General features: G+C 38.1%; 1 protein-coding gene across 3 annotated transcripts; it reads right to left on the bottom strand.

Annotated features, from left to right (window-relative positions):
* Positions 1 to 30,988: 30,988 nt before the first annotated feature.
* LOC133878960 (electron transfer flavoprotein-ubiquinone oxidoreductase, mitochondrial) lies at positions 30,989 to 64,610 on the bottom strand. 3 transcript variants are annotated; one of them, XM_062317525.1, is made up of 19 exons: positions 63,977 to 64,610; positions 62,908 to 62,984; positions 61,766 to 61,872; positions 61,091 to 61,172; positions 60,904 to 61,012; positions 58,012 to 58,058; positions 57,826 to 57,900; positions 52,602 to 52,718; positions 50,968 to 51,036; positions 49,768 to 49,860; positions 49,222 to 49,324; positions 40,581 to 40,705; positions 40,090 to 40,139; positions 39,922 to 39,988; positions 38,695 to 38,774; positions 37,482 to 37,610; positions 37,322 to 37,388; positions 36,198 to 36,307; positions 30,989 to 31,258 (listed from the first exon to the last, which is right to left on the bottom strand). In XM_062317525.1, the coding sequence occupies exons 1-18, from the start codon at positions 64,515 to 64,517 to the stop codon at positions 36,224 to 36,226; spliced, it is 2,022 nt and encodes a 673-aa protein (XP_062173509.1). In that variant the 5' UTR covers positions 64,518 to 64,610; the 3' UTR covers positions 30,989 to 31,258; positions 36,198 to 36,223. The 3 variants fall into 3 exon arrangements, 2 of the variants coding, with proteins under 2 accessions (XP_062173509.1, XP_062173505.1); XM_062317521.1 differs by lacking the exon at positions 30,989 to 31,258 and having other exon boundaries at positions 36,107 to 36,307; XR_009902028.1 differs by lacking the exons at positions 30,989 to 31,258; positions 36,198 to 36,307; positions 38,695 to 38,774.
* Between the last annotated feature and the right edge of the window lie 7,479 nt (positions 64,611 to 72,089).

Genomic DNA, 72,089 nt, shown 5'->3' with positions numbered 1-72,089 from the left:
AAAGGATAGTGTAGATCAAGTCTAAGTTGAGATAGCTGATGAGTGCCAAAAAGTGTATATTTGGACCCCTTAATTTACATTAGTTAAACCTTTAGCTTTGTTACTTTCTAATGTTTTGGGTAGTTTTTGTGTTTTCTGTTTCTGTAGGACAATAAGAGAGGAATGACAAACTTCGTGAAGAAATAGCGGGAAATTCGGAGACCTTGACAGATCGATCGATCGAACCTAAAAGTCGATCGATCGAATATTTTCCCGAAGTCGATCGATCGAAATAAAGTCGATCGATCGAATTTTCCCAGACAGAGCTGAGTGCGCCAGAACAGAAAGTCAAAAAGCAATCCCTAAATTCCGCTGCAGAAAACACGGAATCCATGTTTTGTGATTGTCTCCAGCTGTAGAAGAGCACTAGAGGAGGGTGGAAGAGTCATTCCTTGCCATGGCTTTCTTCTATAAAAGCCCTAACCATTCCCTTTGTAAGGGAGTAATATAGAGAGAGGAGAGTAGATTGTGATAGATTGTTATATGTAATTAGGTTTAATTTCGTGCTTATTGTAGTTTAAATCAGTAGTTTATTTTCATATATTTTCTCTTTGTAAAACTTCTTCTTTTACTTCCATGGGTGTTCATCATGTTCTTGTGGTGTTCTTAGTCATGGAGGGGTAGTAACCTCAACTAGGGTTGAGGATGAAACCTTTCCATTGATAACACTCACAATCTTGGTGCACCACTTGCTCATTTAATGATATATCTTGTTAGTTGTTCAAGTTCCATTCATTTAAAGCTTTATCTTTTGGAATGAATGTGATTATTGGTGGATAGAGGACATTTTATGTGTTTCAACCAAGCTAATACATTGTTTTATCGGTTTGAATGAAGATATCCATTGTGATTGAATGATACATTGGATGTTTGGATTTCAATTGGTACTCTTTGTGATTTGTCAAAGTGTTGGATTCATTTAATGGTTCTTTGGGATGTGGTTAAGAGACTTGAATAACACCCTAAGCTTAATGTTCTTTGGATGTTCAAGTGGAAACCAAGAGTGTGAGTTGTAGGATTTGGTTTGGTGGATTCTTTAGCCTTAGTTTCTTTGAATTTGCATATTTCACTTTTCTTTTCCTTAGTCTTTCCTTCTTGAATCAAGCATCAAACTTTTGGAACTAGGTTAAAACAAAGTTAATTAAGCAAGACACTAATATTTGACCATTTCTCTGTGGGATCGACCTCGCACTTGCAATACGCTATATTGCATAACGATTCGTGCACTTGCGAGTATAATTTAAGACACATCAAGTTTTTGGCGCCGTTGCCGGGGAAATCGGTTCAAAAATTGGTTTTTGTTTGATTGATTTTGTTTTTCTACTAGTTAGATAGATTTTTGTTTCATTTTTTATTGTTATTTCGTTTCTGTGTTGCATCCTAAATTTTTCTTTTGTTTTTCCCGGATCTGTTCTGCAGCTTCTGCAACTTTCTGGATACCCTGGAGAATCGATCGAAACTCGATCGAGCGAATTTTCATCTGCCTTAAAGTAGATCGATCGAACATATATTCGATCGATCGAAATATACTTCGATCGATCGAATTGCCTGCACAACAGCAGCTCAGAACAAGGTAAGTATCTCAATTCCAGTATTTTCTGTAGTCTATTTTGTTCATTTCTTGTTCATAATTTGTTTCTGTTTAAAGGTATTTTGCTGTTTGTTTAATTTTTCTTTTGATTCATTATAATTTAGTTCAAATTTTGTGTATTTTGTGTTTCATATTATCCTCAATTTGTTTTATTTTGATTTAAAAAAAAAATATATATTTTTGCTAGTAAGGGATCTACTTAGCTATCTAAGGGCAATGTCAAGGTGAATTCTGGCAAGGATTGGTCTTGGGATTTAAGTGTGTCCATTGTGACCCCCCTCACCTACCTGGGAATTAACCTAGATTGTACTTTGGAGAACTTTGTTCCCCATTAGCAAATTGTTTTCTTTATTTATTTTTCTTTGCTTGTCTTTGGGTTAAACATTTGTGTATGCTTGGTGTATGCTTGGTAGAAGATCATTGAACTTAGGCTTGACACCTTTAGATCCCGAAATTGAAAGAACTCTTAGGAGAAATCTTAGAAATTCTATTGAGATGGGAGATAATAGGAATGCTAATGAGCAACCAAGGGGGGAAAATTTGGAGCAGCCAAGAACGGAAAACGTGGATCATACTAGAACACTTAGGGATTTGTTTGCACCCGTTGCAACGAACTCTGCTTCATGTATAGTGTTACCCCCAACCAATGCCACTCACTTTGACCTCAAGCCTCATGTCATCCAACTCCTACCAGCATTCCATGGCTTGGACCTCGAAAATCCTTATAGCCATGTGAAGAAATTCAAGGACATCTGTGCCACCTTTAAATTTCAAAATTTTTCTGAAGAGTCTGTGCATCTCAGGCTATTTCCTTTCTCACTCCATGATAGGGCCAAAGCATGGTTGGATTCAAACATGCCTGGTTCCATCACTTCTTGGGAGAACTTGCTCAACAAGTTCTACAACAAATTCTTCCCCATGTTCAAAGTCAATGAGTGTAGGAAGGAAATAAGTTCATTTTCTCAAGAGGAAGACGAGAAATTTTCTGAGAGCTGGGAGAGATTTCAAGACATGCTGATCAAGTGCCCTCCACACGGATACGAGAAATGGAGACTGGTCCAATTTTTCTATCAAGGATTAACTCAATCCAATCGTAGCATGATCGAGTCTATGAACGGGGGAGCATTTCTAAGTTTGACGGGAGAGGAAGCGTATAGGACCTTAGATCAATTATCCGACAATTCCCAACAGTGGGATTTTTCTAGCTGTCGAGATAGAACTGCTCGCATTCAGAAGAAGGGAGGCATCTATGAGGTTAAGGAGGATATTGAATTAAAAATGAAGATAGATGCCCTTACCAAAAAGGTCGAAGCCCTGGTCGTTAGCAAATCCATCAATGTTGTAAACCCATTCCATGTTGACTGCTGTTCCATCTGTGCTAGTCCTCTGCACTTAGCACAGACTTGCCCTTCATTGCCAGGTTTTGTCGAATCACCAATGGAGCAAGTGAACGCTTTCAACGAGTATCGAAAGCAAGCCAGTGGACCTTTCTCTGAATCATACAATCCAGGGTGGCGGAACCACCCTAACTTTTCTTGGAAGCAGAACCAGCCTATGGCTCAAGGGGGAGCTCCTCACCAATCTCATACTCAATACCCCCCTGGATTTCATCAGCCGGTTCACCATCAAAGCCGTCCATCCCAGCCAGCACCATCATACCAAGCCCCGACTCAAGCCCCTGCCTCTTCTTCAAAATCTTCTTTAGAAGACTCTCTAAATGCATTCATCCAGCTTTCTAACCAAACCATCAGTGAAGTGAAGAATGCCACATTAGTGAACACCCAATCTATCAATGAAGTGAAGAATGCCACATTAGAAGTGAGAAATGCCACCATGGTGAACTCTCAAGCAATTGCTAAAATGGAAGTTCAACTTGGGCAAATGGCAAATCAGTTGGGTGAGAGAGAGAAGAGGAAGCTTCCCAGCCAGCCCAAACCAAATCCAAGGATGCAGTTCCACGAGGGAGGATCATCAAATGCAAGGCATAGGCAGGAACATGTGCAAGCCGTTGTCACACTAAGGTCAGGGAAACAAGTGGACAACCAAGTAGTTCAACCAGAAGAGAACCCTGTTGCACAAGAAGAACATGGAAGTAGGAGCGTCGAGAAAAGAGATGCCGAGCCATCTACTACGACCGTAGAAACTCCTCCTCCTAGGCCATTTATACCTAGGGCGCCTTATCCTGATAGACTTCTCGCGCCCAAGAAAGGAGGAACATTCGAGGACATTCGGGAGGTATTCAAACAAGTACAAATCAACATTCCATTCTTGGATGCCATCCAGCAAGTGCCGTCTTACGCCAAGTTCTTGAAGGACTTGATCACCATCAAGCGGAGAAACAATGTCCCGAAGAAAGTTTGTTTGACCGAGCAAGTCAGCTCCATCCTCCAATGCAAGCTGCCCATCAAGTACAAGGACCCTGGATGTCCTACCATCTCTTGCACGATAGGAGTCAGCGAAATTGAGAAGGCCCTGCTTGACCTTGGAGCCAGTGTCAATCTCCTACCCTATTCAGTTTACCTGAAATTAGGATTAGGAGAATTGAGGCCCACCTCGATGACATTACAATTGGCTGATCGGTCAGTAAAGACACCACGGGGAATAGTGGAGGATGTCTTGATTAAGGTGGATAAGTTTTACTTCCCCGTGGACTTCATAGTGCTAGACACCGAGCCGGTTCTGAACGTTGGAAATCAGATACCGGTAATCCTAGGGCGACCATTCTTAGCTACGGCTAACGCCCTGATCAACTGTAGGACAGGGGTGATGAAGATCTCTTTCGGCAACATGACGGTGGAGCTGAACATTTTCACCATCGACAAAAAGCCGAGGGAGAACGATGAGATCAACAATGTCTGCTTGATAGAGGAAATCCTGGAAGAAAGCATTGAAGAATCAAGCATTCAAGACCCCCTGGAAGCATGCCTTGCTCAATTTGGAGAGGATTTGGACTTAGATGCCCTGCTTGAGCAAGCAAAAGCTGTTTTGGAGTTTGCTCCTCTGGAGAGCAAAAAGGAAGAGGAGGCAGCAGTACCTGAGCCTCCAAAGAAGGAACTTAAGCCCTTACCAGACAATCTCAAGTATAAGTTCCTCGGTCCAGCAGAGACTTTGCCTGTAATCATAGCTTCAGATCTTCACACCGCTCAGGAGGAGAGATTGTTAGATATTTTGAGAGAGCATAAGGAAGCTATAGGATGGACCATTGAAGACATTAAGGGAATCAGCCCCTCGGTGGTGATGCACAGGATACACTTGGAAGAAGACACCAAGCCATCGAGGGAGCCACAGAGAAGGCTCAACCCGACCATGCAAGAAGTCGTCAGAGGGGAAGTTATCAAGTTGTTGGATGCTGGCATCATCTACCCTATCTCTGACAGCAAATGGGTGAGCCCCATTCATGTTGTACCCAAGCGAGCCGGAGTTACAGTCGTACAGAACAAGGAAGGCGAGTTGGTTCCAACTCGAGTACAGTCTGGATGGAGAGTCTGCATCGACTACCGCAAGCTGAACACCGCCACCAGGAAAGATCACTTTCCTCTTCCATTCATTGATCAAATGGTGGAGCGGTTGGCTGGGCACGAATATTACTGCTTTTTGGACGGTTATTCTGGATATAACCAGGTCCCTGTGGACCCTGAAGACCAAGAGAAGACAACCTTCACTTGCCCATTCGGAACGTTCGCCTACCGACGCATGCCCTTTGGCTTATGCAATGCACCCGCTACGTTTCAGCGGTGCATGATTAGCATCTTTTCTGATATGGTGGAGCGTTTTCTGGAGGTGTTTATGGATGACTTCTCGGTGTTCGGGTCTTCTTTTGAGGAGTGTTTGCACCACCTCACGTTGGTTTTGAAGAGGTGTAAAGAGAAGAACCTAGTGCTCAACTGGGAGAAGTGCCATTTTATGGTACAACAAGGAATCGTGCTCGGGCACGTCATCTCTCGTCGGGGGATTGAAGTCGATAAGGCGAAGGTAGATCTGATATCCAACCTTCCTCCCCCACGGACGGTAAAAGAGGTTCGCTCTTTTCTGGGCCATGCAGGATTCTATCGGCGATTCATTCAGGATTTCAGCAAAATCGCCCGGCCCTTGTGCAAACTGTTGGTAAAGGAGGCCCCTTTCATTTTTGATGAAGACTGTAAGAAGGCATTTGGGGCCTTGAAGGCAATTCTGACATCCACACCCATCATTCGGCCCCCAAGCTGGGGTACACCTTTCGAGGTCATGTGTGACGCATCAGATTATGCCATTGGAGCTGTGTTGGGGCAGCGCATTGACAAACTTCCCCACGTCATTTACTATGCAAGTCGGACTCTGAACGACGCCCAGCTGAATTATTCGACCACTGAGAAAGAGCTGCTGGCAGTCGTGTTTGCTCTGGACAAGTTTCGATCCTACCTACTAGGATCGAAAGTCATCATCTACTCGGATCACGCGGCATTAAAGTATCTCTTTTCCAAAAAGGATGCTAAATCTCGCCTCATCCGGTGGATTTTGCTCTTACAAGAGTTCGACATTGAAATTCGGGACAAGAAGGGTTCCGAGAATGTGGTGGCTGATCATCTCTCAAGGATTACTGTGGACTTCACAGACGAAGCTGCCCCCATTTCTGAGACTTTCCCCGATGAGCAATTAATGCATATTGCTCATACTCACTCACCATGGTTTGCTGACATAGTGAACTATCTTGTCACCGGTCAAATGCCTTCGCATTGGGGACGGCAAGATAAGTCCAAATTTATGTCCATGGTGAAGAATTTTTCCTGGGACGATCCTTACTTGTTCAAGTATTGTCCCGATCAGATCATTAGGAGATGCATTCCCGAGCCCGACCAATCCAGCGTCATCTCCTTTTGTCATGATCATGCCTGTGGAGGCCACTTCAGTTCAAAGAAGACCGCTGCAAAGATTTTGCAGTGTGGATTTTACTGGCCTACCATTTTTCAAGACGCTCACGCTTATTGTGTTGCATGCGAGCGCTGTCAGAAGCTTGGGAGTATTTCACGTCGAAATATGATGCCCCTCAACCCGATTCTTATTGTTGAAATTTTCGATGTATGGGGCATTGATTTCATGGGACCATTCCCAAACTCCTTCGGCTATCTGTACATTTTGGTTGCTGTGGACTACGTGTCCAAATGGGTAGAGGCAGTTGCTTGCAAGACCAACGACCACCGAGTTGTGGTCCAGTTTTTAAAAGACACTATATTTGCTCGCTTTGGTACTCCTCGAGCAATTATTAGTGATGGTGGAAAGCACTTCTGCAACCGGGTCTTTGAGCAGCTGATGAAGAAATATTGCATCACGCACAAGGTTGCCACTTCTTATCACCCTCAGACGAGTGGCCAAGTGGAGGTTTCAAACAGAGAAATCAAGAGGATTTTAGAAAAGACGGTGAACCCGTCAAGGAAAGATTGGTCTCTCCGGCTGAATGATGCATTATGGGCATACAGGACAGCGTTCAAGACACCGATTGGCATGTCACCTTACCGTATCATATACGGGAAAGCATGTCATCTGCCTGTGGAGTTGGAGCACAGCGCCTACTGGGCCATTAAGCAGCTGAATTTTGATCTCACAAAGGCTGGCTCACAGAGGAAACTCCAACTCAATGAATTGGAAGAGTTGAGGAACGATGCCTATGACTGTGCGAGGATGTACAAAGCACGGATGAAGAAGGCTCACGACCAGAACATATTGAGACGATCTTTTGAGCCTGGTCAGAAAGTCCTTCTTTACAATTCACGTCTGCATCTGTTCCCAGGAAAGCTCCGATCTCGATGGACAGGCCCTTTCATAGTTCGATCAGTGTTTTCGCATGGGGCCATTGAGATTGAGGATCCAAAAGATGGCAGCACGTTCAAGGTGAACGGGCAACGACTGAAGCCATTTTTGGAGTTACAAAGCTCGGAGATAGAGACGACTCTTTTAGAAGACCCAAGTTACTCGGAGTGACTGTCGTCCCAATGGAAAGTCTGGCTGAAGACTTAAAATTTAGCGCTTGTGGGAGGCAACCCTCATCATTTCTTTTGTCCCTATCATTTGATTTTCTTTCTTTAGTTGTGTTTTTCAGGACAGTGTCTACCGTTCAAGTTTGGGGGAGCGCTTCTCTTACAAGCATGCCTAACTGGCATCACCCTTCGGTATTGTATCTCTAGCCACATTGGGGACAATGTGTTATTCTAGTTTGGGGGGTGGGATAGACATTTCTGTCTATTTTCATTTACTTCTTGCTTTGTTGCCTTGTTAATATTCATATTTTCATTTACTTCTTGCTTAGTTGTTCAAAAAAAATATATATATATATATATATATATATATATATATATATATTGTTAGTTGAGCATGGTTACATTTTACTATGGTTTGCACCTCATTGGTTTGATTAACATGTTGAATTTTGCATATCATTAAAATCTAAGATCCTTTGACTCATCTTTGGATTAAAAGAGACTTGACATGTTTAATTTATTTAGCAAAAGCACATTAGCATTGTTTCTGTGGGGTATGAGGTTTGAATTGAAATTTATATGTCTTGAGATTTGCAGGATAACTTGTTGACGAAACCTTGGCAAGTTCAAAAAAAAAAAAAAAAAAAAAAAAAAAAAAATTTAATAATAATAATAAAAATAATATCACCAATTTGACTTCTCATTGAGTAACCGGGCCCCTTGCCTCATTAAGCATTGGGTGTTCGCGTAAAAAGAGGAGAATTTCAGCTTGGATGATTGTTTGGCTAGTCTGACTTCGTAGCCTTTTTGACTTGAGTAATTAAGCTCTTAGGGATGTTTTACATCTAGTGCCCTAAGACCATCTGGTTTGGGAGCCACTGGCCCAACACTCGTTACATGGGTCAACTAGAAAGCTTAAAGGAGTCAAACATTGCACAGCCGATACAAAAATAATAGTAAATAGTAATGAATGTAAAATAAAGCCTTGGTTATTTGACGGGAGTCCTGCGAATTTTTGGATATATGTGCTTTAAGGAAAATCGAAACCCCATGACTCTATGCTATTCACACTTTACACTTTTGAACATGTGTTGTCTCAATTTTTCCATCCATGAGTTGATCGATTTTTGATAATATGACAATGTGACATTCATTTTGTTAAACATGCTCATGATGTGTGAACCACGTGCTTAAATGATGATTTTCGCTCAATTGATAGTATGGCATTTCAATGTTTGTGGGTATCATTTCTGGCAAACCCTCACGAGACTTCACTCGTCCACTAGGGAGTCCTAGGGGTTTAAAAGGCTTGTTGCATATGCTAAATGCAATCGTGTCTCCCACGAAAGAGGACTTATGTTCCATGCTTTGATTTTGTTTTTCATTTTGTTTTGCTAAGGGACTAGCAAAATGTAAGTTTGGGGGTATTTGATGAGTGCCAAAAAGTGTATATTTGGACCCCTTAATTTACATTAGTTAAACCTTTAGCTTTGTTACTTTCTAATGTTTTGGGTAGTTTTTGTGTTTTCTGTTTCTGTAGGACAATAAGAGAGGAATGACAAACTTCGTGAAGAAATAGCGGGAAATTCGGAGACCCTGACAGATCGATCGATCAAACCTAAAAGTCGATCGATCGAATATTTTCCCGAAGTCGATCGATCGAATATTTTCCCGAAGTCGATCGATCGAAATAAAGTCGATCGATCGAATTTTCCCAGACAGAGCTGAGTGCGCCAAAACAGAAAGTCAAAAAGCAATCCCTAAATTCCGCTGCAGAAAACACGGAATCCATGTTTTGTGATTGTCTCCAGCTGTAGAAGAGCACTAGAGGAGGGTGGAAGAGTCATTCCTTGCCATGGCTTTCTTCTATAAAAGCCCTAACCATTCCCTTTGTAAGGGAGTAATATAGAGAGAGGAGAGTAGATTGTGATAGATTGTTATATGTAATTAGGTTTAATTTCGTGCTTATTGTAGTTTAAATCAGTAGTTTATTTTCATATATTTTCTCTTTGTAAAACTTCTTCTTTTACTTCCATGGGTGTTCATCATGTTCTTGTGGTGTTCTTAGTCATGGAGGGGTAGTAACCTCAACTAGGGTTGAGGATGAAACCTTTCCATTGATAACACTCACAATCTTGGTGCACCACTTGCTCATTTAATGATATATCTTGTTAGTTGTTCAAGTTCCATTCATTTAAAGCTTTATCTTTTGGAATGAATGTGATTATTGGTGGATAGAGGACATTTTATGTGTTTCAACCAAGCTAATACATTGTTTTATCGGTTTGAATGAAGATATCCATTGTGATTGAATGATACATTGGATGTTTGGATTTCAATTGGTACTCTTTGTGATTTGTCAAAGTGTTGGATTCATTTAATGGTTCTTTGGGATGTGGTTAAGAGACTTGAATAACACCCTAAGCTTAATGTTCTTTGGATGTTCAAGTGGAAACCAAGAGTGTGAGTTGTAGGATTTGGTTTGGTGGATTCTTTAGCCTTAGTTTCTTTGAATTTGCATATTTCACTTTTCTTTTCCTTAGTCTTTCCTTCTTGAATCAAGCATCAAACTTTTGGAACTAGGTTAAAACAAAGTTAATTAAGCAAGACACTAATATTTGACCATTTCTCTGTGGGATCGACCTCGCACTTGCAATACGCTATATTGCATAACGATTCGTGCACTTGCGAGTATAATTTAAGACACATCAATAGCTCCTATGTTTGAACTTGTAATGATGATATCATCTATATATATTAACACAAAAATAAGATTTCCATGAGCTTTATAAATGAATAGTGATGAATCAGCCTTGGAGCTTGTGAATTTCAAGTCAAGGAGTTGAGCACAGAGTCACGAAAACCATGGACGTAGGGCTTGTTTTAAGCCATATAAGGCTTTGTACAATTTGCAGACAGCCGTGGGGTATGTAGGGTGCTGAAAACCTGGAGGTTGTGCTATATAAACAATTTCTTGGAGATTGCCATGGAGGAATGCATTACTTACATCAACTTGATGGATTGCCCAACCAGCAGAAACAACAATGGCTAGCACCGTTCGAATATATAGGTTTAACTACAGGGCAATAAGTTTCAAAAAAATCGATTCCAGGTTGTTGATGGAACCTGTTAGTTTTTGTGTTAGTTGCATTCTGCTGGACAAAATCACTTCTATGTAATATTGTTGCTTTCACAGGGATGCCATTTATTTCAGAGTCTTCAGATATTTAGAGTTTATGACAAAGTTTAAGTGTCACAAGCTGCAAGAAGGCTACTTTAGTGTTCAAGGCTATTTTGAGTATCGAAGGAAGATTCTGTATAGATTCCAACTCAGAGAAATCGGATCCCATGATTCCGTCCGGCCAACCTAGTCTAAGCATCCGGACGCTTATCAGTCAGCAACGTCCTTCCGGACGACGAGAACTTTCCGTCTGGACCCCCATCAGTGTCTAGAAGCTTCGAACTGTTCAAGGTTGCATCCGTTCAGACGTAATGGCAAATCGTCCGGTTGCTCTTCAGAGTTCGAAAAGAATCCAGCGTTTAAGTGCATCCGTTTAGACGACGTGGCAATACCGTCCGGACGCCATTCAGTGTTCAACAAGTAATAGGGTTTCTGTCTCATACCTTATGGGAAGACAACTGCAATCATCTGGACGATGTGGATTCCCGTCCGGACGCGCTCATTCATAAGGCAAGTCGTGCATTCAAAATCAAGACGTCCGAACGTTAGTCCTCATGGTCCGGACGCTCAAGCTTCATATATGGAAATTGAGTGCACCAGATCAACCGTCCGGAAGACATATCCTATGGTCCGGACGCGCGAAGCCTTGATATGGAAATTGCGTACAGTTAAAGTGCGACCGTCCGGACGACAAGGCAACACTGTCCGGACGCGGCTCAATTCAGGAAAGAATTTCTGCGAAATTTGGAAAGCCGATCGCACGGTTGTCCGTCCGAACGCCTTATGTTTACCGTTTGGACGGCGCCTAGGTATTTCAAGTCAGACGCTCATTTGAATATGCAGCCTATAAATAGAGGCCCCTAGGCTTGAGAATTGTAAGAATTTGGTATTAAATTCTGTAATTCTTAGAGAGTTTTATTTTAGAGTTATTTTGCTGAATTAGTCTATCTTAAGCCGTTGCCAAGCGTTGTTGCTGTGCTAAAACTGAAGTCTATCTTAGGGGTTAGCTTTAAGGTAAAGATTTCATTGAAGACCCCTTCAAGTAGGTGACTTGGTTAGGAGGTGTTCGTGTTGGGTTACACGTCAGAGTTCAAGGTACGACCACTGCATTAGGTTATGTGAGTGCTACTGCTTTGTAACTAGCTTTATCTTCTGAATAGTGGATATCCTGGATTTGGCTGCCCCGGAGTGGTTTTTCTCTTAATTGAGTTTCCACTCGTTAACAAAATATTTGTGTCATTTAAATTCCGCATTTATAATGTTTTGTTACACGTTGCACACGCACACGGTTAAATTAAAAATCTCTTTATTTTTTAATTGGTATCAGAGCGGGTACACTCCATTTAAATAATTTAATTCCTGAGTGTGATCCTTATCTTCTGTGACTTCTATTTTTTTATTACATTTTTTATCATGAATTCTTCTCAGTTATCTAATGAGGATTCTGATATTAAGCTCTTTAAGGTTTTTGATAAATTGAAAAATGCTAAAAATTTGAAAGTTTCTCATAAAGAGCTTAAAAAGGTGAAGCAAGAAAAAGAGTTTTTGATTGTTCAACTATCTGAATCACATGCTTTGATTGACTCTTTTAAATCCGAGAATACCATGCTATTTGACATTATTGATTCACTTGAGAAGAAATTGAAAAAATTCTCTAGTGATAATTTAAAGAGCATGCTTTGTATTCATTCAGATATTTCTAGCAAGCCTGATTTAATTGTTGATGATTTGATTGCTTCTACTTCACATGCTTCTGATTCTGAATTAGATTCTATTGTTATTAAGCCTTTGATAGTAGACACTGCTTGTTTGGATAATTCTAAAAATTCTTGCTTGAATAATTGTGTGAAGCCAAAATCCAAAGATACAGGTACACAAGTTCATAGTAAGTTTGTCCCTACTTGTCATAACTGTGGGAAGATTGGTCATATTAGGCCAAATTATTATTTGTTAAAATCCCACAGGACTTGGATTAAGTAAGATGCTCTGAGGAAAAGTGAAGTTGAAGATTCTTCCTCATCAAAATATGTCCCTCCACATAGGAAACATATAAAAGGTAAGGGCAATATTGTTTGTGAAAATGCTAATCTTAAATCTGCAGAGCCTTTCAAAAAGCATTTTAGCAAATGAAGTTAGTCTACCTACTATCATTTTGGTGTCTCTGGACATATCAGGCCACACTGTTCTCAGATTCGACATCAATAGTCTCGGATCAGGAAAACAGAGCAAAAGACAGGTAAGTCTAGCTCTAAACCTTCCAAGCTTCATCATGCTTTTCGGCAACAATGGCATTATCCTCAAAGGGGTTCTCCCTCATGCCGTCACTGTGGTAAGTATAGCCACACCAAAGCCGAATGCTTCAAAGTGAAGCCTTACAAGCCTAAGAAGAATCAGACCAATGAAGGGCTTGTCAACATGATGAAGAGTGTCCTTGTTAGACTGATCAAATTGGACATGGCTCACACCCTTGCCTCACAAGTAGAAAAGGTATGGGTAAGGAAGGATGAGACCATTCACCTATTGAGGGGAAGTGGACTCACCTAGTAGGTGAGGTCTCCCATGCCTAGGATTTTGGTTCCTAAATTCTAGTGCATATGCCAGGTATGTTTGCATTGCATTGATTGTCATATCTTATATTTTTGCCTTGCATTCTGTTTGAAGAACCATATTTTCTTTCCCTAGATTTTCTCTTGTTGCTTTGAGAAATTTCTGTAGGTACATTTTGGGGATAACTGAGAAAGCATGCCACTGTTTTTCTGTCTTGGTATTTCTAAACCTCTTTCCCTGAGAGCAGGTTTGATTTTACCTTACATGTTGGGACTAGACGTTATTTCCTTTTCCGTAAGCATGTTCTTTTTGTTTTTGTCTTATTTTTCAACCAAAAAAAAAATTGGGGGAGAAGATGCGGATTGTTTTTTCTTTCTTTTGATAACATTTCAGATATTGCTTGTGTTTTTGCCTGATATCTCAGTTTATTGTGCATTAATTAAATATGCTTATATATGATTGAGAGTTTATACCTGATATCTGCTAAGTTTTCATGTTTCATCTTAATGATAGATTGTTGATTTTCTCATGCGATGAAATATTGTGCGCTATCCAAAGCTCCCCTAAGGTACATCTTTTTCCTCTCAGACCTCTTGCTTCTAGAAATTCTAAATAAGAGAGATGTTTTTGATAAGATGGTCAAATTGACCAACATGCTAGTTGAACCTAGAGCCTAAAAATTCTAGCATTCTCTCTAGGTTGCAGCACCAACAAGAACCAAGCTGTTATTCTTCTGAATTCTATGTTCTATGCTTATATTCACTGTTTCTGTGCTGAATTAGCTTTATATCTTGTCATTCATGGTGCAAGTAAAAATTTTATCTTATCCTTCATTGTACAAGTAAAAACAATTAGGTGCTGCATCTTAGGGGGAGTGTATCAGATGAGGGTGGCTAGGCCCTAGTAAATAATAAGGTTTGACTTTTGACTGATCTTTCACTGATTTTCTCTCTTGTTTAGAAAATCCGGTTGCTTTAAGTCATATCAGTGAACTTCATACCTTATTGAGAAAGCTTTTACACACACACGCATTGCATGAGTTAAGTAATCTATTTAAAATTTCTATCTGCAAGGACATTTGTTCTTATTGAATACTTAACTCTCATTTATATCTTTGCATATTTTTTGCAATGCTATTTGACTGCTTTATCAGTTGATTATATATGCGTGTTCTGAAGAACTTTCGGGAAAAATAGTTTTCTGCAAAATTTTCTCCAGTTTCAGATTTTCAGTGTGAAGCGTCCGGACGAACCTATTCTTACATCCGAATGAGAGAAGTCTTGCCTTACGCTGACCTAGCAATAGACGTCCGGACGGTTAAGTGACACGTCAGGACGGGATCTTTACAGGTTTAAGACTTGCATCTCTTTCTTTGCCGTTCGCAGACCTCTGCATTTTTATTGATTTATCATGTCATGTTGTGTGTTTTTCTCGTGGATTTTTCTCGAGATTTTTGGCATTCTTTGCACATCTCTTCTCATTCCATGATCTTCATTGTGTCTTCCGTTATTTTTTTAAGTTTTTTTGCTTTTAGAATATTGGAATATTTGTTGATTGAGATATTTTCTTGAGATATTGTGCATGAAAAACCTACTCTGTTTGTGTGCTGGGTTGATCTTGATATATTTATGCCTTATGAATTGCTGCATTGCTTCTATGTTTATTTGGCATTCATTTGACAGCCGTCATAAATACCATATTGTTTTTGGAACTAACAGGATCTGATTTTTCTTGGTAATGGTATTTTTGGAGATATTTCTGTTTAATCTTAGTTCAAGAATATCTCATCCAGCGGCTCCCACCACAGTGTTTGACAAATGGATCTTTTGGAAAACAAACTGTTGTTGAAGTCATATGTTCATATTTCCAAAGGTCTTAGGTGTTAGATGAGCTCTTCCCCCCGCTCATGTAGAGTCTTCCGTAGCATCTCCCTCATATTTGCATCAGTAAGAGGTTCAGTGGTGAATCTCCTCATTTATCTTGCAGACCAGTTGCTTAGAGGATGTCAATCTGCAGATAACCAGGTTCAGTCTTTGCAAAATCAAGGGACTGAAGGCTTTTCAGTCCATGGTTCCTGGCTTCCGGAGCTAGAAGCCGAAGTAGTACAAAACCAGCTTTTTATACAGTTTTCTCTTCGTTACTTGATTTCAGTGGATCAGCAGGATTTGGTACTTGGAGGATTTTTGTTCATCTCTTTTGGGCCACTTGCAGACTCTTCTCTATTTTATTATTGTTTAGGATTTTAGAACATTTTTTGTTTGTGGATTTTATATACTCTGTTTACCCTTGTCCTGTTGAGACATCAAGGGGGAGTATTTTATTACTGTAGTATTTCTATACTATGTTTACCCTTTGTCCCTTTGAGACAAAAATGGGGAATATATGTTAGTTTTGGACCGGGAATGTTTTTTTAACTAGGTCAAGTGATTTTTGTCCCAGAATGGCCAAATGGGGAGTTTGTTAGTTGCATTCTGCTGGACAAAATCGCTTCTATGTAATGTTGCTCCTTTCACAGGGATGCCGTTTATTTCAGAGTCTTCAGATATTCAGAGTTTATTTCTCTGATATGGAAAGAGCATTTTATGACAAAGTTTGAGTGTCACAAACTGCAAGAAGGCTACTTCAGTGTTCAAGGCTATTTTGAGTATCCAAGGAAGATTTTGTACAGATTCCAAATCAGAGAAATCGAATCCCACGATTCTGTCCGGACAACCTAGTCTAATCGTCCGGACGCTCATCAGTCAACAACATCCGTCCGGACGATGAGAACTTTCCGTCCGGACCCCCATCAGTGTCTAGAAGCTTCAAACTGTTCAAAGTGGCATCTCTTAGAGCTAAAATTATGGACAGACTCGTCATTGCCGAGCGGAATGTTATTCGTGCAAACATCATGGTGGCTCCTCTGGACAGCATCCACGATATTATCCAGACCTACCACTGTCTTAGGGGAGCCTTGGATAGTGCACATTTTCATCGCATGAGGAAAGTAACTATCTATCATTAAGATGCAACAGGAAAACGTAGCAGATATCAGACATAAACTCTCAATCATATATAAGCATATTCAATTAATGCACAATGAACTGCGATATTAGGCAAAAACACATACAATATCTGAAAAGCCATAAAAAGAAAAAATAAAATTCTGCATCTTCTCCACCAATTTTTTTTTTTTTGTTGAAAAAAATAAAACAGAAAAACAACAAGGACATGCTTGTGGAAAAGGAAATAACATCTAGTCCCAGCATATAAGGTAAAATCAAACCTGTCCTCAAGGAGAGGTTTAGAAATACCAAGACAGAAAAGCAACCACCTGACGTGCTTTTAACTGTCATCGCAAAAAAAAAAAAAAAAAAAAAAAAAAAAAAAAAAAAAAAACAATATTTGTAGAAGTTTCTCAAGATAACAAGAGAAAATATGGGAATAGAATAAATGGTTCCTCAAACAGAATGCAAGGCATGAATAAAATATGACATGATAAACAACGCAATGCAAACATACTTAACATGCACTAGGATTTAGGAACCAAAATCCTAGGCATGGGAGACCTCACCAGTCTACTCCCTCTCAAAGGATGAATGGTCTCATCCTTCCTTACCCATACCTTCTCTACTTGTGAGGCAGGGGTATGAGCCATGTCCCAATTGATCAATCTGACTAGGACATTCTTCATCATGTTGACAAGCCCTTCATTGGTCTGATCCTTCTTGGGCTTGTGAGCCTTCACTTTGAAGCATTCGGCTTTGATGTGGCCATACTTACCACAGTGATGGCATGAGGGAGAATCCCTTTGAGGATAATGCCGTTGTTGCCGAAAAGCATAATGAGGCTTGGAAGGTTTAGAGCTAGACTTTCCTGTCTTTTACTCTATTTTCCTAATCCGAGGCTGCTGATGTCAGCTCTTAGGATAGTGTGGCTTGATGTGTCCAGAGACACCACAATGATAGCAAGTAGGCTGACTTCGTTTGCTGAAATGCTTCTTGAAGGGCTCTGCAAATTTAGGATTAGGATTTTCACAAATAACAAAGTCCTTACCTCTTTGAGATATATGCCTCCTATAGGGCGGAACATATTTATTTGAAGAGGTTTTTTCAATAAAGCCCTTTCTGGAATCCTCCTACTTCTTCTAAGGTCTGTGAGATTTTAACAGATAACACTTTGGTCTAATATGACCAACATTCCCACAATGATGACAAATAGGAACAAACTTACCTTGTGTTCCCAAATCCTTGAAGTTAGGCTTTACACAGTTATCTAAGCAAGAATTTTTAAAACAAGCTGCATCTTCTATCACAGGCTTAATATCAACAGAATCTAATTCAGAATCAGAAGCATGTGAAGTAGAAGTACTTAAATCAGCAGTTAAACCAAGCTTGTTAGAAATATCTGAATGAATACACAACATGCTTTTCACATTATCACTTGAGAATTTTTTCAAGAGATTTTCAGATTCCTTTAATTTATCCTCAAGTGTATCAATAATGTCAAATATCATGGTATTCCCAGATTTCAAAGAGTCAATCAACACATGTGTTTTAGACAATTGTATAATCAAAGACTTTTTTTCTTGCTTTACTTTTTTAAGCTCTTTATGATAAACTTTAGAATGTTTAGCATTCTTTAATTTATTAAAGACCTTAAAGAGCTTAATATCAGATCCTCATTAGATAACTAAGAAGAATTCATAATAAAAGGTGTAATCAAAAAATAGAAGTCATAGACGATAAGGATCACACTCGGGAATTAAATCATTTAAACGGAGTGTACCCGCTCTGATACCAATTGAAAATTAAATAGACTTTTAATTTAACAAGTTTGTGCAATAGTGTGCAACAAAATATCAAAATGCGAAAATAAAAGAGACAGATATTTTGTTGACGAAGTGGAAACTCAGTTAAGAGAAAAACCACTCCGAGGTAGCCAAACCCAGGATATCCAATATTTATAAGATAAAGCTAGTTACAAAGCAGTAGCACTCACATACCCTTATGCAGTGGTTGTACTTTGAACTTTGACTTGTAACCCAACACGAACGCTTCCCAACCAAGTCTTCTACTTGAAGGGTCTTCAATTCAACACAACCCCTAAGATAGACTTCAATTTAGCACAACAACAGCACTTGGCAATAGCTTGAGAGAGACTAACTCAGCACAACAACTCTAAAATATAACTCTCTAATCACTATGGAATTCAATACTAAATTCTTACAATTCTCAAGCCTAGGGGCCTCTATTTATAAGCTACAGGTTCAAATGAGCGTCTGGCTTGAAATACCTAGGTGCCATCCAGACGGTAGACATAAGGCGTCCGGACGGATAACTGTGCGATCAGCTTTCCAAATTTCGCAAAAATTCTTTCCTGAATTGAGCCGTGTCTGGACAGTCGCACTTTAGCTGCACGCAATTTCCATATCAAGGCTTGGCGCGTCTGGACCATAACAGCTGTCGTCCGGACGGTTGATCTGATACATGCAATTTCCATATATGAAGCTTGAGCATCCGGACCAGGAAGACTAACGTCTGGACATCTTGATTTTGAATGCACGACTTGCCTTATGGATGAGTGCGTTAGGACGGTATTGCCACCTCGTCTGGACGTAAGTTACTGACTGATGAGCCTCCGGACTCTTAGACTAGGTCGTCCAGACGGAAACATGGGATCCGACTTCTCTGAGTTGGAATCTGCACAAAATCTTCTTTGAAAATTGAAATAGCCTTCTTGAAGCTTGTGACACTTACAGCTTGTCATAGTAAGGCTCTTTCCACATCAAAGAAATAAACTTTGAATATCTAAAGACTTTGAAATATACGACATCCCTGTGAAAGCAGCAACATTACATAGAAGTGATTTTATCCAACAAAATGCAGCCAACACAAAAATTAACACTACACAACACACACGTCCACTTCCTAAATACTCACACACATCACGACTTCATCACAAAAAACCCATAACACATACTCTTTTATCAAACACCAAACACACATATCTTCTTCACCATTTCACACACACACATATATATAATTTTATCTCTCAAACACACACACACACACATGTCCACTGTCCATTGTCCACAGCACACACATATACAATTCTATCAACTACTAACAAGTCCTTTTCACCAAAAAAGTCATGCACGTTCCATTCCCTATTTAAAAGCTTGAAGTAGTAAGACATAAACTAAAAGTTCAAGGCTTACCAAAGCTTAGGGACTATAAAGGATTATGTTTCCTACTCCTATCCAACCAAGAGTGAGGGTGATATATATATATATATATATATCGCTTGTCTAGTCCAACAAGAAATAGTGAGTCAATATACATATATAAGGAGTGCCAAAACTGAAATAAGTGAAGAGTTGTTCTTCCTTACTGAGAGGGAGTTTCAGTAACTATTTGATTTCGTTTCCTACTTCTACACCATGTCTAGCAACAAAGGAAGGGAGAATGGTTTCTTGGTTTCTCTATGAAGTTTGCTCAATGAAAGAATAAGATACAAAGTGTATTTCTTGATCTCTAGAATTTCAAACAGGAAGGAGAAGAGGAAAGTAAAACAGAGAGTTGATGCTCTGTTTTTATTTTGCTACTGGCTGAAACATATCACAAGGAAGGGTGGAAGTGTATGAATTTCTGGATTCTTTTCCATGTCTTAATAATAGAAAAGGTAAGAGATGGGTGATTTCTTTTCTGGTTTTTCTGTTCTAACCAATGGCAAGGAAGGTTGCACAAATTTCTATACGAAGGGGGGAGTTCGGTTGTTTTTTAAAAAAATGACTTAAGTTTGGCTTCACATCTATAGAGAACTTGAGTGGTCAAGATTCACTTAAGCAAAACAATCCACGATTAAGGAGTAAACAAGTGTTCGGTGAAGGCTTGATTAGGATAGAAAATCATCATTAGTTTTTTTTTTCTTCTAAATATCTCTTATCCCTTCTAACTAGAATTTGAATCCTAACTAACTTGGCTAACTAATTAGTTTATTAGTTCTATAGTAATCTTAAGCTTCTTTAACACGTTTTGGGTTCATGAATCACTCAAAAATTAGAGTTAAGCAATGATGATTTTATATTATCAAAACTATCATCGTTTCACGTTTTAATATCTGCACTGAAATTTTGGGTCGATCGATCGACCTTCGTGGTGGATCGATCGATTATGTCAATCGATCGGTTTCTTGTGGATCAATTGATTATGTCGATCAATCGATTTCCATGTGAATCAATCGATTATGTCTATGGTTCACAAATAAATTCTTTAATCAACTGATTCTTCCTTGCACATATATCTATATGTATTATGCATCGTATATGTGTGTGTATGTGTATATATATATATATATATATATATGTGTGAGTGTGTGTGTGTGTATAATTTTTAATGCTTATTCTTTTTCTTGGGCGTTACAAAGTTAAAGGAATCCATAGAAGACCCCTTCAAGTAGGAGACTTGGTTGGGAGGCGTTCACGTTGGATTACGTGTCATAGTGCTAGATATGATCACTACATCGAGTATATGAGTGTTACTGTCTATGTACTAGCTTTGTCTTTTAATAGTGGATTTCCTAGGTTTGGCTGTCTCGGAGTAGTTTTTCTCTTAATTGAGTTTCCATTTCATTAACAAAATATTTGTAGTATGTAAATCCCGCATTTACAATATTTTGTTACACATTGTACAAACACACCTGGTAAATTAGAAGTCATTAATTTTTCAATTGGTATCAGAGCTTGGTACACTTAGTTAGATTAAATTCTTGAGTGTGGTCTATATTTTTTGTTGACCTCTTTTATCATGAATTCTTCTATGTTATTTGAAGAGAACTCTGATACTGAACTCCTTGAGAATTTTTTTAAACTGAGTACAAATTCTAAAAATTTCAATAAAGAGCTCAAAAAGGTTAAGCAAGAAAAAGAGTCATTGATCATTAAACTATCTAACTCACATACTTTGATTGACTCTTTGAAATCTGAGAATACCATGTTATTTAATACTATTGATACACTTGAGAATAAATTAAAAGAATCTGAAGATCTCTTTGAAAAATTCTCTATTGAAAATTTAAAAAGCATGCTTAGAATTCATACAGATATTTCTAACAAGCCTAACTTGATTATTGATGATTTGAGTACTTCTACTCCAAATGCTTCTGATTCTAAATTAGAATCTATTGTTATTAAGCCTGCGATAGTAGATACAACTTGTTTAGATAATCATGAAAATTCTTGCTTAATTGACGGTGAGAAGCCTAAGTCCAAGGAATCGGGAACACGAGGTAAGTTTGTTCCTACTTGTCCTAATTGTGGGAAGATTGGTCATATTAAACCAAATTGTTATTTGTTGAAATCCCACAAGTCTTAGAATAAGCATGTTGCTCCTAAAAAGGGAAATATTGCGAAACCTTCTTCTGATAAATACATCCTGCCCCATAGGAGACATTTATCTCAAGAATGTAAGAACTTTGTTTTGTGTAAGAATGCTAACCTTAAAATTGTAAAGCCTATCAAGAAGCATTTCAGCAAACAAAGACAGCCTACCTGCCAAATATGTGGTGTCACAGGACACATCAGGGCACACTGTCATCAGATCCAGCATCAGAAGCCTCAGATCAAGAAGAAAGAGTCAAAGGCAGGTAAGTCTAGCTCTAAACCTTCCAAGCCTCATCATGCTTTTCAGCAAAAAGGGCAAGAATGGCCACACCAAGGCCAAATACTTTAGAGAGAAGCCTCACAAGCCCAAGGAAATTCAGATCTATGAAGGGCTTGTCTGTGACGACCCTTTTTTTTTTCTTTTTTTCTTTTTTTATATAAACATAAAACGAGTCATCACAGTGCCATGACTATTTGTCGCTCAACCAACATATGACACATGTCCCATAACATGTACCTGATAATCAGAGTTATATCTAACAGTAGAAAACATAATGATACCATCATAATTTCAGTGGAAAAGCTCATCTAAAACATAACCTGTTGATTATACAAAAGAGCCATACATATGTCTATCTGTTTAAGGCTTAACATCATTACATCACATAACAAAAGAATGGCTTATACAAAAGAATACGTGACACCCATGTCACAAGCCATATACAAAATTTACCAAAAGAGAGGACACCATACTCCATCCCATTACAACTGTTGTTATGGGCCTCAGTCGTAATATCCCAGATATAACGCTATTGGATCGTCATCTAACTCTAAAGTACCTGCAGCCAAAAGAGTAGCATCTATACGGTTATGGGGGTAGCCACATCCGTATAGGTGAAAGAATGAGTTCACTGTCTTAGTACATAATACCGAGACCCCAGTGATATTAAACTGACTAAGTTTTCACAAAGAACAGAGTTTTCTTTAAAGTCTTGTGTACGCTATAATAGCTACCAATTTTATAGACTTTTCTTTGAAAAACCCCCATAGCTGATATAGCGAACACCGACTAATAGAAAACATTTAAAGCATACTATGTAGCTGTGAACATATATAGAAGTTCCAGTCATCCCACCTTGAAAGCTTCTACATATAAACTCATCTACAATATATTACTTTTAATCAGTTGCTTAGACATATGTGCATACGATCACCCCATTATAGGATTCACACCTACACATAAGTCTTAAGCAAGAAAACATGACATCTTACTCTTCCATACTAAAATATCATCATTCTCCAAAATACAAGCAACACCACACTGATCGCGGTACAGCTTCGTGCCTTGAACGTTAGTTGATCATGCGAGCACTAGAGTGGAACTCTAATATGCAAGCACGTCTTAACTAAAGAACAGTGACAGTCAACCTACTTACTCATAGACATGCCATTACTCATATATGGGTAACATGAACATCCTTGTACATTCAAGTTCAATGCTTTTTAAACACATGCAACCAGGCAACAGAAATATACATATGCTCTTTCTCATTAAGACTCATATGCATACTAATACGTCTAGCATAAAACTACTAGCATATCATGAAAACATGACACATATAAAAACAATGCTATGCATGCTTGTTGTTATTCTTTGTTGGTGTTCCTATGGGGCTTAGGTCCCCCTGGGCCTTAAGTCCCCTAATACTAATTCATGTATATGTTCCTATGGGACTTAGGTCCCCCTGGGGCTTAGGTCCCCCAATACTAGTTTTACCTCCCTAACAAATATCATGGGGCTTAGGTCCCCCAATAATATCTGCCAGGTACCCTAGGGCTTAGGTCCCCCATTAATATTTGTCAGGTACCCTGTTCATGTTTCATGCTCAATGCTCATGCTCAAATACTATACATTTAATTTCATGATCATACCTTTAATACATGCTTTCTTCATAAAACATAAACAGTTCAATATGTCATTTTCTAAACAATTTGCATAACTTAAATTTCCAACCGCAGCAGGCATCAAATACATACATTTAATTCCCAACCACAGCAGGCAATCAAACATTTAAAACATAATTCAAATCACACTTTTCATTCATACAACAATTCTCATAAACATCATTGCGATATTTTAATATAATTAAAACTACTCAAATCATCCAAAACATATATTTCAACATATAGTCGGTTCTGATTTATAAAACACATATATTTTGCAATTCATATAATATATGAAAATAGTAGTTTCTCAGTGAGTAGAATACTCACCTTAGGTCTCGTATTCACCAACTCTAACGGCTCTAAACTCAACCCGCATAGTGCCGCTAAAAATGCAACACATTGCACTATTTAGCATTCTAGACAATAATTACTCAAGTAGCACTTTGAATCGCTCAAAGACTACATTATTAAATTACCTATAAAATTCTAAGAATTCTAGACAACTACTCATAATCTCTAATCACTTAATCGAACCACAATAATGTTAACCCATAAGTATTTCCTTAGGGTTAAACTCATAAAACAACACTTAAATAAAATACTCAAAAGTTAGGATTTGAGAGAAAACTTTCCAAAAGTTCACCAAACCAATGACCAAGGTTTGGTAGCCTCAAGCAAGTTCCAAGTAACCCAATACCTAAATAAAACACTAGATTAAACTTACATTTGCAAGATTTAACCAAAATCTCCAAACACATGAGTTTAGTGATTTATCACAAAACGAATGGTAGGAACGCAAATTCTTACGCGTAGATCACGTTCCCGGAATCGGATTTGAGTTTGGATGGTTGGATCTCCATGGATCTACCAAAAACCTTAAGAGAAAAATGAGAAACACCCCCCCCCCTTTTTCTTCTTCTTCTTCTCGGGTCTGATAAGAAAAGAGGCCCACTGCCTCTTTTCTTTCTAAGTGAGATGCGCCTCACTTGATGATGCGCCCCATTTTGGGGCCCAAGTGTGAGGCGTCATGCCCCACACCTTATATTATTTATTTTTTTATTTTTTTAAAAGAGGCAGTTCGCCTGCCTCTTTAACTGAAGGATCGTATGGCCCGTCATTCCTATTTTCTTTTTGTGAGTTGTGCGCCTCTTCTTACTTTTTTTTTTTTTTACTTTTCTTTTGACTTTTCTCTTTTTGCTTCTTATTTTCTTTTCTTTTTTCTTTTAATTTCTTTTCCATTTTATCTTCAATTTATTTTCTATTATTTTCTTTGGACCTAAAAATATCACTTATATTTTTTTTTTCATGGATACCATTTACAAGTCCATAGGATAAAATAAAACACTTTGTTTTATTTTACCACACTAAATAGACTTATTTTTATTTAATCCTAATAAACCCATTAAATATTTTCTTGGACATTACATTGTTTACATGATGAAGAATGTCCTAGTTAGTTTCGACAAATTGGACAGAGCTTACAACCCTAACTCTCAGGTAAAGAATGTATGGGTAAGGAAGGATGAGACCATTCACTCCTTAAAAGAGAGTGGACTCACCTAGTAGAAGTGCAGTCTCACCATGCCTAGGATTTTGATTCCTAAATCCTAGTGCATATTAAATACGTTTGCATTGCATTATTTATCATATCTATCCCCATATTTTCTCTTGTTGTCTTGAGAAACTTTGACAAATTTTTTCTTAGAGGATGACAAATAAAGCACGTCGGGCAGCTGCTCTTTTGTCTTCGTATTTCTAAACCTCTCCGTGAGGACGGGTTTGATTTTACCTCACATGCTAGGACTAAATATTATTTCTTTTCTCCATAAGCATGTTTGGGTTGTTCTTTTTTTTTTTTTTTTTTTTTGTCTTATTTTTTTAACATAACTTAAAAAAAAAAAAAAAAAAAAAAAAAAAAAAAAAAAAAAAAAAATTGGGTGAGAAGATGTAGAATTTTTATTTTTTCTTTTGATAGCTCTTCAGATATTGCATATCTTTTTTCCTAATATCTCAATTCATTATGCATTGATTAAATATGCTTATATATGATTGAAAGTTTATACCTGATATCTGCTAAATTTTTCATGTGCATCTTAATGCTAGATAGTAGTTTTTCTCATGCAATGAAAAATTGTGCACTATGCAAAGTTCCCCTAAGGTACATTTTTTTTATTCTCTGGTTTTTAGCTTCTGAAAATTCTGATGAAAGAGATTTTTTTGGCTAAGGTGGTCAAATTGACCAGCTCGTTAGTTGAACCTAGAACCCATAAATTCTGGCATTCCTTCTAGGTTGCTGCACCAAGTGATAAAAAGCATTTAAATTTCAGTTTTTATGGATATTTGAAAAGATCCATTGCTTATTGTGCTATAAATCTGTTCTTAAACTTGTCCTTAAAGAAATAGTCAAGGACCAGATCATTGCGAAAATAAATGGTCACTAAAGGACTAAGTAAAAGAAAAGTGCTGCATCTTAGGGAGAGTGTATCAGATGAGGGTGGCTAAGCCCTAGCAAAATAAGGTTTGACTTTTGACTGATCTATCATTAATTTTCTCTCTTGTTTAGAAAATTCAATTGCTTTAAATCATATCAGCGAACATCATACCTTATTGAGAAAGCTTTCACACACACACACACGCATAGCATGAGTTGAATAAAACTATTTAAAATTTCTATCTGCATGAAAATTTGTGCTTATTGAATACTTAACTTTCAATTATATCTTGCATATTTTGAATTGTTATTTGACTGTCTTATCAGTTATTTATACATGCGTGTTCTGAAGCTAACTTTAGGGAAAATTATTTTTCTGCAATTTTTTCTGAGTTTCAGCTTTTCAGTGTAAAGCATCCGGACGGACTTGGCTTACAGTCCGGACGAATGTGGTCCTATCGATTGCTAGTCTGGCAAGTGGATCATCTGGACACATTGGTAACACATCCAAACTCAATCCTTACAGGTTTTTATCCGTCGCTTTCTTTCTCTGCCATCCGCACAGCACTGCATTTTTTTTCTTATTCTTGTCATGTTGTGTGCGTTTTTCTCGCGGATTACTCTTAAGATTTTGGTATTCTCTACACATCTCTTCTTATTCCGTAGGTAATCTATTTGTCTTCCTCTATTCTTTTAAGGTTTTGTGCTTCTCAGAATAGTGGAATTTTTGTTGATTGAAATATTTTTCTTGAGATATTGTACATTAAAATCCTATTCTGTCTATGTGTTGGGTTGATATTTATATATCTATGCCATTTGGATTGCTATATTTGCCTTTGTAAATCTTGGGCATCCAATTGACAGTCGTCATAATACCACTTTTTTTTTAAAAAAACTAACAGGATCAAATATTTTTTTGTGGTGTTATTTTTGAATAGATTTCTGTTTAAATCTTTTCAGGAATATGTCGTCCAGCGGCTCCCAGCATAGTGTCAGACAGAGGGCTCTTTGGAAAACAAACTGTTGTTGAAGTCGTATGTTCAAATTTCAAAGGTCTCAGGATTTAGATGAGCTTTTCCCCAGCTCATGTAGAGCCTTCCGTAGCATCCTTCTTCAGATCTGCACCAGTCTTGTAGACTAGTTGACTAGAGGATTTCAATCTACGGATAATCAATTTCAAGCTTTTCAAACTCAAGCGACTGAAGGTTTTCAGTCTATGGTTTCCGGCTTCAGGAGCTAGAAGCCAATGTGGCACAAATCCAAATTAATGAATGGATTTCCCTCCGTTACTTGGTTCAGTAGATCAACGGGATTTAGTGTTTTGAGGAGTTTTTCCTCCCTCTATCTATTGTTTTACAAACTTCTGATTATTTGGGCTTTTTGTAGTTTTCTTTTTCCTGTGTTTGGACTTTGGAACTATAATTTTGGGATATTATATACTATGTTTACCATTGTCCTTTTGAGATATATAGGGGGAGTATTTTATAAGTATAGTTTTTGTATACTCTGTTTACCTTTTGTCATTTTGAGACAAAAATGGGGAGTACTTTTAGTTTTGGACCGGGAATGTATTTTTAAACAGTCAAGTGATTTTTGTCCCAGAATGGCCAAAGGGGGAGTTTGTTAGTTTTTGATTGGCTGCATTCTGTTGACAAAATCATTATCATATAATGTTGTTGTTTTCACATGGATGCCGTATATTCCAGAATCTTCAAAGTATTTAGACTTTATTTCTCTAAGATAGAAATAGCCTTATTATGACGAATTCTAGTATCACAAGCTGCAAAAAGGCTATTTCAGTGTTCAAAAAAGATTCTATGCAGATTCCAACTCAGAAAAGTCGGATCTTTTGTTTTCGTTCGGACGAGGTCCTTGATAAGGCAAGACGTGGAAAAGAATTGCATCCGTCCAAACGTTAAGGCAAAACCATCCGGATGAGGTCCTTGATAAGGCAAGGCGTGGAGAAGAATTGCAACCATTCGGACGTTAGGGCAACACCGTCCGGACGCGATCCTTATTATGGAAATTTTGTACAACAGAAGTGCAACCTTCCGGTTGCTAGGGCAACACCTTCCGGACAAGGCCCTGATATGGAATCGCATAGAGCACGTTATGGAAAGCCGGTTGAACAGTTGTCTGTTCAGATGGCTTCAGCTTACGTCCGGATGCCGCCTAGAGAAAACCGAATCAGTGTCAATTTAGGTCTTTTATAGCCTATAAATAGAGGCCTCTAGGTAGGCTTGGCAATTCGGGTTCATGGGTCGGGTTCGTGTCGACCTGACTGACCCGATTACATAAACGGGTTTGACACGACCCGACCCGATTATTAATCGGGTTCAAACCCTTGACCCGAACACGACCCGATTACGAACTGGGTAACCCGAACACGACCCGCTACACACGATTATAGAAGAGAAGCAATTCAAGGCTCAAGCAACCCGATCAGTACACACGACTACAGAAAAGAAGCAACCAGAAGAGAAGCAATTCAAGCAACCCGATCGGTAGCTCAATCGGAAAACAAGAGAACTCAAAAAAAAAATCTCATTCGGCCATTATGAGGAATAGCCTAAGGAAATTTCTAAGCAACACAATAACAAAAATCCCTTCAACCCATTCGATTCCCCAACCGAAAACAAGAAGAAAAACCCCAAAAAATCGGCCAGAACAGGGGTACAAATTCAAGCTTCAACAATTCAACCCAATGAACCCACACGGCTCAATCAAAACTTATCAATCCAAAAATACCCAAAATATCCAAAATAATATTAATAATTTAAACACAAGAAATTACAAGAATTACATTTGAGGAAAATCCACTAAGAATCCAACAAAGAATCGTTGGACAATACTTCCTCTGAATTCATTGGCGATGATTCGCCGGAAATCGCATCCTCCGGCGATCATGGAAGGTCGGGTGACTCGGATCTCTCTCTGGGTTTGATGGGTCACTCGGATCTCCTCTCGATCTCTCCCTTTGACTCTCCCTCTCTGTGTTTCTCTCACCATCTCTCTTTCTGTTTCGGATGGGAGAAAAAAGAAGACAAAAGGAAGGAAGAAGAAGAAAATCAGAAGGGAGAGGAGGATGATTCTCTCTCTTTTATATGCTGCGTGTTTGAGCAAGAAGGAAGAACCGAAGAACTAAGAAGGGAAAAGAATAAAGAAAAGGAGAGAAGAGGGTGAACCGTGAACGTGAGGTTTTTTTTTTTAGCCGGGTTGACCCGCCAAACATGATTATAATCGGGTCATAATCGGGTTGACCCGATTATGACCCGAACCCAAACCCGGTTTTTTCGTGTCGTGTTCATGCCGGGTTCGCGGGTCGTGTCAAAAATTGCCAACCCTACCTCTAGGCATGTATTATTTACAAAATTTGGTATTGAATTCTTTATAACTTAGAGAGTATATTTAGGGAGAAATTGTGAAGATCTGCTAGCTCTCAAGCCATTGTCGTGGCGCTGTTGTTGTGCTCATAATTGAAGTCTATTTTAGGGAGGAGCCCTAAGGCAAAGGAATTCACAGAAGACCCCTTCAAATAGGAGACTTGGTTGGGAGGCGTTCACATTGGATTACTTGTCAGAGTGCTAGATACGATCGCTGAATCGGGTATGTGAGTGTTACTGTCTATGTACTAGTTTTGTCTTTAGATAGTGGATTTCCTGGGTTTGGCTGCCCCGGAGTAGTTTTTCTCTTAATTGAGTTTCCACTTTGTCAACAAAATATTTGTGTTATTTAAATTTCGCATTTATAATATTTTGTTACACATTGTGCACACACACACACGGTAAATTAGAAGTAATTTATTTTTCACAAATGAACGATATGGTGAAGAAAGGTGTTGATAAGAAACAAAATCAGAAACTGGATGGTTTGTACATGACCTAGCTCCTTTGCGTTGTGCAATGGGCAGACTCGTATCATTGACAATACATATTACATAATCCATATCAAAAGTAGGAGTAATACATGAGCCCGAATATGATGTTTGGCATGTAGCATCAAGAATGGTCTTAGCTTTCTGGCGTCTGGAGTAAACTCTCAACTCTTCCACAAGCAGTGCAGATGGCTTATCAGTAAGTTCAGTTGTAGACTCATTAGTAACCTGTTGTTGCTCCGACTCTAGCAAAGGAGTAGGGACAGGTAACGGAGTCAAAAAAATCCTCTTCAATCTAACTCTCCCCCTGAAGAAGAGTTGGGGTGGACGAGAAGTAGGATTGTTGCTCAAAGAAAGTAACATCCATAGAGACAAAGTATTTTCTTGATGGAGGGTAATAACATTTGTACTCGTTTTGAGTGGGAGAGTAGCCTACAAAGACGCATTTAAGGGATCAGGGGTCTAACTTACTCCTAGTAGGACCATGAAGATGGACAAAGCAACACAACCAAAAACCTTTGGAGAAATACCTTTCGAAGTAGAGAAAGGTGGGGACAACACCTCGAGGAGTGTTTTGAAATCTAATACCCAAGAAGGCATCCTATTAATGAGATATGTAGCAATGAGTAAGGCGTCCCCCCAATAAGATTTGGGAACATACGTGTCAAGCATAAAGGAATGAGTTACCTTTAAAAGGTGCTGATTTTTCCATTCAGCCACACCATTTTGCTGTGGAGTATCAACACACGTGATTTGGTGGATAATGCCTTGTTCGCAAAAATACATCACAAGATTACTAGTCATATAATCACCTCCATTGTTGGAGCGAACAATTTTAATCGTGGTATTAAACTAAGTCTGAACCATCTTAGAAAACATTTTAAATACAGAAAACACATCACTTTTGTCCTTTAACATGTAGACCCATGTGGTCCGAGAAAAATCATCAATAAAAGAAACAAACCACCAATAACCAAATAAAAAAACCACTTGCGAAGGACCCCACACATCAGTATGAACAAGAACAAAAGGTGCATCACTTTTATTGAGACTAGGAGAAAAAGACACACGATGGTGTTTTAAAAGTTCACAAGTTTCACATTGAAACTTAGAAACATTATTATGCAAAAATAACACAGGAAACATGCGTTGCAAAACTAAAAAAGAAGGATGCCCTAAGCGTTGATGCCAAAGCCAGATTCTAGTGGTTGAGTCATCCGCCCGAATTGTATGATAAGCCTCTATGAGCCAAACAGGTGTGTCGGGCTGAGAGTCCAGATAGTACAAGCCATCCTTGAAGCTACCACTGCCAATCATCTTCCCCATGGCTAGGTCCTGAAAGAAGCAATAGTAAGAGTAAAAGATTACTCAATAATTCAACTCAATGGTAATACGTGCAATGGATAATAGATTAGCAATAAGGTTAGGGACATGAAGAACAGAGGCCAAGGTCATAGAAGGGGTCACAGAAACAAATCCTTTACCCGATACTGGCAACAGAGAACCGTCAGCTATTCTAATTTTGACTCTGCTTGAACAAGGATTATATGACAAAAATAAAGGAGATGTACCAGTCATATGATCAGAGGCACCGGAGTCAATGACCCGCGGATCATCAGGTGGAGTAGCAGATGCATTTAGAGCAGTGGCCAAATTACCTATAAGAGCGAAGGATGATGTTGCAGTAGCAGGTGTGTCTAATCGAGACATAAGTCGACGGAGTGCTTCTACCTTGTCTTTACTCAGCCCCCCTATATCTGTAGTAGAGGGAAAAGTATCAAGTGTGGGAATAGTCATCTCAACTGTGGAAGCATGATGGGCTCAAGGCCTAAATCCACCACCTATGCTACCCCCACAACCTTGGGTAGGATAGCTCTGAAGCTTCCAACAAGTTTCCCGAGTATGTCGTGACCTATTATAATGGTCACAGAATAATTTATCTCTCTGTCATCTGAGGTCGCATATGCTATTCTGTCCCTATCTCGAAATCTGGAATTGTTGCTCAAACTGCGTTGAGATGCACCCACAAGAACGGATTGGGTCTGTGAACTGGAATGAAGCATAGTGCTACGACGACTCTCCTTATTTTGAATGTAAGAAAAAACCTCTTGTAGTGATGGAAGAGGCTCATTCCCAAAAATCTGAACCCACATAGGATCATACTTTGAATTCAATCCACCCAAGAACTCAAAAATGCATTCTTCTTCAATCATTTTCTTAATTTGAATGGCATCAACAGCACACATAGGCTGCAAATTCTGACAATGATCTAACTCCTGCCAAAAACTACGAAGTTTATGAAAATAAGTGGCAACTAGTATATCACCTTGGGTGAGGCCATGCATCCAACGCTTCAAGTCATACTTCAGTGCAGCATTCCCCACTTTGGAATATGTAAGAGCACCAGCATCCCAAACTTCTTTGGCTGTATAAAAAAATAAGTACCCCCAACTAATATCTGGTTGCATTGAATGCAATAATCATGACATAACTGTAGAATTTTCTACTTCCCACTTATCATAAGCAGGATCATTGGGCTGTGGTTCTTATTTTGCCATTCAAGTATCCCATTTTCCCTCTGCTCTTAATAGATAAAAGAGCTGATTGTGACCAAGCAAGATAATTGAGCCCATCCAATTTGACAGTTGTGATTTGAAGAGTTGGATTTTCACCAAGGGAGGTCACCTGACTCTCTACCCCTTTTTTCTAATTTGTCTCCAACATTTTTGGATCAGACATCCTACCAACTAAAGTGCTCCAACACAACCCGTGGACTCAAAAAATAATTACAAGTAAAAGAGAACTAGAAATTGAACCTATAAAAACAGGTTATTCTGCAATCAACTTTTTTTTTTTTTTTTTTGCTAAACTACAGGTCGTTTAGCACTTGGGTGAATGACAAACCTGGAACCTCTTCTGAACGACATGTCGTTTTTCTATAAACAATGTGTCGTTTAGTCAAGTCGAGGCAGAACCGTCTCGCTATCCCTGGAGCTCCATGCGCCGCCGCTCACGTACGCCGATAGGCCTCAAAAGCTCTAGGGTGAACTAGAACACGCCGAACAGAACAGGGAAGGCCACCTTATTTACAATTGATCCATCAAACACAGTGAGTAGTGTTCGAGATGGATTGAGTGTTCACCAAAAATGCCATCGTTCGTCGGAGGAACGACCCAATGAACACCGGTAAACCTTCTATGGGTTGTGCGACCTAGATTATGGTGAGCCACATCTAGTTGCACAATCACAAAGGGTAGGCGCGGCAGAGATGTAGCCAAGTAGAGAAGAAAAAAAAATGAACGAAGAACCCAAGCACCCAAAAAAACGAACGAAACCCTAAGTTGGCTTTGATACCATGTTGAGAAGTAGAGAAGGAGAAGAATAATTTTATTGCTTGCTTATGCTCATGCAATTACATCGCTTAAATAGAGAAAACCTACGAACTAATATGGAAAATAATAAAACATTACAATCAGAATAAAACCGCAATTTGGAAAGGTCCATTCTATCTCCAACACATATGGTGCCAGGTTCAGGGTTCATCCACAATAATGAGAACAACCATCTTGGAAGGATTTGGCTTTTTGTTGGAATAAGGTTGTGCTGGATGTTAAACTCATTCATAAACACGTTCAATCCATTAGCTATGAGATTAACACGTTGAACGGTAAGAATCACTGGGTGCAAACAGTAGTGTTGGAGAGGAAAGATTTGTGGCAGCAATTGAGATCGGTTAAGCAATCTATTGGTAGTCATGCTCAGTTAATTTTAGGAGACTTCAATGTAGTAAGGGATTTGTCTGAGAAGTGGGACGGTTTACGACTCAACTCTTATGAGGAGTTTGGAGAGTGTTTGAGCAATATTGAAGTTATAGACTTACCTTTTAGTTGGTCTTTATACTTGGAATAATAAGAAAAGGGAGATTGACTTTGTTGCAAAAAAGCTTGATAGGGTTATGGTTAATGAGAAGTTGTTGGAGCTTATAGGCAAAACTGAAATAGAGTTTCTCAATGGGGGAGTTTCTTATCACTTTCCAACTCTTATCTCTATAGGAAAATTGCTTAGTTTTGGCCATAAACCATTTAAATTCTTTGGTTTTTGGGCTGAACGTGCAGATTTTCTTAGTTGGGTGGAGGAGGGTTGGCAAACTGGGGTTGATGGGTTGGCAAACTCAATTATGTACTCAGTCAAAAATGTTCTTAAGGCTAAGAACATTGAAGTGTTTGGTGATACTAAACAGATGGTTCTTCTTGCTAAGGAAAATCTGGAGTTTGCTCAAAGAGGTGTCCTTAATTCTTTGGGGATAGTAACCAGTGTCTTGAAGGAAAGGGAGTGTCTCCATGAGTTTGTTTCCATTTCTAAAGCCGAAGAAGCCTTCCTAAAGTAGAAGCCCATGAACAATTGGCTCAATCTTGGGGATCAGAATTCTACATAGGCTTGGGATTGTGAGGTTTTATGGGACAAAATCTCAGGTAAAATTGATTCTTGGCTTTCCAAACACCTTTCTTTTGCTGGTAGACTCCAATTATTGGCTTCGGTCGGTGCTTTATAGTTTCCAAGTCTATTGGTCCCAAATTTTTATTTTAGCAAAGAAAGTGATAAGGGCAGTAGAGAGAAAATTTAATAGGTTTCTTTGGAATGGGAGCACGGCTAAATCCAAGGTCTCTTGGGATTTGATTTGTATACCTAAAAAGGAAGGATGGTTGGGTTTTAAAAAGCTAGAAGTGTGGAACAGAGCTGTTATTCTCAAACATATCCGGAAATTATTTGCTAAATCAGGGTCTTTGTGGGTTGCATGGGTTGAAAAGAATCTAATTAAAAGAAAATGCTTTTGGTTACTTAAAATGCCTCAAAAAGCTACTTGGAGCTGGAGGAAAATACTTACAATTAGGGAAGTTGTAAATTTTCTTTTTTGAAGTTTATGGTTGGTGATGGTAGCAAAAATTTTTCTTTTGTCAGATTCATGGCATCCAGACGGTATTCCATATGACCTTTATGGTTATCGAGTAGTATATGATGCTAGGAGTAAACTTGATGCTAGACTTTCGAGTGTTATTGATGTGATGCTTTAGAGAAGATTCAAAGCAGCCTTTATCAGGTTCAGTTGGGGGTCCGAGGCATTCCTTTTTAACTTGTAATTCTAATAGTTATTCAAGTAGATGGACTTTGAAGGCTCTTAGAGATAAGCATCCAATTGTAGAATGGTGGTGCTTGGTTTGGTTTTCATTAGCTATTCCAAAACATTCATTTATACTTTGGCTGGCTATTAAAAGCAGCCTCACTACTGGGGATAGATTACTGAAATGGGGAGCAAAAAGGGAAGTTAAATGTCTGCCTTGTAGAGGTTGAATAGAATGCACGGAACCATTTATTTTTTGTTGTTGTGGTTTTAGCAAGAGAATTTGGAAAGCTATTATGGAGAAATGCAACTTGGATAACATTCCTTTCGAGTGGAAAGACATCATTGAAAAGGGAGTGAAAGATTGGAGGGGAAAGAGCCTGAATGTAGTGATTTGTAGACTTGCTTAGTGCTTGGTGGTCTATCATTTGTGGAGGCCAAGAAACTATGTAAAATTTGGGAATGTGTTAATCTCTGAGGAGAAAACGGTTCAAACGATTTGTTGGGAGGTTAGAACCCGAATCACGTGGAAGGGCAAATTTAAGAGAAGTGTAGAGAATCTGGTTTTATGTGCTAAATGGGATATCCCCATTCATGTACTGATTTGATCTATTTGGGCCACTTTGTTATAGACTTGAGTTCTACGCAGGTTTCTGGAGTTTCTATTTGAGTTTCTGGCTGTTGCTGATTGGGCTGCTAGAAATAGAGTTGAGTTTCTGGTTGGCTGTTGGTTGTTTTTGCTAGTTGCTGGGGTTGCTGCTCACTAGTCTCTTTGGTACTGAGATCCTTTTCTTTCTGTTTGCTTGGCTTGTTTCTGGTTTGAGCTGCTGGAAAAAGGGGCCTGCTTGTTGTAAAGGGTGGATGCTGTTGATTTCTTCTGGTAACAGGGGGCCAATGCTGCTGGTTCTCAATTGTTTTGATTATTGAGCTGAGATAGTTTTTATTTGGTGCAATTGTTTTGATTGTTGCAAGGGCCTTTTGCTAAAGGGGATCTAGTAGGGTTCCTGCTAGAGTGTTTTGTACATTTGTTTGAGTTAAATGATTTAGATATTATCACATCAACATTTATCATCTCCAAATCAAGAAAGAATGCTTGATTTTTCTTCAATTCACTGTATATATATACTAAGGAGAAAATCTGAATTATTTAATTACTTATTTCTGAAAGGTAAGCAGTTGATCTACATGACTGAGTAGCCTGGGCCACCGCCTCCTTCTGGCACAGTCCACTCAATATTTTGCTTTGGGTCTTTGATGTCACATGCCTGAAAAAATAATACAACTTCAACTCGAAAGATAGCGAACACCGGGCATTACAAGTAACAAATGAATGAACAAGATCCAACTTTTTTCTAGGGTGTGCAAGGAAAAGATATTAGCATCCTTAAATTTCCAAAAAGTTTTCATTTCTACTGTGACAGTTCCATTCAAAATCTAAATACTCATATATTCCTGAATGAACTTTTAGTTGACAAATAATTTACCACTTCCAAATTAACCGGGTTCAAACAAAGAGAGCTAGAGAACCTAGAATTGGATGTGTGGACAGCAGATACAGCTATCCTTGAACGACAAAGTGTTGTCTCTTCTCCTGAATCATGTGATAGATATGGTAGTTGTAGGTTGGAATGACAAAAACATCCCAAAGTAGATGCATTGGATGTGAAACAAAGCAAAGAAACAGAAACAACAAAGGTCCATGCCATATGTCTGACTGAAGAAATGGAAAGAAAGGTAGTTCTTCTAAAGAACACCAGTTATACATGAATTGCATATCTTCTGAAGTGGTCTGCACATGCTTTTCTTCTGTATGTGTGCATGTATATGCATAGCTGGGATATGATCCATGTTAAATTATCACTTATCCCAAAAATTTAATCTAATAGGATATGGTAAATTTAATATTTCAGTTGATATTCTAACACTTCCTATTACGCGTGGACTCAAATTCTCCCACAATAAGTGTGATCAAACATGTAAAATATTTAATTGAAACGGAATGAACTGAAGAATAGGGGTTCGAACTCAGGACCTTTGTTTTAATACAATGTTAAATTACTAGTTATCCCAAAAACTTAAACTGACAGGAAACGGTAAATTTAATCATTTTAATTAATATTCTAGCAATGCATACCGTGAGAGGAGGAAAAAATAAACAGGTAAATTAAGCGTCTCAGGCAAATACAATATAATTTTCTCTTTTGAAGTGTACGCAATTTATATGCATATTATAACAAACACAAAGTTCCAACTATCTTTCAAATGGTCCAGCATATCACCTTGCAGTGCAGGCAATTTTGAGCATTGATCTGCAATTTCAGTTGATTCTTTTCATCTGGGATATACCTAAATTTTCAAACAGGGATGATAAAGATAAGGAAAGATAATCCGTTTATAGAAGATTACGTGAAGCACAAGCCAAAAAAATTTGCAAATTACTCGTATACACGCGCAGGACAATATCGTGATTCAGGTGCAGCATAGTCTGGAAAATTAACAAGTTCAGGAATCTTGGGGTCCCTCAAGCAAAGGTGAGCAGGCTGGTCATGCTCATGATTTGTATTGCTCCTAAAGAAGCAAATAAATATGAAAGTATCAATGCCAAGACAAGCAGAGAAACGAAGAACAGTAACATAGGCAATTTTCCCTAATAAAATGAATTTCCTTGGGTTTCCATCTGACTTTTGCACGAAGTAAAAAATGCCACACAAATTTTCACCTCCATGAATGACATAGGGCACTCTTGAGATAAATGAAATCATGGTCATTATTTTTGTTCATTACCCAACCTCATATTTCCTATGCTCCCACAGTATGAATTGGGTTATGAGGTGTCTGGTTTGGAGGTTGCCCTTCCGAACAATATTTGGTAAATAATGCTCCTCATATGCAGCAGGACAGGGTAGGACAAGCAAACGACATGGTTGCAAGATCCCTGTGAGGTAATACTATTAATAGTACTTATTTGCATGCGTATATAGAATCATAGATAGGATAGCTTCTATGCTGCACATCTAATGTGTCATGGGAGCACAAGATGCAAAAATGGGACATCCAAACGTCAGGATGAGCTCTTTCTAGAAAGTGCATGGCCTCATTGAGAACAGAGAACTTCAGGTGGGCTCTTCAACTTCATCCTGTCATCATAATATCAGGGAGCCCATAGAAATTGCCGTGACAGGACTTGTTCTGTATGGGTCCTTATTCACCATTTATAAAGAAAGAGTACTTGTGATTTCCTTTTGAGTATCGAAATCAAAAGATTCCTTTTACCAGAACCACTCTTTGCATGGATCTTCATTACTACAAAGAAGGCTGTTTTGTGAGTCCTCACTGTATGGAATTAGTTGCATAAGATCCTCTCTTTCTGTAAACATTTTAAACATGCACTCCTCATAAATTCAATTAGGAAGGACATCGCATATAAGTGATGGGGCAAGGAGGACAAGGGCAACAAAAACTCTACCCCATCACAATCCAAACTCGTTAGATCGGAAAACTGCATCAGTATATCCAAGCCCGGTCAAGGTTGTAACATCGGCAACCCAACAGGGTGGATGAAGTATGTTACCCTCATAACCGGTTCCTTTGCCAATTGTTGATTGATAAATACATGAATAACAAAATTGAGAACATATTCACTGTTTAAAACCTGTGTAGAGAGGTTGGTACATCAAAAGACAAAACCCCATCTGGCTTTGGATATTGAATTGGAGAACATAACTTTGCAACCTGCACACATATTTGAGTGCTCTTATCAGTTATGCTAGAGTCATAAAGTTCAATTCTAGCTCAATGTTTCAGACAGGCATAACTCAAATCGCACTTATAATCAAATGCTGCCAATACATCCATCCTGAAACATTCAATCTGTGTGGTACTTCAGTCAAGTATATTGCAGACGAAACAAGCTTACTATTTAATCACTTAGGCTCCCTTTTCCCAAATTTTCGATGTTTTAGTAGAACCGAAAATTGTAGTCAAACATAAAACATTTTAGGTTGACCAGGAAACCTCTTTAAGCTGCTTAAAATGGTTTCTCTTTTTTATTTCCGTAAACTATTTTCCGAGTTTGAGCTCCTTCTCAAGCCACAATACCCGACTTCCTTCTCGCAGGCACTCTCTCTCGCAATTTATTTTCCACCTCCACCGGAGGTTGGCGTCGCCACCGGAGGTCGCTGGTCTCTGCTGTTGCCATTGCTGATCTTTCGTACGAGCCAAATGCCGAAAAATGTTTTCAACTGAAAACATTTTCCTGAAAAATAATTTTGCTGAAAACATATTACGTCGAAACAAACGGAGCCTTAGTTAAACTCCGAAGCAGATTATGGTGAAAATGACCACAAGAAATCTTTTCCAGAGTCAGTGATGAGGATCCTGTGTTCATGTTGTCATTGCAGAATGAGTGATTTATGTTTCAGTACGGTGTGCATCGGGCATCATATGGAAAAGAAAACAAAAATAATCCTGCCCATGACCGATTGAGCACTATGGTCTAACAAAATCATGCATGTCCTGATTGGGAAAACATAAACTGCTTCTAATCAGCGCGTACAACATGGCTTTAGTATCATAATCTAACAATATGAGAGTGACACAACTTAGTATCAAAGTCACTCACAGATTGCTGATATATTGTATCATAGCCTAGGGGTGAGAGCTCAATTTTATTTGTTTTCTTCCCCCTAATGAACTGCTTCTTCCCCACCCAAAATTGTACCTGATTATTTTATTTTTAAAATAATTTACAACTTTGTGTTAACTATTTCATCTCAAATTAACACCTTAGTACTCAATTATTAATTGCCAAGTATCAGCTCCGTAACAACATGTGCAAGTGTAACTCGAATACATGGTTTTCTTGATAAAGTCTCCTCACCTTAGTTGCTTCATGATCAGGTTTCCCGTGCTTCAGTGTGAAGGGGAGTCTTCCTTTCAGTATGTAGCTGCAGAAAATATGAGCAAGTGATTTTGGAACCAAAAGCAAAAAAGAACTTTGTATAGTCAAAATGATAAGTAGCATAATCAGCAGAACATGAGATATTACTGTTCTAATGCACTCATGGCCAAGCCAGGAATAAGCCCATATTCAAACGCCTATAATGAAGTGAAAAATATTAGTAAGATGAAAGGTTACATAGTAATTATAATTTAAGCAAAAGATTACATATCATTTTCCAAATAATTGAAACTCCATTTAGTCAGAAAAATCCAGCCACCTCCCAAATCAATCAGAAAAGGAGTGTGATCCTAGGATTCTTTTGACCATCTGTAGTCAGACAACTAATGATTTATGCCAAATTGCTCCATGCATTTCCAGAAGAAACCAATGAATTTGCTATCCATAATGACATAATCCATTTAAGGGCTGGCTAAGTGAGATATGGTTTTTGGAGATGGTTCAACCATTGGAAAACATGTAGGACGACCAAGAAATTAAAAATATGAGCAACACAAATGACTAGCTGTAGATGGATAGCCAGACAGCTAGACAAATAATAGTTTGAACATTAGAGGAGACGCTTAATTGTTACTTACTGGTCGGTAGTTCCTAGCTCTGTATAGCTCTTCCCATATCCATGACTTCTGTAAGGCATCCCAATATGTTTCCATTTTTGAGCCTTCATGAAGTACACCAAATGTAGCTTCTGCTGCTAGCATTCCTGTAAAATATAGGAGAAAGTTAGAAAACATAATTGAATTTAAAGCAATCACCTTAAGAATTGCTAATAGGGACACATGAAAAATGTTGTGGATGCATCTGGAACTCATGATAACCTATTTACAGGAGAGTACCGTTACATTTAGTGAATCATTCTAAGTGGGAAACAATGGTAGCCAATTGACCAAAAAAAAAACACACACACACACACACACAGAGGGAGTGATTCCATGGATATAGAAAAACGAGATGAGAATTATCTCCTACTTCCCATGAGATATTTCCACAGAAAGTACAGAATCCCAAGGAAAACTTTGTATAATTTCTTGGTGTCCAGAAAAAAGAGGAAATTTCACATCGAATGATGATAGATTTTTTTATAAGTAATCGAAATATCATTAAAAGTGTAAGGCGCTCCCAGATACACAAAAAGTATACAAGAGAAGCCACTTATCTAATAGGGGCAAAAAGAATAAAAAAATCATGATAACTAATCGCCAAAGGAGAAACAAAAGCAGCTGTCTAAAGATACACTGTGTTGAAAAATAAAGACTTAATCTCCTCCAAAGTTCTCTCACGGTCCTCAAAACTTCTATCATTCATTTCCCTTCATAGACACCACATAAAGCACAGAGGCACCATCTTCCACACTAGCACTCCAAGTGTTGCCAGCAGTCTACCAACAAGCATACAAATCAACTACTCGTCTAGACATAAGTCATCTTGACTCAAATCAACTGAAGAAAACATTCCAAATGGCACAAGCAACCTCACAATGAAGTAGAAGATGGTTCACGGACTCCCCATTCCTTTTGCACAAGTAACACCAATCAACCACAATCACATGCCGCTTTCAGAGATTGTCTATGGTAAGGATCTTTCCTAGAGTTGCCGACCAACCAAAAAGAGCCACCCTCAACGGAATCTTAGTTCGACAAACACTTTTTCAAGGGAAACAGAAACTATCTTGACAGCCCATGACACTTTAGATGGATTTTTTTTTTTTTTTTTAATAGGTTTTTATAGATAAGCAGAGAAATTTATAAAAAGCGTAATGGCGCCCCTAAGCATATAGGAAGTATACAAAAAGGACACCAAAATAGGAAAAAATAAAGAAAGAAAAATACCCGCAAAACCCAAAAACAGGGGAAACCAAAACACCCCAACAGGAACCAGCCCACAAAACCCAGAGAACATTTCATAACAGCAAGGGTCCTCTAGCATCAAAATTAATCGAGCACTCTAAGTTCTTCAACTCTCTACTCCCTTTAATCTTATGAGTGGAGACTGAAACCTCTTGACGCTGCTCCTCATCAACTTGAGCCAGTTAGTCCAAAAAGCCCTTCACATTCGTCCCCGAGAAAACCACCAACCTCTTCAAAATCACCCCCCCTCGAAGATTCACCCACCAAAGAAGACAACAACAGAGGAGGGTACCCAAACACTGGAGAGACCACAAGCCTCAGCAAGGCACCAAAGCCCAACATATTCTCACCCAAAGACTAGGCCGAAGAGAGAGGAGACCCACCCACTCCAGTCGAAGGAAGGGCCACACCGCTCGGGAGAAGGAAGCCACGCCGAAGAAGAGGCTTACTGACTTCGTCTCAAAAAAGGTGCAAACACGGCCCCAGCCAAAGAACGTAGACCCAGAGACGAAGGAGTGACGTTGATCTCCGCCACAGCCTCGACAATCAAGTTCTTGTTCAACTTCGCACCTTTCAACTTTCAAGAATACCTCTGCCGCGTCTTGGATTCCGACGGGTGTATAGGTGCCCCGTACTCCAACATCACAGGGAGAGAGAAGCAAAGTCTATCACCCAGGTCATCCTCCCCAAAAGAACCACCAGTAAACGTCGGGCCACTACCAACCTTCCAAGGCCGGGGAGCTTCCACCTGACTCAAAATAGTCTCTGGAGAAGCATCCTGAGTCTCGGTCTACATCTCATGCGATCTGCCATCACTAGGCTGGGGCTCCGGACCCATCAAATCCAGCTCAAAAATGGGCTTAAAACCAAGTTCCAAACCCGGCTTGTTAGGTTTAAAGAGAAACCTAGTCTTGGGCTTAAGCCAAAAATAACACCCTGAAGGCTTGCCAAAAATGGGCTTACGCTTACGAGGGAGCCCACCACGCGAAAAGCCCATCTCCAAAAGCCCCGCGAGAAACCGCTGTACAGCTCACTCCACTTCAGCCTTCACCCTTCTCGCCCAAAAAGGAGAAAACTTCTTCTCCTTTCCCACATTACAACCAACTCCTTTAGTTTCAGTATCAAAACATAAACGCTACAAACCTAGATCAAAGAGCTTCTCATCAAACCCTGAAACACCAATAGCACACTCCACCATCCCTCAAGAATTGGACCCCAGCTGAGATTCGAAAAAACACCCCATAGATCTCCATCGAATGCCTGCTCAATACCCAGCAGACCAAGAGACACTAGAGATGAAGCTTACGCCTCTGGAAATTTCCCCTCCGCTGCAGCGTCACCACGTAAAACAGAAACTTCGAGCCATTCTTCTTCCCTAACTTAGGAAAGACAGGAGATGAAGGGGAGGGAGCAGCCATGGCTTCAAGGAAAGCCACCACCTTACTCAACTCCCCAGCAAACCTACACCAACCTCTCTCCCTTCACGTCCCTCCAGCAGTAAGATAAGGCGTTGTCGTCACCCCTCAGCATACACCACCAGCTCCAAGAAACAGCCGGCCCTATTTTCACCTCGTCGTACGATCAAAACTTGCTGACTCTTCCAGAAGGATTTGACGAAATCCTTCATCCCAGTGTTGTGCAACACCACCTCCACCGTCGCAACCAACCAGACTGTACAAGGGAGACCCATAGACACCACATCAGCAAAACCCTTCCTTCTCTCGCTAAATACAACACCCTGAAGAACGAGGCAAAGGCTTCCACCTCCCAATCAAGAGCTGCTCTAGTAAAGCTCATGTTCCACTTACTGGCACCTCCAAAAAATTCTACGTGAGTCGCAACAAAAGCATCCTCTACGCAAGCAATGCCAAATAAAACTGGAAAGGCTTCCTCAAGGGTCATATCCCCACACCAAAGATCATGCCAAAATCTAACATTGGAACCATCTCCCACCTCAAATCTAGTATGACTACTAAACTTCTCCAACCTCTCCTAATATTCTTCCATAAACCCACCCTATACGCCCCAATAGGCTCACTAGAACACCAACCTCCCCAAGCACTTCCATATTTAGAGTTCACCACCACCCTCCACCAAGCCTCTCTCTCAAGCCCGTAGCACCAAAGCCATTTCCCTAAGAAAGAATAATTAAACCTTAGAAAGGTCCTAATCCCCAACCCTCCCTCAAAGATCGGTGTACAAACCTTGGACCATCTCACCAGGTGATATTTAAACTCTTCACCAACCCCCCCCCCCCCCCCCCCCCCCCCCCCAAAAAAAAAAAAAGAAAAAGAAATCACATCAGAGCTTCTCAATACGATTTGCAACACTTGCAGGGAGAGGAAATAGGGACATGAAGTACATAAGTTCAATAGGGTGCTCTTGATAAGGGTAATCCTACCACCCTTAGACAAATACAACATTTTCCAATTAGCCAACCAACGTTCTATCTTCTCAATAACATCGTCTCATATATACTTGGCCTTATAGGATGCCCCCAATGGAAGACAAAGATACTTCAAAGGAAGAGACAACCCCACAACCCAGAATTCCAGCTAACCCAACCAACATTATTAACATATCCCACAGGAACCAATTCCGACTTCACTAAGTTTGTCTTCAAAACCAACACTACTTCAAATAATCAGAATACACCCTGTAAATTGCATAGATGATTTGGGTTGGCCCCACAGAAAAGTAAGGTATCATCAGTAAACAAAAGATGGGAGATATCAGTCACTGTCCCCATAGAAAATCTGGACAACAAACCTCCACTCATTGCAGCTGAAATCATCCTACCCAACGCCTCCATCACTATGATAAACAGTAAAGGAGACAAAAGGTCCCCTTGCCTCAAGCCACGAGAGCTGCTAAAGAAGCTTGTGGGAGAGAAAGTCACCAAAACAGAGAACCACACCAAGGAGATACAATGAGTGAACACCATTTCCCCCCAAACCCGCAATTTCTCAGCATGTACAGCAAGAAATCCTAATTAACATGACCATAAGCTTCTAAGTCCATTTTACAAATAACCCTCGGTTCTCCAAATCTCAATCTGCTATCAAGGCATTCATTGGCATTAAGAATAGGATCTAGAATCTACCTATCTCAGATTAATGTATTTTGTGACTTAGAAATAATTTTCTCTAACACCATCTTAAGCTTGTTCGCTAGAGTCTTATCAATAATCTTGTAAATGCTACCCACTAGACTGATTGGGTGAAAATCCTTGGGGTCGACAGCCCCTAGAATTTTTAGAATAAGGGTGAGAAACATAGCATTAATGCTTCTCTTGAACTTTCCACTAGCATGGAACTCACGAAAGACCTTCATGTGTCCTCTTTCAAAACAACCCAACAAGCTTGGATGAACGTCATAGAGTAACCACCACGGTCTGGCGTCTTATTACCATTCATTGCTTTCACAACCTCCCACACCTCCTTTTCCTCAAAATCTCTCTCCAACCAACTAGCCGCAACATCATCAATAGAATCAAAGGAAAGATCGTTCACCACAGGCCTGCAACTAAACCACTCAAGAAACAACTTTTTATAAAACTGGATAATGTGCTCGTTGATCTTCGATCGGTTGGTAGAAATAGTACTATCAATCAACAAAGAATCATCGGAGTTCCTTCTTCTATTGGAGTTAGCCATTGTGTGAAAAAACTTTTTGCCCCTGTCTCCTTTCCTGAACCACAAGATCCTAGATTTTTGCCTCCAACTCACCTCCTCCATGAGTGGATCTTTCTAATTCACCACCACTGTTTCACCCTATCCATGAAACGCTCAGACTTTAGCCATATATTTTCAAATTTAAAGGACCTACTACCCCCATGCAAATCACCACAGTCGAGGAGGATCGGAAAATGATCCAAACAAAGTCTAGGAAGACTTCTTTGTGATACGCCCAAAAATTGGGCTTCCCACTCCGAAGAGACTAGAAATCTATTAATTCTGGACCAAGATTGATTATTTGACCATGTAAAAGCTCCGCCCACAAGAGGTAGGTCCATCAGGCCTTGATCAAAACTGAAATCATAAAACTCCATGATAGCTGGGCATAAACAGGCTTCGCACAATCTCTCACTAGGGAATCTAGTAACATTGTAATCACCTACAATGTACCAAGGCAAATTCCACGAGCTAAGTAAACCAACCAACTCATCCCAAGCCCTCTATCCCTATCGGAATTAGGGCCATAGATGCCCGCAAAAGCCTAAGTGAAATGATCCTCAACATTTCTAAATGTGATAGCCAAGGAGAATTTCCCCACACATTCATGGATCTTCTCCACCACCCCCCTATCCCACATAATCAAAACGCCACCTGAGGCCCCTCTGGAATCCAAACTACACCAATCCACATGATGGCAACCCTACAAACCACGCACAACACTACGAGACATGAGTTTAAGCTTGGTTTCTTGGAAACAAACAATGTCAACCTTCCTCTTTCTAAGTAAGTTCCTCGCCCTCATACATTTTTCTCATTCAGCCGTCTCACATTCCAAGATAACAGTATAAGCTTCATAAAAAAACCGATAACCCCCTTTCCTTCCTTTACGACAATTTGAACACTCGCCTTTTGAATCATAATTAATGGACCACTCCAACCTTCTTAACTCTCTACTTCTTTTGTTCCCATGTTTGGAACTGGAGGCAGAACCTTGCTGCCAGCGACATTCTTCAGCTTCAATAGCTATCAGAATAGCCAAAATTGCCCCTCAAAACCCTCACACGAGACCCCCACAAGCTAATGGATTTCCATTGTTAATTGCACCACTCAATCTGAGCACCCAAAACTTGAACTCCCCAAATTCCCCAACACAACAAGGGGATAAGAGTTAAGAGGGGTGCACAAAGAGGCTTCCTCCACATTGAAAAGTTCCATAACTCCATTACCCCCCATCACACCTCACATCCATCCCATCCAATGCAGTCAATGCAAAACCATAACCCCCAGGAACATCACCAATACTTGAAGAATAGCAAGGGTTAGAGGGCCAAACCTGTGGGGAAGTGAATCCAAGCTTACAGCCCCCAGTCGGCCCTAGCACAAAGGTGCCAACTACTGGGAAAGGTGGAAAGACTGGGTTGACAATCTCTAAAGCAATACACGGTGCCGATGACCCAGCTTCTCTTACCAGGAGCATGTCACCCAAAGAAGATCCACTACTACCCTCACTGGCAATTATTGAGATTGGTGGAAGGAGGTTTTCGGCAGGCTCTGAAACGAGCTAAGTCTCACAAATCGTTCCCGCTTCTGCCCCATGACTAGAACCACCGGCGTTCGTCCTTCCCACCACCTTTGAACTAGGTTGAAGCTCGACGATTAGAATAGAGCCACAGGGAGTGGCAGCCGGATTGTCAAATCGGGGTTCCGAGACGGCGATCAAGCCACCAAAAGAGGTCAGCACTTCTGGGTCACCGGGCTGACCCGCACCCTTAACCTTCTTCAGGCCCAAACCCTTATCCTTCTTCAGGTTAGAACCTTGCCTCTTAAACCAAAACTTGGATTTGAAAACAAAATTTGGCCAAGGTCCCTCAAAGCCATCAGGTCCTTCCCTTTTAGATTACGAATCTTAAGCCTCGCACCAGCCTTCCAGTCGGCTGAACTAGGCTTTTGCACAAGTGGGCCTCCATCAAAACTTGGCTTAGGCATAGGACCCAGTAGGGCTTAGGCCCAAGTCCAACCATTTTAAACACCTCGCTACATCCTTTTTTATTCTAAGTAGCACATCGAGCTTTTCACCAAAAAGAGTTGTCCCTTCTCGAGGTTTCTACACCAGCATCTTTTCCATCCTCAAACGTAAAGTTAGAGCCACCGAGTCCAGTCAACGTCAACTACTTTTTTGGTACATGCATTTTAGGGAACACCACACTGCCCTTTGTTGCCAACGAAGACTTCTCCTTCGTCGGGATCTTCAATTCCATCACCGAAGACGACTATGGGTTGCCAAAGCCCCCCGTCCTTCGAGGAGCCTTAGCCGAAGACAATAACACCTCTGCAAAACTTTTTCCTCCCAACTCCACCGTGGAAGTTTTTTTCCGACATCGTAAAGTTGTTATTGCCACGATGAATCGACTAAGAGAAATTCACGACCACTCAGCTCTGAAGCAAAAGACCTCCAACCTTTGACATTTCTCCCTTCCAGGACTATGATAACCCCTCCTACCTCCTCCATAATCCTCCACAGCCAAAAAAGCGACCATGCTTGTTGGAACACCCCTGAGCAATGAAACCGGGGAAACCATCCCGTGACCATTTCCAAAACACCGAAGATCCCTTCATCGTCATTAGCTCCTCAACAGTTTCTACCAACCAGCAACTATCAGTTCTACGCAGAAAAATGGACCAAATGAATCTCCTGCATTTCTCATGAATCCTCAAACCAGTAGAACCTCCCTCCACCACCAACTCAAAAACTTTGGATTCCACAAAACACCACCTTAACAACCCCATGCAACCCAGTCAAAGCCGGAATCCAGAATGGACAAGTGAAGAGAGAGAGAGAGAGAGAGAGAGAGAGAGAGAGAGAGAGAGCTATCCTGAATTCCACCTATCTGGCCTATTCAATAGATACAAGAAGTAAAACTTTTTTTTTGATATTATTACAAAAATTACAAAATGTATGTGTCTGTGACCACAAAATGAAAGGATGAAAAAAGAGAGAAATTCACATCTAATAATGATAAATGCAAGTTACAAGAAATAGTACATCTAGTGGATGTGATTGGTCACCAAGAACTCATCATTTCCTCAACCAAAAAATCAGTTTTGGCCACATAGAAGATTGATTTGACCAATCCATTATGCGAAAAAATAAAATAAAAAAATAAAGGAAAAGAAAAAAAGTAACACTAGGGATGTGCTCCCTTCCATATTATTTGGACATGCTACTATGCCGCCGACTACTTCAACAGTTTAACGGCAGCCGCTCCCTTTTCTGATAGGTAAACACAACTCAAACACCCATATGCGGTTTAACCTGTGATGTCATCCTCCACCCTTGTTTGTGGGGGGAGGAGACACTAGTTTATGTAAAGACCATTGCGTCTGTTACTTTTTGTTTTTTTTTTCGCCCTCCCTCTCTAAAACATTCAGGAAGAGATGCAAGAAAACACTCAATTACAAAGACAGCTACAAATAACATGCTCTTTCATTATATGAAAATGCAAAAGAAAAACACTAATAACACTGATATAATTTACAAATGACCATGTATTTTGATATAAATTTTCTGAAGTATTGTACTATAAGATTTTCACTATGAAGCTTCTATATAATTTACAATGTCTTTGAGTAGACATATATTCAAGCACCGCCATGATTAAAGAAAAGTCATTTTACAGGAATATTGTGAGTGGTACCCGATTTCATTGCAGTGTGTGTCCCTTTTATCTTTGGTACATTTAAGAAGCCAGCTGAACATCCAATTATTGCTCCTCCAGGGAAAACTGGGTATGGAATAGACTGAAATTTAACTAGCATCGTATTCATATTTGAATAAAATATAATAACCAACAAAGAATGGTATATTAACAGTTAGATCATCAATAGAGAACCAAAAAAAATAAAAAATAAAAATCTCCCTCCAGCTGCCATCTTCTTATTCAGCTGTATGTTCCATGGAATTCAACTTGATTGATAAATATAGGTACTCACTATATGGACACTCTGTGGTTGGATCTTTCCACATTAACCACTGAGTAAAAGTTTTGACATATTGATAATGGCAAGCAATCACATAAGAACTTGTTTTGTGAGAAATCAAGTATCCCACATAAAACCTTATTAAAAAGATCACAATGGAGGCTACATGCAGGAAACTTGGCAACACGACTTTCTATCGCTCTGCTAACTTAATGTTTGTTTCCTGTATGAAGAAATTGGAAATACAGGGATTACTAGCATACCTGATAACCACCTTCATTTAAAGTGCGAGCACCATACTCGAGAACACTCCCACCTTCCAAGAGTGGAATGATGGCAGGATGATGTTTAAGTTTCTATCAGCAGAAAAATCAATATTAGAACCTGAGTAAGTTTCCAAATACTTGCATCCACAGCTAAATGGCTTAGAGCTGAGATAGGGATCACAACAAATACAACAAACGAAATGAACTATCATATAAATATGCCACAAGATATTAGGTTATCTGTCCAACCTAAACTCTGTTTCAGAAAGGGTGATTCTACATTTTGCTTTCCTTTTCTTTAGTGAAATTGCATATTAGGAAACCCACCCCCTACCTTGCCCCTGGATTCACACCAACTGCCCATGGGTTAATAGGTCAACCAGAATAGCACCAGAATAAAGGTGCCTATGTGAAATGAATTAATATAATTTGTCAAGTTTAAAATCACATACTGTATTATGTATCAGAAAGGGGAGGGACATTTCAAAATTTATCTCTCAATGTAATAGTGTATTTGGCTATTTCCATTTGAGATCTCAAGAAATGAATTTGTCCTAAATATTTTTATCATTTCTCATGATAGCTCCATTTTCCTAGTAATTTAGGTTACAAGAAATTATAGACATCTGCCTTTCAAGGCTATGCTTAAAAAAAATTAAATTTCCTTGAAATGCCTGAATGCATCCACTCATGTAGCTTTCCAGAAGGTATTATATGCTACAATATTCCCGTACACTCCTAAGCCGCAAGAACAACCAGTCTATCCAAAAAACACAAACCAGTGCTCTCAGAATTATAAAATTTTTCATTGGCATTTAAGAAAATATGATGTGAGACTTTAGAATCAATGAGCATATGCATAACAGAGTTAAAGTAAATATATTAAATAAATGAACAAGAAGCAGCACAGCTCTAGCACACAGGAGGTACACAAGAGATACACCTAGAAAGAAAATCTAGCATCTAAAATTTAAAATATATTTACTTAACACCAACAAATTTGAAAAAGAAAAGCAACTGAGACAGCCATCCAATTATATTGGGAACACAATCACAGAAGCTTCAAGTCCAACACCAAATCCTCACATCCTTTAAGATTACAAGCATCCTTCTCCCTACAAATACACCACATAATGCACAAAAGAATAGCATTCCAAATACCATTACTGCTATTTACAAAAGAACAAAGATCTTTACCTGGAATTCCTCGTAGGGGTTCAAAAAAGGGTTACGATAATTCAAAGTAACCACAATGCCAATAGCAATCTGCATAAGCAAGCAAGGAAACACAACAATAAATGGGCTACCCAGATCAGGAATCTTGTAATGATAAATACATGTCAATGATACACATTAAAACTTTTAAAACAACTTAATTGATATAACCCCAAGAATGATACAAAATATGAATCTATCAAAGAAAAAAATGTGAATCAACTATCAGCAACACTCATTTTGGCATCAGAAATCAAGATGAGTGCTGCCAAAAAGTTTTAGGTTGATACAAAATTCTGATTCAATAATGTTTTTTCTCTTGATTAATATTTCTGATCAATTGTGTTGAGCATATAGTAATGTCAACAGTAAAGAGGATTACAACAGCAACAGTGGCTGCTCTGTCATGCCTATTTAAGAATACGTTTATGGTGTTCAAATGTAAACTGGGAAAGAAAAGTGGTAACAGAATAATGGTCTGAATAAGGGGTGAAAGTTTCCATCTCATTAGTCAGATACCTGGCTAGCCATGGCTAAGAGATGAACACCATCACGTGAGTGGAACTAAACAGTCTTTCTACACTAATTCTGTCTAACTAGGAAAATCAGGCATTCACATAGCGTTTATTCTAAAAAACAGTGACTTAGAAATGCAATCAGGCTTATTGCCCTTCAAAAAGATTAAGGTAATGATGGTAAAAAGATAACGACATGATCTTTGACATAGGATTAGTATCGATAACGTTTCTGTTTTGAAACAAGTGTACAAGTTCTAAGGTTCAACAAAGAATTGATTTAGTACAAAGTCTGTTAGTGTGAAAGATGAAATCCACTCCAAGATTGAAGAGATACTTTTTAGTGCCCCTAAGTATATATTGAATAAGTGGACAGGTGACGGAAGAATTGATGCTATTCAGGGTTAAATTTTTGAATTTTTTACTGAGTATATTCCTAAATGAAATCAAATTCAACTTCACATGAAAAAAAAAAAAAAAAAAAAAAAAGGGAAGAAGAAGAAGAAGAGAGAGAGAGAGGAGGTCCTTGTTCCTCTGCCAAGATTTTTTTTTTTTTTTTTAATATATGTCTGCCAAGATATGACCCGTATGAGTATCACTGAGAGGATACTACATATAATCCACGAACATGATTTGACAACGATTTATATTTTGACTACCTAAAAGAATGAGATAATGAGACAGTAAATTCTATCAATTGAATCAAATTTCCAAGATGCTAAATATGATAAAGATCTCACTTGACCCATCACCCCCTCTCCCCCTACCCTATATCAACCACCCCCTCTACCCCTCCCCCCCATCTCCCATTCCCTCTTTCTAACCAAAATTATAAAAATCCTTGAGAAACTGAAAAGTAAATGAAAGTTCATGCTCTCACAGTACGATGTTTTAAACATGGAGACAACAGTCCTGGAAATCTAGCATGTAAATCACAACCTCCAAGGATCATTCACACAAACACTAGCAGGGAAGGAAGAAGAGAGAGAGAGAGAGAGAGGATAGAGTAAAAACAAAATAATGACTATCCCCTCTTCAAGCATATCCATTAACTTCCATGCAAGCAAAAAAAAATAAAAATAAAAATAAGTAAATTGTTACCTGTCTATCCTTAAGGTGGTACAAAAACGATCCACCGTATGTCTTTTGATCCAAGGGCCAACCTAATGTGTGAAGCACAGCACCGGGTTTGTGTTTTCCTTCCTCGATTTCCCAGACCTGAGTATAACACAGCTTTAAAGCTTACAAGCTACATAAACCTTCTTGTATGCATTAAGTGTGATACCCCAGATGGTGAAAGTGTATTAAGTCCCATACTTAATGAATAGATTGTGAAGGCTTTGTATGGGTATGTTTTAAGCACCACATTAGTTAAACCAAGTAAAACTGAGTAATATAAGTCATTACAGGGAGTTCTAATAATAACTAGTCTTTTTAAGCTATAGCGCAGATGTGGTAACATTCCATTATGTTTTGACATTAAGCTGGTGAAAACCAAGCAAATTCTTTCTCTTCCAAGACCCCAGAAGAATTACTTGGGCAGGTGAGGTTTGATCAAAATGCCAAGTTATAATTATAGTGTTACATCTTGAAGGCTCAATTGCTTTAAAAAGAAAAAATACTACTTCTTCAACCATGTTTACAACTCTATGTCATTGAGGAATTGGAGAAAGCTACTTTAATGGAGGAGATAAGTTGGAGGCAAAAGTCTAGGGTTTTATGGTTAAAAGAGAGTGACAGATGCATGCACAAAGTTTTTCCATAGGATGGAAAATTCAAATAGGAGGAACAGCTCCATAGAGTTGTTGTCAGTCAATGGCTCAGTATCTTCTAATCAACCGGCAATCAGAGATCATATTGTGCAATTCTATAATAGTGATGTAGGACAGAATTTACTAATATTTTCAGTGAAAATGAAAAATAAAAAAATGTCAAAAATAATATTGGAGAAGCGCCATTTGAATAGAAATTTACATGTTTCAGACAATGAAAGTACAAAAGAAAAGACTTGATCGTCAAGCCAAGATTTTATTTTATTTTTTTTTCTTATTTACAATTAAGACTTTATTTCCTTTACTTACTAGGACTAGCTTTGCTTTATTTATTTCTTTTCCTTACTAGAATTAGATTTACTATTACTACTAAGACTAGGTTTACTATTGCTACTAAGAATAAGTTTACTATTACTACTAGGATTAGTTTTACTTTCTCTACGAGTATTTCTCTTCTATAAATAGGTTTGTATTATGTAAAACTAAATCCATTGAATTATTATAAAATCAGATAACTCTCTTTCAAATACTTTGCGGAGTTTTATCTTTCTTTTAGATTGCGAGATTGTTTTTATCTATTTGGGTAGAAGACGAAGATGCTTCTCCTTGCAAAATCAAAGATGCTGCTCTTTGATTAGTTACCTTAGTGTTCCACTACGTCAGTTGGTATCAGAGCCAGCGTTATCCTGATTCAATGGCCAACTTATACTACAATAATAACTTCTATAACGACATCTTTTTTGAGAGAGAGGTTGTTTCAAGAGCCGACTACCAGCGATACATCAAACGATCAAAGGCATGATCACAACAGGCACTATATCAAGAGCAATTGCAAGTGATATGTGAACTCTTGGACGATCTCATGCAAGTGGTGAACAAACCCATTCAGTCTCACTAAATCTCGAGGGCTGAATTCCTGGAGTTAAAGCAAGAGATGCAACAAGTGTTCCGCAACATAAAAGACGTTATCATTAGATTGACGAGGAAACCTTTTGTAGACGGGTTTCTTGACAATGATGTAAGTTGCATTCGACTTGTTTGTAACCATATTTATGAATCTTCAAATAGAAAACCCGTATATGAAGAGAATGTTAGTTACAGTAAAAAAGTGGAGTTGACGTAAGAGAAACAATATGTACAGCCACAATTGTTGGTTCTAACTACTGTAAAAGTGGAAGAATATCCACCACAAGTGCAGCTCATCACGACCACCACAGAAATAAATGACAATGGTGATTCCTTTGAAGCAAACAATAAAGTTGAAGATGACATAAAAAAAAATATTTGGAGGAATTTTTATGGAAGGAGACAAAAAGGAATCTACATAGATTTCTTCAAGTATCTTTCTCCGGAAGAGCTGTGCGTGACTTATCGCAAAGAAAATTCGAGGACGAGTTTTTTTCAAGTGGGAGTGTTTGATGTAGGACGGAATTTACTAATATTTTTGATGAAAACGAAAAATAGAAAAAATGTCAAAAATAACATTGGAGCAGCGCCATTTGATTAGAAATTTACATATTCTTAGACAATTGAAGTACAAAAAGAAAGACTTGATCGTCAACCCAGGATTTTATTTTATTTTATTTTATTATTTACAATTAAGACTTTATTTCCTTTACTTACTAAGACTAGATTTGCTTTATTTATTTTTTTTCCTTACTGGGATTAGATTTACTATTACTACTAGGAATAGGTTTACCATTGCTACTAGGAATAGGTTTACTATTAATACTAGGATTAAGTTTACTTTCTCTACAAGTATTTCTATTCTATAAATAGGTTTGCTTATTATGTAAAACTAAATCCATTGAATTATTATAAAATCAGATAATTCTCTCTCAAATACTCTGCGGAGTTTTATCTTTCTTTTAGCCTGCAGGCTTGTTTTTATCTTTTTGGGTAGAAGACGAAAACGCTTCTTCTTGCAGAATCAAAGGCACTGCTCTTTAATTAGTTACCTTAGTCTTCCGCTATGTCAAATAGTCTTTTCGCAGAACAATTTAGTTGGCGCCCCAAGCTGGACGACATTGATTTTGATTCCATTGATGTGGAGGAGACCTCCTAGCTAGAGAGACCGTTCGAGGAGAGTGATGTCCTTGATGTGGTGAAGGTATGAACAGTAAAAAGGCAGCAAGCCCTGATGGTTTTTCTATTGTGTTCTTCTAAGTATGTTGGGAGGTGATCAAGGCAGATATACGAGGGTGCTCCACAATTTTCATGCTAGTAGCAAGTTTGAGAAAAGTCTCAATGCCACCTTCATTTCCCTCATTCCAAAGAAAATGGGGCCATTGATCTCAAGGACTTTCGCTCTATCAATCTTGTGGGTGAAGTTTACAAGATTATTGCTAAAGTCCTTGCCAATCTGTTGAAAAGGGTCATCAAGAAGATTATTTTGAAGCCCCAAAACACTTTTGTCAGAAATAGGCAAATCCTTGATTCTGTTCTTGTTGCTAATAAATGTCTAGATAGTAGGATCAGATCTGGTAGCCACGGGTGCTCTATAAACTGGATATTGAGAAGGCCTACGATCATGTCAATTGGGATTTCTTAATTTACTTTGTTGAGGAGGTGTAGTTTTGGGGAGAAATGGCATTCTTGGATAATGCATTGTATTTCTTCATACACTTCTCCGATTGGGTGAATGGCACGCCGTCCGGTTTCTTCATTAGCTCCCGTGGCCTAAGGTAGAGCGATCCTTTGTCGCCTTTTCTCTTTGTTATTGTTATAGAGGCCTCAAGTAGAATGATTTATGCAACTGTTGATGGGGTTTTCTTTCAGGCTTTTCTATGGGGTTAAAGGATGTTAACATCTCAAACCTCTTGTCTACCAATGACACTTTGGTTTGCAATGGGGCCAAGCCTGACCACCTTCGCTATCTGCGTGCTTTATTTTTATGCTTCGAAGCTGTCTCCGGATTGAAGATTAATTTAGCTAAATCAGAATTGGTTCCTGTGGGTAATGTTGAGAATGTGGATGAGTTGGCTGGCATTCTGGGCTGTGGGGTTTCTTCTTTCCCTATGAAGTATCTTGGTCTCTCGTTGGGGGCCTTCTTTAAGGTCAAGTCTATTTGGGACGGTGTTATGAAAAAGATAGTGACGGCTAGCTAGTTGGAAAAGAATGTACTTATCTAAGGGGGGCAGGATTACCCTTAAAGTGCATCATTTCCAATTTGCTTATGCATTTCATGTCCTTTCTCCCTCTCCTTGTGGGTGTTGCAAACTGTATAGAGAAGCTTCAATGAGATTTTAAGGGGGGAGGGGGGAGGGGGGGGGGGGGATAGACGAAAATTTCAAATTTCACCTGGTAAGTTGGACCAAGGTTTGCTCTCCAATCTTTGAGAGAGGATTGGGGGTATGGAACATGCAAATTTTCAACCGTGCTCTCCTAAGAAAATGGTTATGGTGCTATGTGCATGAAAAAGAGGCTTGGTGGAGAGTTGTGGGGATGCTAAATTTGGCAATTCATGGGGTGGGTGGTGTTCTAATGAGCTTGTTGGGGCGAGTGAGGTGGGGTTATGGACTAATATTAGGAGAGGATGTGGGAAATTTTCTAGTCATACAAAATTTGAGGTGAAGGTTGGCTCCAAGGTTAGATTGGCATGAGTTGTGGTGTGGGGATAAGGCCCTGAATGAAACCTTTCTAGATTTATATCGTACTGTTTGTACGAAAGACACCTCTGTAGCGGCCTACCTTGAGCTTTCTGGTGGCTCCAATCAGTGGAACGTTAGCTTTGCTAAAGCGGCTCATGACTGGGAGGTAGATATCTTTGCCTTGTTCTTCAGCTGGTTGTATTCAGTTAGTTGGAGACAGGAAGGAGATGACAAGCTTTGGTGGACCCCTTCCAAAAAATGGTTGTTCAATGTTAGATCTTTCTACAATGCCATGGTTCATATTGATAACTCTCTTTTCCTTTGGAAGATTATTTGGCGAACTAAGGCTCCTTTGAGGGTGATTTTCTTTGCTTCATGGACAATATTAGGAAGCGGCATATCATTGTAATTGATAGGTGTTGTATGTGTAAGAGGAATAAGGAGTCTATGGACCATCTTCTTCTCCATTGTAAGGTTGCTTGCGCCTTATAGATTTTTTTTTTTTTCCAGGCGCTTTGGACTGTCATGGTCATGGGTTATGCCAAATAGTCAACTTGCTTGCTTGTTGGAGGACTACTGGTAGAACTCGGAGTGTTGTTGTGTAGAAGATGGTGCCTCTTGCCTCTTAGGGTGCCTTTGGAGGGGAATGAATGATAGAAATTTTGAGGACCGCAAGAAAACATTGGAGAAGCTTGAGCCCTTTTTCTTCTATACTCTTTTTCTTTGAACAACTGCATTTATTTCTTCCTTGGTGCTCAGTTATCATGATTTTCTTGTTCTTTTTTCTCCTTCTAGTTAGTTAGGTATTTTATCTTGTATACTTCCTATGTATTTGGGTGGTGTCTTACGCTTTTATTGATATTTTGATTACTTATAAAAGAAAATACATCCCGACATGAATAGATATGCAGTAACGGGACTAACACCCATTATAAATTATAACTGATTTTAAAAACAACTTACCTCTTTAATTCCCAAAGCATAAGTCTGATGTTGAGTATGCTCTTTCTCTCTCAACTTGTATTTTTTCATTATTTTCTGTCATGCAAAACAAAGAAGTCCTCAAATCACTACAATGATTGACCAGTAAAGGTTCAAAACTTAGAGCCTATTGCACCTCTTGCACCTAAAAAAAAAATTTCTGCAAACCTCTGATAGTGATCCCCGACACCCCTCAGATAGAAGCATCATGCGCCCTGCATATTACTCTCACATTTTTACGCCAGTTTGAACCAACAAATAAAACTCGTAACTAGATCATTTTCAACAAATAATATTTTTTGTATTCAAGTCTATTTGCATACTAATGTCTGAATATATCCAGTTATAATCACATAAACGTGAGTGGTGAATGTAAATGCATTTCTATGCATCTATTTACGTTTTTGTTTTTTCTGCTGGGAGGTGGGAGGGGAGGGGAGGGGGTGAGAGGGGGGAGGGTTTGGCGGAGAGTAAAATAACCAAGTGCCAATTGAAGAAGGCACAATAGAAACGGAAATATCGTGGATGATTCTCGAAAGGTGGAATTTATAAGAGCAATATCCTAAAGAAGATAACTTCAAATCATGACACCCAAAGTATATGAAGTTCCTGTTATCCAATAAATCATTATTTTAGTACGCTAAACTAAAAATATCTCTTTGACTGTAGAAGTGCTCACTTAGGTTGTATGCTAGGACTACAAATGCAAGTTCATGTAGAAGTCTTCTTGGCCAACAAACTTGACAGCAAGCAGAACAACAGCATGTAAAATAGTTGTTTACCCGAACAAACAGCAAGCAGAACAGAAAACTCATCACACATAATGATGGTGCATGAAATAACACTCCATGTGTCTGTAAAAAACTGTAGAAGGTTTATCCCCATGATCACCTGTTCTTTTTTTTTTATAAGTAATAAAATCTAATAAATAAATAAATTAAAAAAAAAAAAAAAAAAGAGCTTAAATAGCCCCTAAGTACACAGGAACAACCAAAGCAGCCCACAAAAAGAAAAGAAAAAACCCAACAACCCATCAAAAACCAAAGCCCTCAAACCCAAACTGTCAAGGAACACTCAACACTACAGTACGTGAGCCTTGCCTTTCCTTTGCCGAGAGGACGCGCTTGCATCGCCGTAGTTTTTTTTTTTTTTTTTTTTTTTTTTTTTGCATCGCCGTAGTTAATGGAGCTTACCAAATTCAACATCTCCCTCCTACCTTTGGTCTTTGGACGCGCAACCTTAACTACTCGATGGAAGTCTTCTTCAATGGCATCCAGAATTGCCAAAGACGGATCCATATCCTCATCACTATCCAACTCTCAATCCAAGGCCATGTATGGAGGTAAAACAACCAAAGGGTATGGTGAATCTCCATCATCCCCATCCCATACCTCATCGCCTGCTCTCACACAACCACCTCTCCAGACGGACCAAAACCTACTAGCCACTTCTAAGATTTGGTCAAACCATTCACTCTAAAATCCTCACCCTTTACGGTGGTTGGAGTGGCACAACCATCCAAAGGGGAGGGAGCCCTTACCACCTCATCTTCCTTAACAACCGGAGTCGACACAGACACGACCGACACTTTATGCAAGAGATGAGGAGAAATAACTTGCACAACCGGGCTTAGGTTGAGAAACCCCTGCCGAAGAAAACCCCTCACCGAATAGAAAGCTTAACCATGATTGATCACCTGATCTTTGTTTGTTAAGAATGTATATTTGTATAAATTTTCTTTTATGAGTAAATTTAGTCTTATTGAAAGCGTAAGGTGCTCCTAAGTACACCAAAAGTATACAAAAGGAAACACCTAAATCTAAATAGAAAAACGACCAAGGAAATCGACAAAACTAAGCGACAGTGGAGACAAAAAAGCCACCGTCCAAAGATACAGAGTATAAAAAATCAAAGTTAAAATATCCTCCATGGAACTCTCCAAATCCTCGAAGCACCTAAGATTTCTTTCCTTCCAAACACACCAAAAAAATGCAGATTAGCACCATCTTCCAAATAGGTGCAACTAAAAGACTGAATACAAGATACTGAGACAGAATGTGAAAGGGCAGGGAAAGAAATCAATGCCAACAAGCAATCAATTTGCCAGTGGAAAATGCTTTGTCTAGGATCCACATTTTTCAGCAATATCCAACCAAATGTTGCAAAAAGATGGACCCGTGATCATTGAGAAAATAGCAACTGAAATCCAGGGGCAATTAAAATCTGTTTTATGGAACTGATTTTTTGGGGGCAACAGTAACACTGCTAGTATTATTACATTATAAAGTATTGTTGTACTGTAACATGTTTAATTCAAATCAAACAAGTTACTCGTGAATATAGTAAACTTGAACAGTTAAACATAACGAATATTTCCATCTGTGGAAAAATACATTTTGCCCTGCTGTGGTTGGGCTCTAAAATACACAACCCCCTTACGGTCATGCCCAATAAGAAAATGCCATATCACTAAAAAAAAATACGTAAAATGTATTTTCCCCTTCCATCTATCATGTTCTATTAAATGAAAAAGTGAAGAGTTGTCCAGATCCAAAGACTTGCACAAGTTATAACGTCTAATCAGTATATAAGCTTAGCCAGACCATAGTATATTCCAAGTAGTGATTTCTGATCTATATAAGGTATCTCACTTCTGGTTCCGAATTCACCCTATACAGAATAGTTTATTGAAGTGCACTTGACCTACTGACCATCACCTGAATGTTTGGAAACCATGATAAATCAAAAGGCCAGAAGATGTCTGGACGTTATTAATGTGATGGTCCCAGCCAAGTAGGCTCCTAAGAGAGCTGCCTTAGATACAGCCCTATCCTTCAATATTTTTTGCGTGGTAGTGGCCACTCTCAAACTCAAACCAGCACAGATGATACCAACCAGAAGTTCTAAAATGGCAATACCAACATCTAGCAACAGCATATGCGCCATACATGCAGAGGATGGGGGCCAACTTTTCCGCCTTAGATATTTTATATAATGTGTTTGTGTGTGCCTTGTTTGTGTGTGTGTGTGTGTGTGTGAGAGAGAGAGAGAGAGAGATGCCTTTCAATTCCACACCACGCTGATAATTTTCCTTCTTTGAACCATCTTTGGCAACTCCCATATCATTAGTTGCAATGCCAATGACCTTGTCATTTGCATCATATAATATCTGACAAATTACATAGCTTGTATTACAAACCATCCAATAGTATGCTGAGGGGTCACAAGCTAGCAAAACAAGGAGTACCTCACTAGCAGCAAAGCCAGGATATATTTCTACACCCAATTCTTCAGCTTTCATCCCCATCCAACGAACTAACTGACTTAAACTACAACAGAGGCCAGCAAGAAGATTATTCCAATAAAACAAAATCATTAAATGTAAAAATAAGGGTTCCAAAATAAAACACACATACGATGAAAAAAGCATCTAATAAGTAAAGAAAAACAAAATCTTCCATCTTGAATGCTACAAACAGTAACTTGGAAAATGTTGCATAGCATGAGCTGAACAAATATTCCTCTTTCTGACGGAGAGATTTCTATCACAAACCATCTCAAGAAGTAAAGGAATATTAGGTTCAACAAAGACATTAAAAACCAATTTTAGATATATTTGAGTCAAATTGGCTGTTAAAATATCTGGTTTCAGTTTTCCTTCTGATTGTTGACTCAAGCAATGTACTAGTGCACCAGCAAGCTTCTACCAACTCCACTACAAATTAGCTGTTGAACATAAGTCTCGTGTCCAAGGAACAAGGGAATCACCATACTGACACAACATGCATGCAGGGCACACTTTCTTTAAGTGAAAAAAAAAAAAAAAAAAGCTTTGGCCAGCCCAAAGAATACCGAGTTCAGATTTAAACATGCTTTTCTAAATAAATGCTCCGCACGTTATACAAGCACATAACACAAGTACCTTATAACATAGTTTCCTTTGTTATCAAAAGGACAAGGAAGTGAAATTGCACGGTTCTTCGTAAGAAACAAAAACTTGTCAGAAGAAACTGGGACGCTTATTGGTGCCTGCAGGCAAATTTGGTTGAGAACATGGACTAAAGTTAAATAGAAGACAACGAGAATTACAATTAACAAATTATTTCAGTTGATAATGTGTTCTTCATGCTTTATTATTAGCAGATAAACCACCAACAGCTTTTTACTTCCTCATTTTAATCATTTACTTCTTTCTGTGCAGATCCATGGATGCATGCAGAAAATGTAGAGAAGGGGATATACTCCTATGAACTACAAAGCATGACTCGAATCTAAAAAAAGGATCTCACACTTGACAATCCATTATATAATTATAACTTGTCCATATATAGAGAGAGAACTAAATATCTACATAAGTACTGTAGTAATATATTTGTGTGGGTATATATACTTTGATAAGTAAGACATTGATGGTGACATTTGAAAGTGGAATTAAGAATATGAAAGCGGGGATTTGACCTTTTGCCTCAATTAGTTTTTCCTGTTTCCTTTTTCTTTCTTCCCTTCCAAAGAATAGCTGAAAACTACTTAACCCCATAAATCAAGTCATGACCTAGGGAAATATTAGTCACCTCTGCACGATACAAGTTCAGTTTCACCTAGTAAACAACCTTTATAGTACATGCCTATACAAATATTCAAAACCCAATCCAAGGTATCACACCCCAAACAAGATGAACCCCAGAACTCCATAATTCAAAGGAGAAGCCCCACGAGGCTACGAGGCTACCGGTACATGGAAGTTCACTATGGATTTCAAATGATATAGCTTACTAGAGTTACATGTAAAAGTAATTTTTTTTAAGGCCCAAATAGAGGGCAAACCTAATCTCATGTAGGTAAAATTGATACAGTTCTACATTTAACTTATCAAAAATAAATAAATAAATAAGCAACACTAGCAATATGGCAGATTGGTCCTACCTTCCTAGAGTAAATTGAGTGATTTTCATACGCATTACCTAAGGGCACATTTGGTACATGAATGGCTATTCCATCAACATATAATATATAAAGAACATTTTGAAGTAAAATTGGAGAAAAGAAAATAACAAAAAAGGGCACCTCTTCCTGTTTCCATTGTGGGAGAAGTTCATCCAGTGCCCGTGGTTCAAAAACATTCCCAGAAAGGATGTGAGCACCTATTATAACATGGGAATGAAGAAGGCTGTGAGCAAGGATTGCTTAATGGCATTGACCTTAAACAGTCTACCATATAAGTATTGAAAAAAGAAATTTTGATTAAGCTCATTTATGTATCAAGCATGAGTTCTATTCTTACACTCCATGACAGGCAGCAGTTCACAGGAGAAAATAAAATGACAAACTCAAATGCATAACCAAATTTAACTTTAAAAAAAAAATAAAAAATAAAATAAAATAAAAATTTGCACCATCTACCTAAGTCGGGACCAACCAAAAAGAGAAAAAACCATACTATCTTTGTCAGGCTATGCAATTCTGTTAATAGCTTATAGCATTAACACCTTGGCTTTCATATTCCTCTTTATATATGAAATCCCAGGGAGGTCAGATGTTATTGACATTCTTAAATTACAAGATGGTAGACAGCTGATTAGGCCAATAAAAAATGCTACAGGTGTGGGAGCAATTCTGGCCAGCGAAGGCTAAGATGGCACCTTGCACTTGGGTTGCAAATGTCGATTAAAATCATCCAAAAACACCATAACATGAAATGCATGTAACAATAAGCTTTCCTCAGAGATGTCAATTAAACATTGAAACAATTTCTTTATATATATATATATATATAGAGAGAGAGAGAGAGAGAGAGAGAGAGAGAGAGAGAGAAGAGAGAGAGAGAGAGAGAGAGAGAGAGAGAGAGAGAGAGAGAGACCAATCATTTAAATCACGGGACAGTATTCACAACATATATCAACAAAATTAAGCGAAGGAAAGAACAAGACAACGAATGAAGTCATTCGAAGTTGCATTGACAGCTCAATTGCAATAAAAGTTCAAATTTCTTTAACATGCTACATCCCCATTGAGGTATTTCTTTCCATTAACCATTTCGGAAGCAAGGTAACGGCCTACGTGATCACTTAGCCTCAACAAAACCAACCCAAAAGATCAAAATTCAATGTCCATCAAAGTGAGCTAAGAAACATACCCACTTCAGCGCCTTTCTCAACAACACACACAGATAAATCGACACCTTTTTCACGGCAAAGTTGCTTCAACCGTATCGCCGCTGATAACCCGGCCGGTCCTGCCCCAACGATAACAACATCATACTCCATAGACTCCCGATCCGATTCACTAGCGAAGCTCCTCAATCCACCTAGAAAACCCTGAAACCTCAAAAACCCACATCCATTTTCCTCACAACTCCTGAAATTTTCGTAATTCAGCCTATACCCAGATGAAAAAACCTTTCCAAAACCAATCTGGGAGCTAAAGGAACTGAAACTTCGACCCAAACGGCAGGAAAACGAATACCCATTTGGAGTTTTGGTTGGATATATGAAATTGAAATGGTTTGTAGGAGACGCAGACGGGTTTGAAGAGATATGAGAAGAGGATTGACGGAAAAGAGTTGAGCTTGTTGAATCGCAAAGGTTTGTGTGTGAGTTACTGACTGTAAAGGAGGATGTGGAGTTGGGTTTTCTGAGCGAGGTGGATTTGGAGGAGATTAAGAGAAGCCTGAACATGGTAGAGAGACTCGCTAAGAGATATATAACTGAACCCAGTTATGCGCTTGTTATAGTACGCTAGCTGCGAAGAAAAATGAGAATCATGCGAACTGATTTGAAGAGTCGTTGGCCTTTACGCTGTTGAATGGGGATATAACCGGTGTGACGGATAACCGACGTGTCTACCCCACCCTTTACTGTTGCTCCGTTTGTTTCGGCGTAAAATGATTTCTAGAAAATGATTTCGGTATTTTTCAGTATTTAGTAAGGGCGAAAATAATAGTTAACCGAAAAATGATTTCTGTTTGATCAAAAATGCTTAGTAAATTTCGGATACGCTAGACGCAGTCGATCTATTTTAAACGGCATAGCCGACCACCATCGAAATATTGCCGGTATTGGAATCCGACAACATCCAGTTAATGTCACCGGAATCTGGCGACGGAATTCGGTCAGCCAGATTCCGGCTACCAATCTGATCTGAATATAGCCATCTAGCCAGATCTGGCCAGAGAGCCGGATTCCGGCCGGCCCTGGCCAAAGAGGCCGGATCCCGGCCGGCCCTGGCCAGATCCGGCCAGCCGGCCGGGATCCGGCCAGATGGCCGGAATCTGGCCTTTTGTGCCGGATTCCGGTGAAACTGCCGGAATCCGGCCACTTTCGCCGGAATCCGACTATCCCAAATTCCGACGAAATTGTTCAGATTCCGGCCTTTATCTCGAATTTTGGCTATATTAGCCAGAATCAGATAAAAATGGTCAGAATCTTGTCGGTCAGTGACTGAATCTCGTCAATGATGATTTTTATATTATTTTACATTAATATTTTTATGTTGTGAATAAAAATTGATTTTTATAAATTAATATTATTGAATAAAAATTAAAAAAAAATATTTGCGATTTCCCGTACGCGTCAAACACCGGAAAATGCTTTCGACGGAAAATGGTTTCATGAAAAATGACTTCCCTGAAACTATTTTACGACGGAAACCATTTTACGTCGAAACAAACGGAGTATAATATAGAGACAAACGTAAAATCCGCTAACACGGTTCGCCTAAATTACAAATAGGTCATTATCTTATCAAAATCAATTCAATTCAATTCAATTTAAAGTTCTTAGGTACGTTAAAAAAATAATTTAATCCTTGAAGTTAAATTTCATAAAACATTTAACGGATTTCGACAGCTTTCATGTTAGCGTCAACGCCAATAAAATAACGACACATGTTACCCTTAATAAAAATATTAAAAATATGCATATATAAACTAAAAAATATATATTTAAAAAAATATATATATGAGGAAAGAGACCACCCCCTCCACCTCTTGCCTCCAAATGGGTGATTGCTCAACCGGCATCCACTCATTTCCTTTATTCTTTTTCTTTTTTAAAAAAATAAAATAAACAATATTTTTTTAGGTTTTTTTTTTCAGTTTCTATATTTATATTTTTTTATTAAGAGTGACACATATCATTATTTTATTAGCGTTTATGCGGCAACTAACGGAATCCGTGAAATGTTTTAACGGAATTTGATTTCAATGACTAAATTATTTCTTTTGTATATCCCAAAGACCTCTAAATTCACTTTAATACGATAGAGAGCGAATGAAATTTAAGCCAACCACATGGACTATTTTGTGTTTATCCCTAGTAAATATACTAATACCTTTATTATTCTATTCAATACAATTTATTTGCGCATCCATCCGATATATCTACCATTTCTCTCACCATACCTATAAGTTTTTTAGGTAAAAGTACACATACCCTCTTCAAACCATTGTTAATGTACCACAAACTACCAATTGTGTCAATGTCCCTCCTAAACTATCAAAAAATGTCAATTTCCTCCTAAAGCCAACAAAAAGACAAAAATATATCCTTATAAATTTGGAAATAAAAAACTAAAACTAAAAAATAAAAAACAAAAACAAGAAAAATGAAAAACCAAGGGATTATATAAAATAAAATGAAATAAACAAATTTTCAAAAAACAAATGAAAATCCTTGATTTTTTTTATCTTTTATTTTTTTACATTTTTTTTTTTTTTTACATTTTTTGAATCATGTTTAGTATTTTTATAATTTTATGAATTTTTATAATTTTATGAATGATATTTTTGTCATTGGAGGGGGCATTGACACAATTGGTATTTTTGAGGTACATTGACAATTGGGTGGTAGTTTGAGAGGACTATGGGAGTATGTGTACTTTTTCCATTTTTTTATTATAAGAAATCGGGAATATCATTAAGAGCATAAGGTGCCCCTAAGTACACAAAAAGTATATGCCCAATCGCCCATCCACCATACTTATATTAATATAATTAATTTGTTTATTTGTTTAAGTGTAATTTTTTCTTCTTCTTTTTTATGGTTATGCTTGGTATTGCGATTTCATAGGTAAAAAGTGCGATTTTAATCAAAATCGTAGAAAATTGATTATTCAGTATTATGTTTTCAAAAAATTGCAATACTAATAACATAGAAAATCTACATTTTCAAATCACAAACAATGTGATAATTTTTTGAGAACTTACAATTTTAAAGGCTAAACTACGATTTTAACGGTCAAACTGTAATTTTGACAAACGCTTAACTGCAGTTTTAAAAAATCTTGTTTCTAAATTGTACATTTAAAAATTGCTATTTTTTAAATCGCAAATCCAATCAAACCCTATGTTATTCTCTCCCTCTTCTTCTTCTAAAAAGATTAAACCAGAAACATGCAAACCTTTTGTTCCTATCATTCGATTTTTTTCCCTTCTAAAATAAAATATGTTTATGCTCAAAGTTTTGTAAGACTTTTTTAGCTCATACAAATGTATAATGTGCTTAGTGGCACTCTCAAACGTGCAATCTTTTAGAATTTTAAATTGAGTGTTTTAATAAGACGTTTGGGTGTTCAATTTTTTAAAAAACTAATTCAACTATAATTTACTGCGCGAATTTCGAGGTTTGACTTTGTGAGATAAAATTAAAAAAAAATTGGATAAAATATAATTTGTTTTTGAAAAAAAAAATTAATAAAAATTGTTTTAGAAAAACTAGGTTGCCAAACATACAAATTTTCTGTGACAACATTAATTTGTTATATTGAAGCAGTGACAACTTTGATGTTGGAGCTTTGCAAAAAAATAAATAAATAAAGGTCAGAGTGGCATGTTAGTGATAACGGTGGAATCATGCCCGATGCCTAAGTTAACGAGGGTCAATTAGAGAAAAAGGGTAGATAGAAATAGAATGTGGATATAAGCAAAAGTATCAATAAAAGAGAAAATTAATAATCATAATGTATCTGAGCTACCTTTTTCTCACCTTTTTATAGAAACTATTTGTCTTGGGTTGCTATGTATGTGGAGCAAGGCAAGTTTTGTTGTTCATGGTATCATCTATTAAATGTGACGATTTTATTTCCTATGCTCTTTGGAGTTGTCGGCCATTTTCCCTTAATGTGTGCGTTTTCAAGAGGTCAGTCAGCTAAAGCATGTAGATGGCTTTCCTTACTCCTTAGGGAGAGGACAACCAACGACTACCTTCCTTTTCTATGATATTCCTTCACTTGGTGCTTCCCTTCTATGTGATTCCTTGTCTTGGTTGCTTTCTTTTTCTGTGATTCCTTGGCTAACGAGTCTTCCTCATATATAGTTTGTTTCTGTTTGAGGCCTCGGCTAAGGGAGGTGTTCTTGTGTGCATGCTTTTTGGTGAGCTCGGGTCTAGGGTTGGGTTTGGATATGCCTTTTGGGCCAATGGGCCTTTGGCTAGGCCCATTAGTTCTTCCTATATCATGAGTACTCCAATAGTCCCTCATTCCTCAGGGTGACTTGGTAAAAAAATCGACCTCCAATAGTCCCTCATCTATAGTTTCTTTTTCCTATTCATTTGTGCTCTTTCTTTGGTTTTCCTAATCGTCCCTCATTCCAATGAGTGTAATATGTCATGGCTCGTGGTGGCACTCATGATGGCGGACATTATGCCCCGACTTTATACACAAGTCGCAAGTGGAAAATATATGGAGTTTTCACATGAAGCTACTACATATAAAAATAATAGAACTCACGCAGCGGAAAATATAACATATATTTTTTTTTTCTTTTATTTTGAAACCACAAACTCATCTCAAACCCATGTGTACAAGAGCTTCTAAATAAACTTCAGTTTATATAAATATTAAACATTATTATTTCAAACTTATAATATACATTTATAAATTATTTCTAAAAATGTGCCACAAACGGCAACTAAACCCAAAATCTTACTATAGTAGGTCAGTGTTTCTAGAAGTTGAGGCTTCCTGCCAACCTCATGAACAAAAGCTAAGACATGCATATAGGCTTTCATCCTCCTCTTCTTCAGCATATATAAAATTACCACAATTTTACAGGTGGATGTGTAAGTCTACGACTTTGCAAGTTTAAGCATACTGACAATTTTGTAATTTAAGCCCCCTTTTGAAAATACCTTTAAGAGAAAATTTCTCTTACCACCCCTTATCTTTCATCACTTTTGCAATCATATTCTTAAACTTTAAAAAATGTTAATTTAGTGTATTCATCTTTCAATTTTTTTTTTTTCAATTTCACCAATCCATTAGGATTTTCCGTTAAATCTTGTCAAAATTCTCAAAATAACCTTATTATATATATATATATATATATATAAGATTTAGACATTGGTATTTTTGCAAATTTAGTTAAATCTTGACTAATGCCTAAATCTTTGCATTTTTTTTTCTTTCTCTTTTTTCCCTCAAAAAATGGGTATTTTAGGAATTTCGACACCCTTCCATTAGGATTTAACGAAAAAATCTAACAAATTTGTGAAATTGAAAAAAAAAATTAAAGATGAATATATTAAAGTGACACTTTTTAAAATTTATGGGTATGATTGCAAAAGTGATAAATAATCCAGAGTGGCAAGTGAAGTTTTTCCTAACTTTAATTAGCATTCATAATAATAGCTATCATTATACAGAGTTTTCCCAAATAGATTTTGCTACCAAAATGTCAAAGTTGTTAGTATAACTACTTGAACAAAGAAGTTTGTACATAATAATAAAAACCTCATATTTTCCTTTTCATTTCCTTTATAATATAAATAACTCCACATCCCAAAATATAGATCAATAAAACACTTCATATCATGATTATGAAATCGGTAGTTTAAAACAATAACAATGCATATCATATCATATCTCGAGCTTTACTTCACAAAATACGTATACTGACATGTTCATACATCATCTTTCACATAGATAAGTGTATATTAACCGCTGGAGTTTGGTAAGTGCATACTACTACTTAATTGCCGAGTTGCTACTATTTTACTACTCTTATAGCTTTGAAGTGCTATGTCTATAACCTCATTTAACCGTTAGGTTGTTGTACAACTTTATTTATCCATTCCTAACAACGAGGTGTTAAGTGTATAACCACACTTAACAACCAAGTTCTCACATGCATACATTTCACATATTTTTTGAAAACCCATTTTTCATTTAAAACATGTAAAATATTATAAAATAGATTGATACTTGTATTCAAATTTTTTTTTTTCTTTTGTAAGCAAAGATATTTTTCTTTGTATATCATGTTTTTATAAAATAATGTAGGGTCAATAAATTTATACTTGCAACTTTTGCTTAATCTCCTAAAATAACTCTTCGTAAACCAATTCCTTAGTTTCTCTGCATTTTATATCGTATATATTGGTTAGGTTCAAATCTTCATTTCAAAACCTATGACTTTAGTCAAACCATAGGATCCTCAAAATCCTCAAGAAAAACCATATTCTTTATGTTTTGACTGATTTCGGTTGACTAAGGATCTACCGAGTGTCACTAGAATCCTACTTGACTTTTTGCCCCAAGCCCCGGTCAACGAGGCATCTCCTGAGAAACCCTAAACTTTTTGTGACTAGCTTAATTGACCGAGGTACCACAGACAGTAATGCAGACTTTGCAAACTATCTTGAAACCTCATTTTTTTTGACCAATTTGGACGTAAATGGGTCCATAGACATTGTATGTGAAATATGTACAATGAAAACTACCGACTGAAAACGTCAAAAAGTGTCTAATTTTTAAAACTACGATTTTGTAAAAATACCATTTTTATGCTTTGCTTTTATCATAATAGCATAACCACGTGTTTACGTATGTAAACAAACTACATGCAGAACTATTTTTACATAGTTTTACAAAAATAACATTTAAAAAGCCTATCCTACAGCAACTTACGATAATAGTACAACTACTTTCGTGAGTATCACAATATTAGCATTATATTTATAGAATAACTATATATACTAATATTATAATATTATATGAGCATCATAACGACAGTGTAGCATTTTTGTGTATAATAAATATATATATATATATATATAGTGCAACATATTTTGTTAGATTTGGAATCCATGTGCATTAAATGAAGAGAAGAAAGAAGCAAGCAAGGAAAAAAAAAAAGTAAAAAAGAAAAAGAAAGAAAGAAAAAAGAAGAAACTGTGTAAGAGAATCAAATGATGTAGCACAAGCCAAGATTTTTTAAGAAAAACTGGACCACGGATTCATCCCTATGCTATCAAAATATAGGTCACCTAGCCTTTTGCATTAATTGAATGAAGAGGTGTGTGAATTTGCTTCTCACGCACATCCCTCTCATTCCATTTGAACCAAAAGTGTCTCCTCTTTACACACAAGAAGCAAAACAGAACCTCTCACGCCACTCTCTTGTTTATTGCCTCTCTCTCTCTCTCTCAATTGTTTCTTTCTCTACAAATGAAAGGATCAGAAGAATTCTGGAAGAACTTCACTTGAAGATACAGGTGAAAGGGCATTTTTTTCACGTGTTAGCATCCAAGTAAGTAAACACTTGTAAACTCCCGACAAATGCATTCTATTAAACTAATGATAATTTTAAATTTTTTCTTTTTTTTTTTTTAAAAAAAATTGTCGAGAAATTTTATAAATGATGCACGCATTTTTAATACTTCCTTCCTTATTTTGGAAATCACGATGAACGGCACAATTTACATGTTATGCTATTTAAAAATGACGATATGATTTTTCGTGATGTTTTATGACATGAATCATAATTATGATTCTTCATAAAAATGCTATGATGCTACAAGCATGTTTTTAACACAATTCATGAAATATGTATGCACTTGCAATGTTATGCACAAAAGATTATGAGCTCAACAACGATGTTATGTATTACGATGTTTATGAAAGATTTATGCACAAAGTTTATGAGCTTAATAATGTTACGTTTATGAAAGATACATGCGCATTACGTTTCCCCACGACAACATTATGATGATGTTATGACCGGTACTAAGTATGTTATAAGCTCACTACGATGATTTGTTTAGGATGTAAGGATAGCATGGCAAACCACACTTTATTGCTCATGTAGGCTATCAGCCGAGTGGTCTTCATTCTAGCAGCTCTCCTACGGCCACAAGATTAAGCTCATGACGATCTTTCGGGACAAGCCAACCTGCATTTCTCAGGGTTTAAGAAATGCAAAAATGGCCTAAAGGGTAAACATGATACACAAGATAATGATGTTCATGAAAAAT

This window comes from Alnus glutinosa, chromosome 1, assembly GCF_958979055.1.
Source record: "Alnus glutinosa chromosome 1, dhAlnGlut1.1, whole genome shotgun sequence".
NCBI lineage: Eukaryota > Viridiplantae > Streptophyta > Magnoliopsida > Fagales > Betulaceae > Alnus > Alnus glutinosa.
Note: the sequence above shows the minus strand (reverse complement) of the source record. Positions and strands in the feature narration are given on the sequence as shown.

Coding starts and splice junctions, on each gene's coding strand:
- LOC133878960 (XM_062317525.1), bottom strand. CDS start 64,517: ATGTTCAGGCTTCTCTTAATCTCCTCCAAATCCACCTCGCTCAGAAAA. Junction 61,013..61,090: donor CTGGCTTTGCTGCTAGTGAG/GTACTCCTTGTT, acceptor GTAATTTGTCAG/ATATTATATGATGCAAATGA. Junction 49,325..49,767: donor TAAATGAAGGTGGTTATCAG/GTATGCTAGTAA, acceptor GTTAAATTTCAG/TCTATTCCATACCCAGTTTT.